Source organism: Oncorhynchus nerka, linkage group LG6 (assembly GCF_034236695.1).
Source record: "Oncorhynchus nerka isolate Pitt River linkage group LG6, Oner_Uvic_2.0, whole genome shotgun sequence".
In the NCBI taxonomy this organism is placed as follows: domain Eukaryota; kingdom Metazoa; phylum Chordata; class Actinopteri; order Salmoniformes; family Salmonidae; genus Oncorhynchus; species Oncorhynchus nerka.
Window position 1 is genome coordinate 9,490,560 of NC_088401.1, and position 51,862 is coordinate 9,542,421.

At 44.5% G+C, this 51,862-nt stretch overlaps 1 protein-coding gene across 1 annotated transcript; it reads right to left on the bottom strand.

Annotated features, from left to right (window-relative positions):
- Positions 1–16,779: 16,779 nt before the first annotated feature.
- Positions 16,780–45,596, bottom strand: LOC115123622 (very-long-chain enoyl-CoA reductase-like). The gene is made up of 15 exons (XM_065019253.1): positions 45,590–45,596; positions 45,486–45,502; positions 42,523–42,540; positions 42,152–42,172; positions 39,323–39,373; positions 39,144–39,195; positions 38,716–38,760; positions 36,176–36,279; positions 35,887–36,002; positions 33,275–33,380; positions 24,856–24,928; positions 24,657–24,700; positions 24,401–24,550; positions 24,227–24,272; positions 16,780–21,150 (listed from the first exon to the last, which is right to left on the bottom strand). The coding sequence occupies exons 1-15, from the start codon at positions 45,594–45,596 to the stop codon at positions 21,023–21,025; spliced, it is 978 nt and encodes a 325-aa protein (XP_064875325.1). The 3' UTR covers positions 16,780–21,022.
- Positions 45,597–51,862: the final 6,266 nt, after the last annotated feature.

Sequence of the window (51,862 nt, forward strand, 5' to 3'; positions counted from 1 at the left end):
ACTCCGGTTGGTTGTAGTAATGCTGTAAAGTTGGTTACCAACCGGCATATTAAGTCCAAAGAAGAAAAAGAAGCCTGAAGGAAGGAGGAGAGATGACGAGAAACAAATCTGGTTTACCGTTTAATCTGTGGATTAATTGTCGTAGAGTAGAGGACCTTGTGCATTTCAGGTAAAATTACAACCCAATGTTTATATACCAGGACAAATTAGCTAGCGACAGCAAGCTGGCGTGCTAAATTCCCATAAATGTTGAATGCTTTTTGACCTGTCCCCATATTGATATAATTGGTTCAGAGTTTTGATATTTCAACCCGTGTGTCCTGATCGCTTCTGGTGTGGGTGAACAAAATCAAGTTGCGTGCGATGGCCCACGCGGACGGACGCGTGCATTTTGGTCAGCATGTGAGACGGCCACCCAGGCCACCCAGACAGCTGATGAAACTGATGAATCTTTCAGTCTGTAATAAATCCCTTTTGTGGGGGAAAACTGGTGTCTCCACTCATCGCTGCGCCCCTGGCCAGTCATATGAAATCCATAGATTAGGACCTAATTTATTTTAATTGACTGATTTACCTTATATGAACTGTAAAATCATTGAACTGTAAAATCATGTTGCGTTTTATTTTTGTTCAGTATAAATGTATTTTTTTAACGTACATTTAACATCCGGAACATTCTGTAGACAGAATTTCACAGTTATTTCGTTTCACAGCTAAAACTTTCTTTATCCCTTTTGCCAGGTGTTAAAGTGACCTTTTGAAGTGTTGAAGTTCCGCCCACCATTTTCTTTTAAAAGAAAATGGTGGGTGGACCTTCAACACGACAAAAGGTAAATTTAGTTTCTAGTAGATTGACCAAATGGTTCAAGTGAAAATAGCCTAATTAATGAAAGAAGCATCAAATCAACAATGGTATTATTTGCAATTAACTCTGCAACTCTTCCAGCTATTTAAAGCCACCATTTTGACATCAAATATTGACAACAAATACACAAATTCACATAATGAAATAAATATATAAAGGATATTTCATGCTGAAACCCTCATATTGAACTTGTCTACTATCCAGTATCTGACCCGTATAGTGTTGAGACCCATACACATACATAGACACACTAGTCAAAGCCAGTAGCATGTCATTAGTAAAGATTGAAAAAGTAAGGGGCCTAAACGGCTGCCCTGGGGAATTCCTGATTCTACCTTATGTTGGAGTGGCTTCCATTAAAGAACACCATCTGTGTTCTGTTAGACAGATAACTCTTTATCCACAATATAACAGGGGTTGTAAAGCAATAACACATATGTTTTTACAGCAGCAGATTATGATCGATAATGTCAAAAGTCACACTGAATTCTAAGAAAACAGCCCCCATAATCTTTTTTTTATCATCAATTCCTCTCAGCCAATCATCAGTCATTTGTGTAAGTCCTGTGCTTGTTGAATGTCCTTCCATATAACCATGCTGAAAGTCTGTTTACTGAAAGTCTGTTTTCTGTCAATTTGTTTACTGTAAAATAGCATTGTATCTGGTCAAACACTATTGTTTCCAAAAGTTTACTAAAGGGTTGTTAACATGCTGATTGGTTGGCTATTTGAGCCAGTAAAGGGGGCTTTACTATTCTTAGGTAGCGGAATTACTTTTGCTTCCCTCCAGGCCTGACAGCACACACTTTCCAGTAGGCTTAAATTGAAGATATGGCAAATAGAAGTGGCAATATCGGCTGCTATTATCCTCAGTAATTTTCCATCCAATTTGTCAGACCCCGTTGGCTTGTCATTGTTGATAGACTACTATACTTTTTTTTTTACGCCTTCCACACTCACTTTACGGAATTCAAAATTACAATTCTAGTCTTTCATAATTTGGTCAGATATATACCTAAATTTGCTAATCTTACCAATGAAAAAATCATTAAAGTAGTTGGCAATATCAGTGGGTTTTCTAATGAATGGACAATCTGATTCAATGAAGGATGGAGCTAAATTGAATTATGGAGCTGAGTTTGCCTTTTTTCAAAAAATGTAATTGAAGATGCTCCTAAAGCTCCTAAGCTTTTTACTATCGTTCTTTCTCATTTATCTTTGTTTCATACTATGGTTTCCTCTTTTTATTTAGATTCGTCACATGGTTTATTAATTTTCAGTATGTTTGCCAATCGGTTGTGCAACCAGACTTATTTGACATTCCTTTTGCCTCATCCCTCTCAGCCATAACATTTTTCAATTTCTCATCAATCCACAGGGATTTAACAGTTTTTACAGTCATTTACATAATGGGTGCATCCTTATCAGTAACTGGGATAAGCCATGTCATAAATGTATCAAGTGCAATGTCTGTTTGCTCCTCATTACAAACCACAGACCAACAAATATTGTTTACATCAACAACATAGGAATCCCTACAAACTTCTTGTATGACCTCTTATACACTATATTAGGCCCAGTGTTTGGAACTTTGGTTCTCCAAGATATGGCTGCTATATTGTGATCACTACAACCAATGGATTTGGATACTGCTGTAAGCTAATTTCTGCAGCATTAGTAAAGATGTTATCAATATATGTTGATGATTTAATTCCTGTGCTGTTTGTAACTACCCTTGTAGGTTGAGTGATAACCTGATCCAGGTTACAGGAACTGGTTACAGTTTGAAGCTTTTTCTTGAGTGGGGCAGCTTGATGGAAGCCAGTCAATATTTAAATCACCCAGAAAATATACCTCTATTTTGATATCACATACATTATGAAGAATTTCACACGTTATCCAGATACTGACTGTTAGCACTTGGTGGTCTACAGCAGCTTCCCACAATAATGGGCTTTAGGTGAAGCAGATGAACCTGTAGTCATATTACTTCAACTGTATTTAACATGAGATCCCCTCTAAGCTTTACAGGAATGTGGTTCTGAATATAAACAACAACACCTACACCACTGGCATTTGTCTTTTCTGTAGATGTTACAACCTTCTATTGCTACCACTATATCATCAAAGGTCTAGGTGAGTTTCAGAGAAAATACGAGTCATCTGTTACTAGCAAGTTATTCACGTCATGAATCTTGTTTCTTAAGCTACATATGTTAACGTAGGCTTTTTTTTTTGCATGCTTGCTTGTTTTTGTTGCTTTTCTGGGAAGCTTAGCTGAAGCGGATATTTTCATGTTATTTCTGTTAGTACCGTCCGGGAGAGCTGCACACCGTGTCATTGGTTTTGAGAGTCTGATTGGTTAACGATGATCCAATCGCTGATGACTTAGTTTTGTACAACACTCCTCATTTTGACTTCATCACAAACAACTTCAATGATGTCAGACTGAAGTATGTAGCAAACATAGAACAACGGAAGAATTCAGTTTGAGTCGTTAGGCAAATATTAAACACCAATATTATTCACTAAGTTGATGGTTTATATTTAGGATAATGTTTCACAGCTTTGTCATTCTATTTAAAAACGTTTTTTTTTATCATCTTATGTTTTACACATGATAAAGCCACGTAGAGGGCTGGCCACGTTAGAGGGCTGGCCACGTTAGAGGACTGGCCACGTAGAGGGCTGGCCACGTTAGAGGGCTGGCCACGTTAGAGGGCTGGCCACGTAGAGGGCTGGCCACGTTAGAGGGCTGGCCACGTTAGAGGGCTGGCCACGTAGAGGGCTGGCCACGTTAGAGGGCTGGCCACGTTAGAGGGCTGGCCACGTTAGAGGGCTGGCCACGTAGAGGGCCGGCCACGTAGAGGGCCGGCCACGTAGAGGGCCGGCCACGTAGAGGGCCGGCCACGTAGAGGGCCAGAGATTATTTCAGACACCTGAGATAATCTGAAGTACTCAAAAGGTCCACTAGATGTCTTGTGAGAATTTACATAAAATCTTTGAATGATACCAACATTCTGGTAGTTTACTGGTAAACATAGAAGGTTTCCAGTAATATCCCTATCTGTGAGAGAGAGAGAGCGATCCAGTCAAAAGGACACACCTACACATACAAGGGTTTGTCTTTATTTTTATACATTGTAGAATAATAGTGAAAACATCAAAACTATGGAATCATGTAGTAACCAAAAAAGTGTTTACATGTTTTTTTTCTAAGTAACCATCCTTTGCCTTGATGACAGCTTTGCACACTCTTGGCATTCTCTCAACTAGCTTCATGAGGAAGGGTTTTCCAACACTCTTGAAGGAGTTTCCACATATGCTGAGCATGTGTTGGCTGCTTTTCCTTCACTCTGCGGTCCAACTCATCCCAAATCATCTCAACTGGGTTGAGGTCGGGTGATTTTGGAGGCCAGGCCATCTGATGCAGCACTCCATCACTCTACTTCTTGGTCAAATAGCCCTTAAACAGCCTGGAGGTGTGTTGGGTCATTGTCCTGTTGAAAAACAAATGATAGTCCCACTAAGCATAAACCAGATGGGATGGTGTATCGCTGCAGAATGATGCGGTAGCCATACTGGTTAAGTGTGCCTTAAATTCTAAAAAAATCACTGACAGTGTCACCAGTAAAGCACCCACACACCATTACACCTCCTCCTCCATGCTTCACGGTGGGAACCACATATACGAAGATCATCCGTTCATCCGTTCACCTACTCTGCATCTCACAAAGACACGGTGGTTGGAACCAAAAATCTCCAATTTGGACTCATCAACCAAAGAACAGATTTCCACCGGTCTAATGTCCATTGCTCGTGTTGCTTGGCCCAATCAAGTCTCTTCTTCTTATTGGTGTACATTAGTAGTAGTTTCTTTGCACCAAGTCAACCATGAAGGCCTGATTCACACAGTCTCCTCTGAACAGTTGATGTTGAGATGTGTCTGTTACTTGAACTCTGAAGCATTTATTTTGGCTTTAATTTCTGAGGCGGGTAACGCTAATGAACTTCTCCTCTGGAGCAGAAGCAACTCTGGGTCTTCCTTTCCTGTGGTGGTCCTCATGAGAGACAGTTTCATCATCGTGTTTGATGGTTTTTGCGACTGCCCTTGAAGAAAATATATTCCAGATGACTACCTCATGAAGCTGGTTGATAGAATGCCAAGAGTGCAAAGCTCTCTTGACTGAAACTCAAATCAAAGTTATTAAAGCTCTTTTGATGATGCTACAGATATAAAAATAGGCCCAAGATGGCCGTTCTTAACTCCACCTATTTTTAGCCCTTCCTTTCATGAGTGGTTGTTCTAGACTCTGGTGTCATGGTGTAGTGTGACAAAGACAGTGGATGACAGAGATGCTTTGTTCTTGGTTGGTTTTACCTCTTCTCCCAATCCTTCCACCTGATCAGAAGCAGCGACAGGGAAGCAGAGGTTAAATATAGACCTATATCCTACAGACGGCCCATATGCCCATCCTTATAGCAGGGCCCATTGATTAGTATTACATCTTTTGATTATTAGTACGCCATTATCAATTTCCACATGAATGCGAATGGACATGTTGATTGGGCTGTTGATTTCATGTTAATGGGATTCATCAATTTTCTCTTTCAGCTACGGAATTGGGCAATCATGTATGTAAATGCTATGGATCCATCCATGTGAGCTCATGTTGATTGATTACAGTAATCTCACCAGACACTAGATATCCTCTATGTTTAAAGTCTATGATGTCAGGTTAACTCTTCCCTATCTCTCCCTCCTTCCAGGTTGCCTCTCGCCAAGCGGTCGTTGAGCAGCACCCACGGTTCCCACGGTAACCTGTCTCAGATGTCCGCCACCTCTGGAGACTTCCTGGAGACCGACGAGGTGGACAGCCCGGTTCGCACACGGCCCGCCAGCAGCAGCACCGACATCCAAGGTAGCCTAGTTTTGTGACGAGGGTGGCCTGGTCGTTTTCAGAGAAATACATAGAGGTTTCTGATGACGGTTGATTCTGTAATTCAGGTTAAAAGGGATCCTTTTAGATCACAATAGACTACAGCTAATTATCTCCTTGAAACACATTGAGTAAGCAATATGGCATTCTACTTTTCTTATGCATGCAGATGGGGTTTTGGTCTGACCTAACAGCTCTAGATGGTATCTGTTGATCTGACAAATGCTCGGTTCTCAGGGCCTGATAACTTTGTTTTCATAGAGGTGAAAAGGCTGCGTTGTGTGTGTGTTTGTGGAAGCATCCAGATTGACCTGTTGTTCACTGTTAGTCTACACCTGTTGTTCACTGTTAGTCTACACCTGTTGTTCACAAAGCATAATTTGGAAAGCTGAGACCAAGTCATCCACATAATGCACCAGTATGAAGAGATGAGCTGGTCAGGACTGGGACAGAACCGGGCTGGGATGAACCTGTGTGAGCTGGGCTGGGATGGACTGTGCTGGGACAGGACCGGGCTGGGATGAACCTGTCTGGGATGGACCTGTCTGAACTGGGACAGGACCGGGCTGGGATGGGCTGGGATGAACTTGGCTTGGCTGGGCTGGGCTGGGTTGGACTGGACCAGGCTGGGATGGACCTAGCTGAGCTGAGCTGGGCTGGAATGGGCTGGACCAGGCTGGGATGGAATGGGCTGGACTAGGAGGAACTGGGCTGAGCTGGACTGAGATGGACTGGGCTAGATATGAATGAGTTCCAGACTAAAACACCTATGTGATATGAGCATACGATCACTGTATGGCCTTCTAATTTGCCCTCTGCTAAAGACAAATCTGCTCCGGAGGGGGAGTGGGAGAACAACAAGCAAAGCTGTCCGTCTCTTTTGTGTCCCTTCACTGGCTCTCCTAGGACCCTCCATCTGAATGGGCCTTCACTGTCTCTCCTAGGACCCTCCATCTGACTGGGCTTTCACTGTCTTTCCTAGGACCCTCCATCTGACTGGGCCTTCACTGTCCCTCCTAGGACCCTCCATCTGACTGGGCCTTCACTGTGTCTCTTAGGACCCTCCATCTGAGTGGGCCTTCACTGTCTCTCCTAGGACCCTCCATCTGACTGGGCCTTCACTGTCTCTCCTAGGACCCTACACCTGACTGGGCCTTCACTGTCTCTCCTAGGACCCTCCATCTGACTGGACATTCACTGTCTCTCCTAGGACCCTCCATCTGACTGGACATTCACTGTCTCTCCTAGGACCCTCCATCTGACTGGACCTTCGCTGTCTCTCCTAGGACCCTCCATCTGACTGGACATTCACTGTCTCTCCTAGGACCCTCCATCTGACTGGACCTTCGCTGTCTCTCCTAGGACCCTCCATCTGACTGGGCCTTCGCTGTCTCTCATAGGACCCTCCATCTGACTGGGCCTTCGCTGTCTCTCCTAGGACCCTCCATCTGACTGGGCCTTCGCTGTCTCTCCTAGGACCCTCCATCTGACTGGACCTTCGCTGTCTCTCCTAGGACCCTCCATCTGACTGGGCCTTCACTGTCTCTCCTAGGACCCTCCATCTGACTGGGCCTTCACTGTCTCCTAGGACCCTCCATCTGACTGGGCCTTCACTGTCTCCTAGGACCCTCCATCTGAATGGGCCTTCACTGTCTCTCCTAGGACCCTCCATCTGACTGGGCCTTCACGGTCTCTCCTAGGAACCTCCATCTGAGTGTGCCTTCTGGGTAAGTGGGTGAGGCCTCGTGCCCCAGGGGGTAATAGGGAGGGGTAAAAAGAGGGCACCCTGTTCCTCTCTCTCTGTGTGGATCGCATGCCCTCTCTGTCTTTGTCTCCTGTGAGACTAATTGCACTTCAGTGTGACAGAGTAAACTGGCCTGGTTGAGCTCAATTAGCTACAGGTGTCCGTCTGACTGACTACTCTCCCTTTTCAGCTCCGCCACAATGAACGCAGTCTACGGAATTCCATTGGCTGGTGTACACAGGAACAGGAATGGGAGAAGCTGATTGACTACTCTCCCTTTTCAGCTCTGCCACAATGAACGCAGTCTACGGAATCCCATTGGCTGGTGTACACAGGAACAGGAATGGGAGAAGCTGATTGACTACTCTCCCTTTTCAGCTCCGCCACAATGAACGCAGTCTACGGAATCCCATTGGCTGGTGTACACAGGAACAGGAATGGGAGAAGCTGATTGACTACTCTCCCTTTCAGCTCCGCCACAATGAACGCAGTCTACGGAATCCCATTGGCTGGTGTACACAGGAACAGGAATGGGAGAAGCTGATTGACTACTCTCCCTTTCAGCTCCGCCACAATGAACGCAGTCTACGGAATCCCATTGGCTGGTGTACACAGGAACAGGAATGGGAGAAGCTGATTGACTACTCTCCCTTTCAGCTCCGCCACAATGAACGCAGTCTACGGAATCCCATTGGCTGGTGTACACAGGAACAGGAATGGGAGAAGCTGATTGAAGAGCGTAAACACATTGTTTTGTCATTGGATGCTACAATGCACTGTAGGGATGATGGTTTGCCAACTAATTAGTGTGTGTCATATGTTATGCCATCTTATTGAGTGTGTGTGTGTGTGTGTGTGCATCTCAGTTGTTCCCCCCTGGGCCCATTCATGGCCTCCGTGGTGGTAATAGGCAGTGTCGAATGGCTCAATCAGACACGCTGTGGCTGCAATAGGAAGCCTGATGGCGAGGTGTCAGAGGAGATGAGACTGGCCCCCCCGGGCTGTTCCCATGGTTACATCCACACACACTTGGCTCCAAATAGGACGTGGTGGTGGTGGTGTGTGTGTAGACCATCGGGCCTAAGCAGGGTTGGCAGGTGTACAGCTCAGCCCAGGATACTGACGGGCGGTGTATCTGCACGGTGGTGGCTCCTGAACAGAACCTCTGCTCCAGAGACGCCAAGGGAAGACGGCTCCGCCAGCTACTGGAGAAGGTCACACACAAAGCAATACAGACACATACAGTACATACTCTCTCTATCAGGGCCGGTTCCAGGGCCCTGTGTCTGCTAGGGGGCCCCCAACCAATGAGTGTGTGTGTCTGTCTGTGTTCTGTGTCTGTTGAAGTATACTGTTACTCCTTCCAGGTTCAAATATCTATTAATATCTACATGCCTTGTCTAGCTACAGACACTAAATACCAAGGGGTCTAGCTACAGACACTAAATACCGAGGGGCCTAGCTACAGACACTAAATACCGAGGGGCCTAGCTACAGACACTAAATACCGAGGGGTCTAGCTACAGACACTAAATACCAAGGGGTCTAGCTACAGACACTAAATACAGAGGGGTCTAGCTACAGACACTAAATACAGAGGGGTCTAGCTACAGACACTAAATACAGAGGGGTCTAGCTACAGACACTAAATACCGAGGGGTCTAGCTACAGACACTAAATACCGAGGGGTCTAGCTACAGACACTAAATACCAAGGGGTCTAGCTACAGACACTAAATACCGAGGGGTCTAGCTACAGACACTAAATACAGAGGGGTCTAGCTACAGACACTAAATACCGAGGGGTCTAGCTACAGACACTAAATACCGAGGGGTCTAGCTACAGACACTAAATACCGAGGAAATACCTGCTGTGGTTATTTTTTAGAGATGACAGTGTTTGATTGTCATTTCTCATTCATTTTACCCTTATTTTTCTCTCCTCCTCTCTATATTTCATATTTCCTCTTCCCCCATCCTTTTTCTGTTTCCAACCTTTCCTCTCTCTCTCTTTCCCACTTTTCCTCTTCCCATATCCCCTCTCTCTCTTTCCCACCTTTCCTCTTCCCATATCCCCTCTCTCTCTTTTCCACATTTCCTCTTCCCATATCCCCTCTCTCTCTTTTCCACATTTCCTCTTCCCATATCCTCTCTCTCTCTTTCCCACCTTTCCTCTTCCCATATCCCCTCTCTCTCTTTCCCACCTTTCCTCTTCCCATATCCCCTCTCTCTCTTTCCCACCTTTCCTCTTCCCATATCCCCTCTCTCTCTTTCCACATTTCCTCTTCCCATATCCCCTCTCTCTTTTTCCACATTTCATTTCCCCCTCTTTTCCCATTTCCTCCCCATATCCCCTCTCTTTCCTACCTTTCCTCTTTCCTCTTCCCATATCCCTCTCTCCTCTTCCCATATCCCCTCTCTCTCTTTCCTCTTCCCATATCCCCTCTCTCTCTTTCCTCTTCCCATATCCCCTCTCTCTCTTTTCCACATTTCCTCTTCCCATATCCTCTCTCTCTCTTTTCCACATTTCCTCTTCCCATATCCCCTCTCTCTCTTTTCCACATTTCCTCTTCCCATATCCCTCTCCCACCTCTCCCATCTTTCCCACATTTCCTCTTCCCATATCCCCTCCCTCTCTCTTCCCATTCCCCTCTCTCCATTTCCTCTTCCCATATCCCCTCTCTCTCTCTTTTCCACATTTCCTCTTCCCATATCCCCTCTCTCTTTTCCACATTTCCTCTTCCCATATCCTCCTCTCTCTCTTTTCCACATTTCCTCTTCCCATATCCCCTCTCTCTCTTTTTCCACATTTCCTCTTCCCATATCCCTCTCTCTCTCTTTTCCACATTTCCTCTTCCCATATCCACTCTCTCTCTTTCCACATTTCCTCTTCCCATATCCCCTCTCTCTCTTTTTCTTCCACATTTCCTCTTCCCATATCCCTCTCTCTCTCTTCCACATTTCCTCTTCCCATATCCTCTCTCTCTCTTTCCCACCTTTCCTCTTCCCATATCCCCTCTCTCTCTTTCCCACCTTTCCTCTTCCCATATCCCCTCTCTCTCTTTCCCACATTTCCTCTTCCCATATCCCCTCTCTCTCTTTTCCACATTTCCTCTTCCCATATCCCCTCTCTTTCCTACCTTTCCTCTTTCCTACCTTTCCTCTTCCCATATCCCCTCTCTCTCTTTCCTCTTCCCATATCCCCTCTCTCTCTTTCCTCTTCCCATATCCCCTCTCTCTCTTTCCTCTTCCCATATCCCCTCTCTCTCTTTTCCACATTTCCTCTTCCCATATCCTCTCTCTCTTTTTCCCATTTCCTCTTCCCCCATATCCCCTCTCTCTCTTTTCCACATTTCCTCTTCCCATATCCCTCTCTCTCTTTTCCACATTTCCTCTTCCCATATCCACTCTCTCTCTTTTCCACATTTCCTCTTCCCATATCCCCTCTCTCTCTCTTTTCCACATTTCCTCTTCCCATATCCCCTCTCTCTCTCTTTTCCACATTTCCTCTTCCCATATCCTCTCTCTCTCTTTTTCCACATTTCCTCTTCCCATATCCCCTCTCTCTCTCTTTTCCCCACATTTCTCTCTTCCCTCTATCCCCTCTCTCTCTCTTTTCCACATTTCCTCTTCCCATATCCACTCTCTCTCTTTTCCACATTTCCTCTTCCCATATCCCCTCTCTCTCTCTTTTCCACCAATCCTCTTTCCATTTTTTTTCTCCTTCCTCTGTTTCCTCCTCTCCTCCCCTAGCTTCATGCTGATGTTGAACTGTTGCTTCCTATCTTGATGGAGCAGGTGAGGGGTCTACTGTGTGTCTATGACGGTGAGGGGTCTACTGTGTGTCTATGACTGTGAGGGGTCTACTGTGTGTCTAGGACGGTGAAGAGAATCATCCTAGAGAAGGAGCTCAGGCTAAGAGAGACTCTGAAGGCCATGGGGTCACTAAAGGGCTCCTGGGAGTCACCAACATGCTCCTGGGGGTCACCTGGTTCATAGACTTTTTCCTTGTGATGGCTTCCAGCACCTCCATGTCCACTGGGATCCTCATGGTGAGTAGAGATGGGAGGAGAGAGGAAGGGAGGGAGGGAGGGGTGGGGTGGGAGAGAGGGAGGTACACCTGCTTCATAGCTTCCTTGTGATGGCTTCCAGCACCTCCATGTCCACTGGGATCCTCATGGTGAGGAGAGATGGGAGGGGAGGGGTGGGGTGGGGTGGGAGAGAGGGAGGTACACCTGCTTCATAGCTTCCTTGTGATGGCTTCCAGCACCTCCATGTCCACTGGGATCCTCATGGTGAGGAGAGATGGGAGGGGAGGGGTGGGGTGGGAGAGAGGGAGGTACACCTGCTTCATAGCTTCCTTGTGATGGCTTCCAGCACCTCCATGTCCACTGGGATCCTCATGGTGAGGAGAGATGGGAGGAGAGAGGAAGGGTGGGGTGGGGTGGGGTGGGAGAGAGGGAGGTACACCTGCTTCATAGCTTCCTTGTGATGGCTTCCAGCACCTCCATGTCCACTGGGATCCTCATGGTGAGGAGAGATGGGAGGAGAGAGGAAGGGAGGGAGGGTGGGGTGGGGTGGGGTGGGAGAGAGGGAAGTACACCTGCTTCATAACTTCCTTGTGATGGCTTCCAGCACCTCCATGTCCACTGGGATCCTCATGGTGAGGAGAGATGGGAGGAGAGAGGAAGGGAGGGAGGGTGGGGTGGGGTGGGAGAGAGGGAGGTACACCTGCATCATAACTTCCTTGTGACGTTTGCCAGCATCGCCCTGCTCGCTGGGATCATCCTGGTCAGTCCTAGTTGGCCCCATGTTGTAAATGACCAAAATGACTAGTTAGTCAATGAGTACCCCTTTCCTGCAGTCAAATGATCAAATTGCCCTCTAGTGGCCTCATGGATGGAATGTTATTTTTATTTACATAATTAATAAACTTTTTTTTTTTTTTTTACCTGACGAAAATCTGGTGTTTCTATGTCAAACAGTTTTGTTATTTTTCAGTCTTCTGTTATGTGTGTAATATGTAATTTTGGGATGAAAACTCAAAATTGAATACATTTCAACTCTGTATCTGACACAGTACAGGTGTCTTGTTTTTGTAAGCCATGTGTTTGAGGTGTATACCTTTGTTTCAAGTTAGATTTGTTTAAGACTACCCAGAAACACTCTGTGTGACCCTGATTTAGCCCACTGAAGCAAAAGGTTGAACAGCAGTCTAAGGCACTTGCAACTCAGTGCAAGAGGTTTCACTACAGTCCCTGAGGTTTCACTACAGTCCCTGAGGTTTCACTACAGTCCCTGAGGTTTCACTACAGTCCCTGAGGTTTCACTACAGTCCCTGAGGTTTCACTACAGTCCCTGAGGTTTCACTACAGTCCCTGAGGTTTCCCTGGTTCAAATCCAGGCTGTATCACATCCGGCCGTGATTGGGAGTCCCGTAGGGCGGTGCACAATTGGCCCAGCGTCGTCCGGGTTTCGCCGGGGGGAGGCCGTCATTGTAAATGCACATTTTTTTCTTAACTGCCTTGCCTAGTTAAATAAAGGTTAAATTAAAACACTTTTTTTTTATTTTTTAAACTTAAAAAAAAAAAACATTGCTTTACAGAGCAGAACCTTTTAGGTTGCAGTTTGGAGTGTACTGTTGTGACCTCTAGTGGTAGAATAGGGGAATGAAATGTTCAACTTTTTCCGCCATAAATTTGTGCTAATAACTGATGTGACGTCACCCTGTATATTCTTGTTTGTGAATCAAGTAAATAGTAAACTCTAAACACTAACAAAGCCAATGGATGCTTCATTCTGTCTTCCAGGGTGGTACAGGTGTTGAACTACAACAACCGTCTGATCCTGTTTCCTCTTCCTGTTGACAAACACCACGGCTGCCATCTTGCAGGGTTCCCCGCCGAGGAGACTGAAGTACCAGCTGACGAGCTGCCATCTTGCAGGGTTCCCCGCCGAGGAGACTGAAGTACCAGCTGACGAGCTGCCATCTTGCAGGGTTCCCCGCCGAGGAGACTGAAGTACCAGCTGACGAGCTGCCATCTTGCAGGGTTCCCCGCCGAGGAGACTGAAGTACCAGCTGACGAGCTGCCATCTTGCAGGGTTCCCCGCCGAGGAGACTGAAGTACCAGCTGACGAGCTGCCATCTTGCAGGGTTCCCCTGAAGTACCAGCTGACGAGCTGCCATCTTGCCGAGGAGACTGAAGTACCAGCTGAAGAGCTGCCATCTTGCAGGGTTCCCCGCCGAGGAGACTAAAGTACCCGCTGACGAGCTGCCATCTTGCAGGGTTCCCCGCCGAGGAGACTGAAGTACCAGCTGACGAGCTGCCATCTTGCAGGGTTCCCCGCCGAGGAGACTGAAGTACCAGCTGAAGTACCAGAGCTGCCATCTTGCAGGGTTCCCCGCCCAGAGGAGACTGAAGTACCAGCTGACGAGCTGCCATCTTGCAGGGTTCCCCGCCGAGGGTTCCCCGACGATCTTGGGGTTCCCCGCCGAGAGACTGAAGTACCAGCTGACGAGCTGCCATCTTGCAGGGTTCCCCGAGGAGACTGGAGTACCAGAGGAGACTGAAGTACCAGCTGACGAGCTGCCATCTTGCAGGGTTCCCCGCCGAGGAGACTGAAGTACCAGCTGACGAGCTGCCATCTTGCAGGGTTCCCCGCCGAGGAGACTAAAGTACCCGCTGACGAGCTGCCATCTTGCAGGGTTCCCCGCCGAGGAGACTGAAGTACCAGCTGACCAGCTGAGCTGCCATCTTGCAGGGTTCCCGCCGAGGAGACTGAAGACTGAAGTACCAGGGTTCTGTACCAGCTGAGCTGCCATCTTGCAGGGTTCCCCGCCGAGGAGACTGAAGTACCAGCTGACGAGCTGCCATCTTGCAGGGTTCCCCGCCGAGGAGACTGAAGTACCAGCTGACGAGCTGCCATCTTGCAGGGTTCCCCGCCGAGGAGACTGAAGTACCAGCTGACGAGCTGCCATCTTGCAGGGTTCCCCGCCGAGGAGACCGGCTGAGACTGAAGGAGACTACCAGCTGACGAGCTGCCATCTTGCAGGGTTCCCCGAGCCCATCTTGCAGGGAGACTGAAGTACCCGCTGACGAGCTGCCATCTTGCAGGGTTCCCCGCCGAGGAGACTGGCAAAAGTACCAGCTGACGAGCTGCCAGACTGAAGTACCAGCTGACGAGCTGCCATCTTGCAGGGTTCCCCGCCGAGGAGACTGGAGTACCAGCTGACGAGCTGCCATCTTGCAGGGTTCCCCGCCGAGGAGACTGAAGTACCAGCTGAGACTGCCATCTTGCAGGGTTCCCAGCTGACCAGCTGAGCTGCCATCTTGCAGGGTTCCCCCGCCGAGGAGACTAAAGTACCAGCTGACGAGCTGCCATCTTGCAGGGTTCCCCCGCCGAGGAGACTAAAGTACCCCATCTTGCTGACTGCCATCTTGCAGGGTTCCCCGCCGAGGAGACTGAAGTACCAGCTGACGAGCTGCCATCTTGCAGGGTTCCCCGCCGAGGAGACTGAAGTACCAGCTGACGAGCTGCCATCTTGCAGGGTTCCCCGCCGAGGAGACTGAAGTACCAGCTGACGAGCTGCCATCTTGCAGGGTTCCCCGCCGAGGAGACTGAAGTACCAGCTGACGAGCTGCCATCTTGCAGGGTTCCCCGCCGAGGAGACTAAAGTACCCGCTGATCTTGCAGGGTTCTGCCATCTTGCAGGGTTCCCCGCCGAGGAGACTGAAGTACCAGCTGACGAGCTGCCATCTTGCAGGGTTCCCGCCGAGGAGACTGAAGTACCAGCTGACGAGCTGCCATCTTGCAGGGTTCCCCGCCGAGGAGACTAAATCTTGTACCAGCTGACGAGCTGCCATCTTGCAGGGTTCCCCAGCTGCCGAGCTGCCATCTTGCAGACTGAAGTACCAGCTGATCGAGCTGCCATTACCTGCCAGGACCAACGAGCTGCCATTACCAGGACCAACGAGAGGGGCTAGGAGGGGAAAACAGAGGAGGAGGAAAAGGTACATTTATGAAAAAGAGGGTAGATAACAACTTTCTTCAGGCCGTCAAAACACATTCAAATCATCCACTTGTCTTCTTTTCAGAAAATAACTAAGTGGAGTTAAAAAAAAAAAAATGTACTGGACATATCAGGGTCATAGGCTCTTTGACTCAGCCGAGCATCTCAGTTCAGATGCTCTCTCTCTCTCTCTCTCTCTCTCTCTCTCTCTCTCTCTCTCTCTCTCTCTCTCTCTCATGCTTAGCAGCAGTGAGTGTAGTGACTACTCTATCAGACCACACTAGATCAGGTGACTACTCTGTCTATCAGACCACACTAGATCAGGTGACTACTCTGTCTATCAGACCACACTAGATCAGGTGACTACTCTGTCTATCAGACCACACTAGATCAGGTGACTACTCTGTCTATCAGACCACACTAGATCAGGTGACTACTCTCTCAGACCACACTAGATCAGGTGACTACTCTGTCTATCAGACCACACTAGATCAGGTGACTACTCTCTCAGACCACACTAGATCAGGTGACTACTCTGTCTATCAGACCACACTAGATCAGGTGACTTCTCTCTCAGACCACACTAGATCAGGTGACTACTCTGTCTATCAGACCACACTAGATCAGGTGACTACTCTCTCAGACCACACTAGATCAGGTGACTACTCTGTCTATCAGACCACACTAGATCAGGTGACTACTCTGTCTATCAGACCACACTAGATCAGGTGACTACTCTGTCTATCAGACCACACTAGATCAGGTGACTACTCTCTCAGACCACACTAGATCAGGTGACTACTTTCTCAGACCACACTAGATCAGGTGACTACTCTGTCTATCAGACCACACTAGATCAGGTGACTACTCTGTCTATCAGACCACACTAGATCAGGTGACTACTCTGTCTATCAGACCACACTAGATCAGGTGACTACTCTCTCAGACCACACTAGATCAGGTGACTACTCTCTCAGACCACACTAGATCAGGTGACTACTCTCTCAGACCACACTAGATCAGGTGACTACTCTCTCAGACCACACTAGATCAGGTGACTACTCTCTCAGACCACACTAGATCAGGTGACTACTCTTAGATAAAAAATAAAAAAAACTCACCTTGTTTCTCTCGCTCAACTTTGTTATTGAAAATCTAGCTAGCAAGCAAGAGAATTTGGCTCATGAGATAATTACTAACCAGAAATTAATGGACATATATTTGATGTTCTTTAATGATTTATGTTTATTGACAAACACCTCAGAACTCTATAAACTTAAATAAACAATACAAATAAATATGAATAAACTATAAGCAATTCAGAAGGGGGACATTTGCACTGTGAAGAACATGTGGTTAAGTATCTGATTATCCTTCCATTATTAACAAATACCCACTTAATTAATAATAGTGTCATCTAGTATTATGCACAGTAAATACAGCTGGAATTGAAGCCGTTGTATTCTGTCTCCTTAGCAAATTGACTCCTGCCTCACCCACATTCTAACACGTCACCTGTGTATCCAGTGTCATTTCAAAGCTGAACTTGAACATTTTCGCTCTTAATTCTGTGAAGAACATAAGGTGTTTATTCTCTGGTGAAACAGAGCAGTACCTGCTTTTAGAAACAGCTAGGCTGCCCACGACAGCTGAAACAGAGCAGTACCTCGTTCTCCAAACAGCTAGACTGCCCACGACAGCTGAAACAGAGCAGTACCTCGTTCTCCAAACAGCTAGACTGCCCACGACAGCTGAAACAGAGTAGTACCTGCTTTTCCAAACAGCTAGGCTGCCCACGACAGCTGAAACAGAGTAGTACCTGCTTTTCCAAACAGCTAGGCTGCCCACGACAGCTGAAACAGAGTAGTACCTGCTTTTCCAAACAGCTAGGCTGCCCACGACAGCTGAAACAGAGCAGTACCTGCTTTTACAAACAGCTAGGCTGCCCACGACAGCTGAAACAGAGCAGTACCTGCTTTTACAAACAGCTAGGCTGCCCACGACAGCTGAAACAGAGCAGTACCTGCTTTTACAAACAGCTAGGCTGCCCACGACAGCTGAAACAGAGCAGTACCGGCTTTTACAAACAGCTAGACTGCCCACGACAGCTGAAACAGAGCAGTACCTTGTTCTCCAAACAGCTAGGCTGCCCACGACAGCTGAAACAGAGCAGTACCTTGTTCTCCAAACAGCTAGGCTGCCCACGACAGCTGAAACAGAGCAATACCTTGTTCTCCAAACAGCTAGACTGCCCACGACAGCTGAAACAGAGCAGTACCTGCTTTTACAAACAGCTAGACTGCCCACGACAGCTGAAACAGAGCAGTACCTGCTTTTACAAACAGCTAGACTGCCCACGACAGCTGAAACAGAGCAGTACCTCGTTCTCCAAACAGCTAGGCTGCCCACGACAGCTGAAACAGAGCAGTACCTGCTTTTACAAACAGCTAGGCTGCCCACGACAGCTGAAACAGAGCAGTATCTGTTTTTACAAACAGCTAGACTGCCCACGACAGCTGAAACAGAGCAGTACCTGCTTTTACAAACAGCTAGGCTGCCCACGACAGCTGAAACAGAGCAGTACCTTGTTCTCCAAACAGCTAGGCTGCCCACGACAGCTGAAACAGAGCAGTACCTTGTTCTCCAAACAGCTAGGCTGCCCACGACAGCTGAAACAGAGCAATACCTTGTTCTCCAAACAGCTAGACTGCCCACGACAGCTGAAACAGAGCAGTACCTGCTTTTACAAACAGCTAGACTGCCCACGACAGCTGAAACAGAGCAGTACCTGCTTTTACAAACAGCTAGGCTGCCCACGACAGCTGAAACAGAGCAGTACCTTGTTCTCCAAACAGCTAGGCTGCCCACGACAGCTGAAACAGAGCAGTACCTTGTTCTCCAAACAGCTAGGCTGCCCACGACAGCTGAAACAGAGCAATACCTTGTTCTCCAAACAGCTAGACTGCCCACGACAGCTGAAACAGAGCAGTACCTTGTTTTCCAAACAGCTAGGCTGCCCACGACAGCTGAAACAGAGCAGTACCTCGTTCTCCAAACAGCTAGGCTGCCCACGACCGCTGAAACAGAGCAGTACCTTGTTCTCCAAACAGCTAGGCTGCCCACGACAGCTGAAACAGAGCAATACCCCTGACTGGATGTGTTTTGTTTGTCGCACACCATTTCCAAGTAAAATCTACACCCCTCAAACTCAACTCTGGACCTGGAAACCAGTTCCACTGCTTTGTTTCATTATTCCCTCTCTAATCAGGGACTGATTTAGACCTGGGACATCAGTTCTACTGCATTGTTTCATTCTTCCCTCTCTAATCAGGGACTGATTTAGACCTGGGACACCAGTTCCACTGCATTGTTTCATTGTTCCCTCTCTAATCAGGGACTGATTTAGACCTGGGACATCAGTTCTACTGCATTGTTTCATTGTTCCCTCTCTAATCAGGGACTGATTTAGACCTGGGACATCAGTTCCACTGCATTGTTTCATTATTCCCTCTCTAATCAGGGACTGATTTAGACCTGGGACATCAGTTCTACTGCATTGTTTCATTATTCCCTCTCTAATCAGGGACTGATTTAGACCTGGGACATCAGGTCCACTGCATTGTTTCATTCTTCCCTCTCTAATCAGGGACTGATTTAGACCTGGGACATCAGTTCTACTGCATTGTTTCATTGTTCCCTCTCTAATCAGGGACTGATTTAGACCTGGGACATCAGTTCCACTGCATTGTTTCATTCTTCCCTCTCTAATCAGGGACTGATTTAGACCTGGGACATCAGTTCCACTGCATTGTTTCATTGTTCCCTCTCTAATCAGGGACTGATTTAGACCTGGGACATCAGTTCCACTGCACTGTTTCATTGTTCCCTCTCTAATCAGGGACTGATTTAGACCTGGGACATCAGTTCCACTGCATTGTTTAATTGTTCCCTCTCTAATCGGGGACTGATTTAGACCTGGGGACAATTCATTACCAGGTAGAACAGAAAACCAGCAGGCTCCGGATCTCGTAGGGTTGAGGACTCCTGCCCTAAACACTGTCGTGTGTCAAAAGCCAAGGAGGCCGGACGTTTCTGAGGTCCTGGAACCGGTCAGCCCGGCACCGACGATCATACTGCGCTGAAAGTCGCTTAGGTCACTCGTTTTGCCCATTCTAACGTCCAATCAAACAGTAACTGAATTTATATAGCAAACCACGTGACTCACTGTCTGTATGATCTAAATATTTGTGTGAACTGGGCGGTGTACCTAATGACTGTTAAAAGCATTTGTTGCTAATTGAATTCATTATTTAAATGATGATGCGATTTTGTAAGCCTATATGTACTGTTTAAACATGAAGCTTTCTTCTCTGCATACAATTTCGCAGTTTTATGCATATGCCTGATAACTGATTTGTTTGCAAATGAGAGATTATTGAATTGTCTGAGATAATAATTTCAAATAAATATTTTCTGTAACAATGATTGATTTTTTTGCGAAATATGCACGACTCTTCTTTAAGATAAAAGACGTGTCTTTTTAAATTATCACAATTATTTATTTCATATGTACACTTTGTATAAAAAACAAGTTTGTCGAAAAAATGAGTTTGTCTATAATTTGTACAGGATGCAACAGTGCCCCTTACATCTAGTAACACCTGAGAACTGGACGGATTGTAGTTAGTTTGAACAATAGATAAGTAATGCATAACTAAATTAGCCTCAACTTTCTCCCAAAGTTAAAATCATCAGGTCGTTTTGTTACTTTCAAACATATGTAGAGGTGGAAAATAATCTAATTTAGAACTTAGAACATCTGCTGAAGTTCCATTGCTTCTAGATCACTTCTTAGTTAACCGATTCCATTTCCCCTTCTCTACTTCTCTACTAAACTGAAAATAGCCCTGATACACTTCAGCCATAACAGATGTTGTTACGAGATGACTTCCTAAACGGGTATATCGTAGCAAGTTACAAACTCTTTTCTTCTAGGAAATGCACAATAACTTATTACAAAATCATATGGTAGATTATATATACAGTAACTCCAATCGTATATTCATAACTTAATAATTTCGGATGATTTCCACCGTCTGAAGACGAAGAATACCAACAGCAGCTGACCCTTCAGTAGCTGCATTGTAACAGTCAATCAATCATCCTGACCGGTTAAATAAATCAATTAAATAACTTATCAATATAGCTGTGTCTCAAAGATTGAATTAAACATAATCAATACACAATCCACAACAGTGATGACACAATACTTTCTGTAAATTCTGTCCTTGATAGTTGTTGAAAAGATAACAGACCATTGCCATGACGCTAGATGAAGGAATAGCCAATGGGGTCTTCGTGCTTTGTGAGAAATACCGTAACCCACCAATCTCCAACAGCGTTTCCGGCAGGTTGATGCCTCTAATACTCCTCAGGCAGAATGGTAAACGTTTTCTCGTGTGGTCAGAGGAGGAGTGGGATAATTGGCATGCGCAGGTGTGGGTAGTCCTTAAACTCCCTGGTGTAGGCTTTATGCTTCCCATTGGCCCAGATGGTCATCTGGATCAAACCAAAGAAGGTGAACAAGGCCACTGTGGAGAGACAGATCCAAAACATATTGTACCTTAGTGGCAGCACAGTGCAACACACACACACACACACACACACGAGTAATGGGATATAAATGAGTGACGAGTAGTGGGGATATAAATGAGTGATGAGTAGTGGGATATAAATGAGTGATGAGTAGTGGGATATAAATGAGTGATGAGTAGTGGGGATATAAATGAGTGACGAGTAGTGGGATATAAATGAGTGACGAGTAATGGGATATAAATGAGTGATGAGTAGTGGGGATATAAATGAGTGACGAGTAGTGGGATATAAATGAGTGATGAGTAGTGGGGATATAAATGAGTGACGAGTAGTGGGATATAAATGAGTGACGAGTAGTGGGATATAAATGAGTGATGAGTAGTGGGGATATAAATGAGTGACGAGTAGTGGGATATAAATGAGTGATGAGTAGTGGGGATATAAATGAGTAGTGGGGATATAAATGAGTGATGAGTAGTGGGATATAAATGAGTGATGAGTAGTGGGATATAAATGAGTGACGAGTAGTGGGGATATAAATGAGAGGATATAAGTGTGGGATATAAATGAGTGAGTGAGGTAGGGGATATAAATGAGTGACGAGTAGTGGGATATAAATGAGTGATGAGTAGTGGGGATATAAATGAGTAGTGGGGATATAAATGAGTGATGAGTAGTGGGATATAAATGAGTGATGAGTAGTGGGATATAAATGAGTGACGAGTAGTGGGATATAAATGAGTGACGAGTAGTGGGATATAAATGAGTGACGAGTAGTGGGATATAAATGAGTGATGAGTAGTGGGATATAAATGAGTAGTGGGGATATAAATGAGTAGTGGGATATAAATGAGTGACGAGTAGTGGGATATAAATGAGTAGTGGGATATAAATGAGTGATGAGTAGTGGGATATAAATGAGTGATGAGTAGTGGGATATAAATGAGTAGTGGGATATAAATGAGATGAGTAGTGGGATATAAATGAGTGATGAGTAGTGGGATATAAATGAGTAGTGGGATATAAATGAGTGATGAGTAGTGGGATATAAATGAGTGATGAGTAGTGGGATATAAATGAGTGATGAGTAGTGGGATATAAATGAGTAGTGGGATATAAATGAGTGATGAGTAGTGGGATATAAATGAGTAGTGGGATATAAATGAGTGATGAGTAGTGGGATATAAATGAGTAGTGGGATATAAATGAGTAGTGGGATATAAATGAGTGACGAGTAGTGGGGATATAAATGAGTAGTGGGATATAAATGAGTAGTGGGATATAAATGAGTGATGAGTAGTGGGGATATAAATGAGTGATGAGTAGTGGGGATATAAATGAGTGACGAGTAGTGGGAATATAAATGAGTGATGAGTAGTGGGATATACATGAGTGATGAGTAGTGGGATATAAATGAGTGACGAGTAGTGGGAATATAAATGAGTAGTGGGATATAAATGAGTGACGAGTAGTGGGATATAAATGAGTAGTGGGATATAAATGAGTAGTGGGATATAAATGAGTGATGAGTAGTGGGATATAAATGAGTAGTGGGATATAAATGAGTGATGAGTAGTGGGATATAAATGAGTGATGAGTAGTGGGATATAAATGAGTAGTGGGATATAAATGAGTGATGAGTAGTGGGATATAAATGAGTAGTGGGATATAAATGAGTGACGAGTAGTGGGATATAAATGAGTGACTAGTAGTGGGGATATAAATGAGTAGTGGGATATAAATGAGTAGTGGGATATAAATGAGTGATGAGTAGTGGGGATATAAATGAGTAGTGGGATATAAATGAGTGATGAGTAGTGGGGATATAAATGAGTGATGAGTAGTGGGGATATAAATGAGTGATGAGTAGTGGGGATATAAATGAGTGATGAGTAGTGGGGATATAAATGAGTGATGAGTAGTGGGGATATAAATGAGTAGTGGGATATAAATGAGTGACGAGTAGTGGGGATATAAATGAGTAGTGGGATATAAATGAGTGACGAGTAGTGGGGATATAAATGAGTGACGAGTAGTGGGAATATAAATGAGTGATGAGTAGTGGGATATACATGAGTGATGAGTAGTGGGAATATAAATGAGTAGTGGGATATAAATGAGTGACGAGTAGTGGGAATATAAATGAGTAGTGGGATATAAATGAGTGACGAGTAGTGGGGATATAAATGAGTAGTGGGATATAAATGAGTGACGAGTAGTGGGAATATAAATGAGTAGTGGGATATAAATGAGTGACGAGTAGTGGGATATAAATGAGTAGTGGGATATAAATGAGTGACTAGTAGTGGGGATATAAATGAGTAGTGGGATATAAATGAGTAGTGGGATATAAATGAGTAGTGGGGATATAAATGAGTAGTGGGATATAAATGAGTGACGAGTAGTGGGATATAAATGCGTGATGAGTAGTGGGATATAAATGAGTGACGAGTAGTGGGAATATAAATGAGTAGTGGGATATAAATGAGTGACGAGTAGTGGGATATAAATGAGTAGTGGGATATAAATGAGTGACGAGTAGTGGGGATATAAATGAGTAGTGGGATATAAATGAGTAGTGGGATATAAATGAGTAGTGGGATATAAATGAGTAGTGGGATATAAATGCGTGATGAGTAGTGGGATATAAATGAGTGATGAGTAGTGGGGATATAAATGAGTGACGAGTAGTGGGGATATAAATGAGTAGTGGGGATATAAATGAGTGACGAGTAGTGGGATATAAATGAGTGATGAGTAGTGGGATATAAATGCGTGATGAGTAGTGGGATATAAATGAGTGATGAGTAGTGGGGATATAAATGAGTAGTGGGATATAAATGAGTGACGAGTAGTGGGGATATAAATGAGTAGTGGGATATAAATGAGTGACGAGTAGTGGGGATATAAATGAGTGACGAGTAGTGGGATATAAATGAGTAGTGGGATATAAATGAGTGACGAGTAGTGGGATATAAATGAGTGATGAGTAGTGGGAATATAAATGCGTGAGTAAAATTACCAAAGTATTCATTAAATATGGGAAATAAAATAGGATCTGAGTCGACTGACCTGGAAGACACTGGGTCATGACAGAGAAACTTGCCCAGGCTCCTACCTAAATGAAAGAAATACCCATAACCTGTAACACCATTGATCATTTCAGAAACCATAACCATTAAGTCACAACATGTTGTAGCCATAGAAACAGGATCTATTTATATGGTCCATAGCCTTCATCCTTACCTCGTAGGTATAATTGGGGCAAGACACGAGGAAGAAGAGCCATGTGAATGGGTTCTTCGTCGGGCGAGGGAACTTTCTGCACTTGGACCCACCTTCTGCCTTGAGGTTATTGAGGGCCACGTGAATGGAGAAATTACCAGCCTCACAAAGCTACAGTCAAAACACAACATCCCGTTTAACACGCCTCAAAGTCATCTGTAATAATTATTTCTCGTGTTCATCACCCTCATCGGGTGTTTTGTCAACCAATACATACCAGAAATATAGCCAGTGCGTAGTTCACCTGCATGTCCCCATACGCTGTGGAGAGACATAAACCATTTGGTTAGCTGGATGTCTGGTTGAGAGAAGTGATAGTGTTATTATTCAGATATACCTGCGTATAAAGAGTTGAGGAGGGGGCTGTATGTCTTGTTGAGGCACTGAGTGGTCGGTTTGAATGATAGAGGACTTACATGGAGGCGTGTACAGTGGATGGTTGATGTAGAAGGCCAACCACGCAGAGAAGGTCCAGTAATACACACAGCTCTGACAGAGAGGAAAACACCAGTAATACACACAGCTCTGACAGAGAGGGAAACACCAGTAATACACACAGCTCTGACAGAGAGGGAAACACCAGTAATACACACAGCTCTGACAGAGAGAGAAACACCAGTAATACACACAGCTCTGACAGAGAGGGAAACACCAGTAATACACACAGCTCTGACAGAGAGGAAAACACCAGTAATACACACAGCTCTGACAGAGAGAGAGGAAACACCAGTAATACACACAGCTCTGACAGAGAGGGAAACACCAGTAATACACACAGCTCTGACAGAGAGAGAAACACCAGTAATACACACAGCTCTGACAGAGAGAGAGATAACACCAGTAATACACACAGCTCTGACAGAGAGAAAACACCAGTAATACACACAGCTCTGACAGAGCACCAGTAATACACACAGCTCTGACAGAGAGAAACACCAGTAATACACACAGCTCTGACAGAGAGAGAACACCAGTAATACACACAGCTCTGACAGAGAGGAAAACACCAGTAATACACAGCTCTGACAGATAAAACACCAGTAATACACACAGCTCTGACAGAGAGAGAGAAACACCAGTAATACACACAGCTCTGACAGAGAGAGAGAAACACCAGTAATACACACAGCTCTGACAGAAAGAGAGAGAAACACCAGTAATACACACAGCTCTGACAGAGAGAGAGAGAAACACCAGTAATACACACAGCTCTGACAGAGAGAGAGGAAAACACCAGTAATACACACAGCTCTGACAGAAAGAGAGAGAAGCACCAGTAATACACACAGCTCTGACAGAGAGGAAAACACCAGTAATACACACAGCTCTGACAGAAAGAGAGAGAAACACCAGTAATACACACAGCTCTGACAGAAAGAGAGAGAAACACCAGTAATGACACAGCTCTGACAGAGAGAGAAACACCAGTAATACACACAGCTCTGACAGAGAGAGAGAAACACCAGTAATACACACAGCTCTGACAGAGAGAGAGAAACACCAGTAATACACACAGCTCTGACAGAGAGAGTGGGGACACACAGCTCTGACAGAGAGAGAGAGAAACACCAGTAATACACACAGCTCTGACAGAGAGAGAGAAACACCAGTAATACACACAGCTCTGACAGAGAGAGAGAAACACCAGTAATACACACAGCTCTGACAGAGAGAGAGAAACACCAGTAATACATCTGACAGAAAGAGAGAAACACCAGTAATACACACAGCTCTGACAGAAGAGAGAGAACACCAGTAATACACACAGCTCTGACAGAGAGAGAGAAACACCAGTAATACACACAGCTCTGACAGAAAGAGGAAACACCAGTAATACACACAGCTCTGACAGAGAGAGAAAACACCAGTAATACACACAGCTCTGACAGAGAGAAGAGAAAACCAGTAATACACACAGCTCTGACAGAAGAGAAAACACCAGTAATACACACAGCTCTGACAGAGAGAGAGAAAAACACCAGTAATACACACAGCTCTGACAGAGAGAGGAAACACCAGTAATACACACAGCTCTGACAGAAGAGAAACACCAGTAATACACACAGCTCTGACAGAGAGAGAGAAACACCAGTAATACACACAGCTCTGACAGAGAGAGAGAAACACCAGTAATACACACAGCTCTGACAGAGAGAGAGGGAACACCAGTAATACACACAGCTCTGACAGAGAGAGAGAAACACCAGTAATACACACAGCTCTGACAGAGAGAGAGAGAAACACCAGTAATACACACAGCTCTGACAGAGAGAGGAAACACCAGTAATACACACAGCTCTGACAGAGAGAAGCACCAGTAATACACACAGCTCTGACAGAGAGAGAGGGAAACACCAGTAATACACACAGCTCTGACAGAGAGGAAAACACCAGTAATACACACAGCTCTGACAGAGAGGAAAACACCAGTAATACACACAGCTCTGACAGAGAGAGAAACACCAGTAATACACACAGCTCTGACAGAGAGAGAGAAACACCAGTAATACACACAGCTCTGACAGAGAGGGAAACACCAGTAATACACACAGCTCTGACAGAGAGAGAGAGAAACACCAGTAATACACACAGCTCTGACAGAGTAGAGAGGAAACAAAAATGCACCAGTAATACACACAGCTCTGACAGAGAGAGAAACACCAGTAATACACACAGCTCTGACAGAGAGAGAAAACACCAGTAATACACACAGCTCTGACAGAGAGAGAGAAAACACCAGTAATACACACAGCTCTGACAGAGAGAGAGAAACACCAGTAATACACACAGCTCTGACAGAGAGAAAACACCAGTAAACACAGCTCTGACAGAGAAGAAAACACCAGTAATACACACAGCTCTGACAGAGAGAGAGGGGAGTAATACACACAGCTCTGACAGAGAGAGAAGAAACACCAGTAATACACACAGCTCTGACAGAGAGAGAGAAACACCAGTAATACACACAGCTCTGACAGAGAGAGCTCTGAATAGTAATACACACAGCTCTGACAGAGAGAGGGACCAGTAATACACACAGCTCTGACAGAAAGAGGGAAACACCAGTAATACACACAGCTCTGACAGAGAGAGAAACACCAGTAATACACACAGCTCTGACAGAGAGAGAAACACCAGTAATACACACAGCTCTGACAGAGAAGAGGAACACCAGTAATACACACAGCTCTGACAGAGAGGGAGACACCAGTAATACACACAGCTCTGACAGAGAGAGAAACACCAGTAATACACACAGCTCTGACAGAAAGAGAGAGAGGAACACCAGTAATACACACAGCTCTGACAGAGAGAGAAAAACACCAGTAATACACACAGCTCTGACAGAGAGAGGGAGACACTAATGACAGAGACAGAGAGGGAAACACCAGTAATACACACAGCTCTGACAGAGAGAGAGAAACACCAGTAATACACACAGCTCTGACAGAGAGAGAGAAACACCAGTAATACACACAGCTCTGACAGAGAGAGAGAAACACCAGTAATACACACAGCTCTGACAGAGAGAGACACCAGTAATACACACAGCTCTGACAGAGAGAGAAACACCAGTAATGCTCTGACAGAGAAACACCAGTAATACACACAGCTCTGACAGAGAGAGAGAAACACCAGTAATACACACAGCTCTGACAGAGAGAGAGAGAAACACCAGTAATACACACAGCTCTGACAGAGAGAGAGGGAAGCACCAGTAATACACACAGCTCTGACAGAGAGAGAAACACCAGTAATACACACAGCTCTGACAGAGAGAGAGAAACACCAGTAATACACACAGCTCTGACAGAGAGAGAGAAACACCAGTAATACACACAGCTCTGACAGAGAGAAAGAAACACCAGTAATACACACAGCTCTGACAGAGAAGAGAAAACACCAGTCTGACAGACAGCACTGACAGAGAAGAGAAACACCAGTAATACACACAGCTCTGACAGAGAGAGAAACACCAGTAATACACACAGCTCTGACAGAGAGAGAGGAGAAACACCAGTAATACACACAGCTCTGACAGAGAGAGAGAAAACACCAGTAATACACACAGCTCTGACAGAGAGAGAGAAACACCAGTAATACACACAGCTCTGACAGAGAGAGAGACACCAGTAATACACAGCTCTGACAGAGAGAGAGAAACACCAGTAATACACACAGCTCTGACAGAGAGAGGAAACACCAGTAATACACACAGCTCTGACAGAGAGAGAACACCAGTAATACACACAGCTCTGACAGAGAGAGAGAACACCAGTAATACACAGCTCTGACAGAGAGAGAAACACCAGTAATACACACAGCTCTGACAGAGAGAGAAGAGTAATACACCAGTCTGAATACACAGTAATAGCTCTGACAGAGGAGAAACACCAGTAATACACACAGCTCTGACAGAGAGAGAATGAGACACCAGTAATACACACAGCTCTGACAGAGAGAGAGAAACACCAGTAATACACACAGCTCTGACAGAGAGAGAAACACCAGTAATACACACAGCTCTGACAGAAAGAGAAACACCAGTAATACACACAGCTCTGACAGAGAGAGAGAGAGAAACACCAGTAATACACACAGCTCTGACAGAGAGAGAGAAACACCAGTAATACACACAGCTCTGACAGAGAGAGAGAAACACCAGTAATACACACAGCTCTGACAGAGAGAGAAACACCAGTAATACACACAGCTCTGACAGAGAGAGAGGGAGACACCAGTAATACACACAGCTCTGACAGAGAGGAAAACACCAGTAATACACACAGCTCTGACAGAGAGAGAAACACCAGTAACACACCACAGTAATACACACAGCTCTGACAGAGAGAGAAACACCAGTAATACACACAGCTCTGACAGAGAGAGAGAGAAACACCAGTAATACACACAGCTCTGACAGAGAGAGAGGAAACACCAGTAATACACACAGCTCTGACAGAAAGAGAGAGAAACACCAGTAATACACACAGCTCTGACAGAGAGAGAGGGAAACACCAGTAATAACACAGCTCTGACAGAAGAGAAACACCAGTAATACACACAGCTCTGACAGAGAGAGAAAACACCAGTAATACACACAGCTCTGACAGAAAGAGAAACACCAGTAAACACCAGTAATAACACACAGCTCTGACAGAGAGAGAAACACCAGTAATACACACAGCTCTGACAGAGAGAGAAACACCAGTAATACACACAGCTCTGACAGAGAGAGAAACACCAGTAATACACAGCTCTGACAGAGAAAACACCAGTAATACTGCTCTGACAGAGAGAGAGAAACACCAGTAATACACACAGCTCTGACAGAGAGAGAGAAACACCAGTAATACACACAGCTCTGACAGAGAACACCAGTAATACACACAGCTCTGACAGAGAGAGAAACACCAGTAATACACACAGCTCTGACAGAGAAGAGAAACACCAGTAATACACACAGCTCTGACAGAGAGAGAGAAACACCAGTAATACACACAGCTCTGACAGAGAGAGAAACACCAGTAATACACACAGCTCTGACAGAGAGGAGAAACACCAGTAATACACACAGCTCTGACAGAGAGGGAAACACCACACAGCTCTGACAGAGAGAGAAACACCAGTAATACACACAGCTCTGACAGAGAGAGAAACACCAGTAATACACACAGCTCTGACAGAGAGAGAGAGAAACACCAGTAATACACACAGCTCTGACAGAGAGAGAGAACACCAGTAATACACACAGCTCTGACAGAGAGAGAGAGAAACACCAGTAATACACACAGCTCTGACAGAGAGAGAGAAAACACCAGTAATACACACAGCTCTGACAGAAGAGAAACACCAGTAATACACACAGCTCTGACAGAGAGAGAAACACCAGTAATACACACAGCTCTGACAGAGAGAGAGAAACACCAGTAATACACACAGCTCTGACAGAGAGAGAAACACCAGTAATACACACAGCTCTGACAGAGAGAGACCAGTAGAAGCTCTGACACCAGTAATACACACAGCTCTGACAGAGAGAGAGGGAACACCAGTAATACACACAGCTCTGACAGAGAGGGAAAACACCAGTAATACACACAGCTCTGACAGAGAGAGAGAAACACCAGTAATACACACAGCTCTGACAGAGAGAGAGAGAAACACCAGTAATACACACAGCTCTGACAGAGAGAAACACCAGTATCTGACAGAGAGGGAAACACCAGTAATACACACAGCTCTGACAGAGAGAGAGAGAAACACCAGTAATACACACAGCTCTGACAGAGAGAGAAAACACCAGCTCTGACAGAGAGAAAAGCACCAGTAATACACACAGCTCTGACAGAAGAGAAACACCAGTAATACACACAGCTCTGACAGAGAGAGAAACACCAGTAATACACACAGCTCTGACAGAGAGAGGAGAAACACCAGTAATACACACAGCTCTGACAGAGAGAGAGAAACACCAGTAATACACACAGCTCTGACAGAGAGAGAAACACCAGTAATACACACAGCTCTGACAGAGAGGGAAACACCAGTAATACACACAGCTCTGACAGAGAGAGAGGGAGACACCAGTAATACACACAGCTCTGACAGAGAGAGAAACACCAGTAATACACACAGCTCTGACAGAGAGAGAAACACCAGTAATACACACAGCTCTGACAGAGAGAGAGAGACACCAGTAATACACACAGCTCTGACAGAGAGAGAGAAACACCAGTAATACACACAGCTCTGACAGAGAGAGAGAGAAACACCAGTAATACACACAGCTCTGACAGAGAGAGAGACACCAGTAATACACACAGCTCTGACAGAGAGAGAGGAGACACCAGTAATACACACAGCTCTGACAGAAAGAGAGACACCAGTAATACACACAGCTCTGACAGAGAGAGAAACACCAGTAATACACACAGCTCTGACAGAGAGAGAGAGAAACACCAGTAATACACACAGCTCTGACAGAGAGGGAAGCACCAGTAATACACACAGCTCTGACAGAAAGAGAGAGAAACACCAGTAATACACACAGCTCTGACAGAAGAGAAACACCAGTAATACACACAGCTCTGACAGAGAGAGAAACACCAGTAATACACACAGCTCTGACAGAGAGAGAGGAAAACACCAGTAATACACACAGCTCTGACAGAGAGAGAAACACCAGTAATACACACAGCTCTGACAGAGAGAGAGAAACACCAGTAATACACACAGCTCTGACAGAGAGAGAGACCAGTAATACACACAGCTCTGAAGAGAGGAGACACCAGTAATACACACAGCTCTGACAGAGAGAGAAACACCAGTAATACACACAGCTCTGACAGAGAGAGAGAAACACCAGTAATACACACAGCTCTGACAGAGAGAGAGAAAACACCAGTAATACACACAGCTCTGACAGAGAGAGAAACACCAGTAATACACACAGCTCTGACAGAGAGAGAAACACCAGTAATACACACAGCTCTGACAGAGAGAGAAGACACCAGTAATACACACAGCTCTGACAGAGAGAGAGAGACACCAGTAATACACACAGCTCTGACAGAGAGAGAGAAACACCAGTAATACACACAGCTCTGACAGAGAGAGAGGGAGACACCAGTAATACACACAGCTCTGACAGAGAGAGAGAAAACACCAGTAATACACACAGCTCTGACAGAGAGAGAGGGAGACACCAGTAATACACACAGCTCTGACAGAGAGAGAGGGAGACACCAGTAATACACACAGCTCTGACAGAGAGAAACACCAGTAATACACACAGCTCTGACAGAGAGAGAAACACCAGTAATACACACAGCTCTGACAGAAAGAGAGGGAAGCACCAGTAATACACACAGCTCTGACAGAGAGAGAGAGAAACACCAGTAATACACACAGCTCTGACAGAAAGAGAGGGAAGCACCAGTAATACACACAGCTCTGACAGAGAGGGAAGCACCAGTAATACACACAGCTCAGACAGAAAGAGAGAGAAACACCAGTAATACACACAGCTCTGACAGAAAGAGAAACACCAGTAATACACACAGCTCTGACAGAGAGAGAGTGAGACACCAGTAATACACACAGCTCTGACAGAAAGAGAAACACCAGTAATACACACAGCTCTGACAGAGAGAGAAACACCAGTAATACACACAGCTCTGACAGAGAGAGAGGAAAACACCAGTAAATCACACTGTCAATTTGGTAGTGTTTCTAACCTTTATTTAACTAGGCAAGTCAGTTAAGAACAAATTCTTATTTTACAATGACGGCCTACACCGGGCCAAAACCTGGACGGTACTGGGCCAATTATGCAGCGTCCTATGGGACTCTCAGTCAACGGCCGGTTGTGATACAGCCTGGATTCAAACCAGTAGTGACGCCTCAAGCACTGAGATGCAGTGCCCTTAGACCACTGTGCCAATCGGGAGGCCAATATATTGTAAAAATAAATATTTTGAATGAGATCCTGATGTACTGCAGATAATACTGCAGATAATACTGCAGATAATACGGCAGATAATACTGAAGATAGTACTGCAGATAATACTGCAGGTAGTACTGCAGATAATACTGCAGATAATACTGCAGGTAGTACTGCAGTAGTAGCAGTGTATTAAAAACCTTTGCTAGGACAAAGACAGAAGGTGACTATGTTTTGTATTGAGAATGTGAGGAGCAGTGGTTGTCATTGTCCTTATACTGTAAATTATGACACAGATTTAAAATAGCACTGTAAAGTACGCTAGTGATACTGTAAAATACATGGCTTGGAAGTAAAGTAGCCCACGTTGGAGCAGAGGAAGTTCGTACCCTGACTGTAGTCCTGAGAGGCACGGTGCCATGGGAGAACCGGTGCACAAAGACGGTCTCAATCAATCTCTTGATGTAGTGGCAGGTGTGACAGGCACAGGCTAGTCTGAAGGAGAGAGAGAGAGAGACGAGAGAGAGATAGGTGGGGGGAGAGAGAGAGAGACACGAGAGATAGGTGGGGAGAGAGAGAGAGAGAGAGACGAGAGATAGGTGGGGAGAGAGAGAGAGAGAGAGACGAGAGATAGGTGGGGAGAGAGAGAGAGAGAGACGAGAGATAGGTGGGGAGAGAGAGAGACGAGAGAGAGATAGGTGGGGGAGAGAGAGAGAGAGACACGAGAGATAGGTGGGGGGAGAGAGAGAGACACGAGAGATAGGTGGGGAGAGAGAGAGAGACGAGAGATAGGTGGGGAGAGAGAGAGAGAGAGAGACGAGAGGGAGCGAGAGAGAGGTGGGGGAGAGAGAGAGAGACGAGAGGGAGCGAGAGAGGGGTGGGGAGAGGGAGAGAGAGACAGCGAGGTGGGGGAGAGAGAGGTGGGGGAGAGAGAGAGGTGGGGAGAGAGAGAGAGTGGTGGGGAGAGAGAGAAAGGTGGGGTGAGAGAGAGAGAGAGCGAAAGAGAGGTGGGGAGAGAGAGAAAGGTGGGGGAGAGCGAGAGAGGAGGGGGAGAGAGAGGTGGGGGAGAGAGAGGAGGGGGAGAGGGAGAGAGAGCGATGAGAGAGGTGGGGAGCGATAGAAAGGTGTGGGGAGAGAGACAGAGGTGGGGAGAGGGAGAAAGGTGGCGGGGGAGAGAGAGAGAGGGATGGGAGAGAGACAGAGGTGGGGAGAGGGAGAGAGAGAGAGCGAGAGAGAGAGAGGGAGAGAGAGGTGGGGGAGGAGAGGGAGGGGGAGAGAGAGAGAGCGATGAGAGAGAGCGAGAGAGAGGTGGAGAGAGAGAGAAAGGTGGGGGGAGAGAGACAGAGGTGGGGAGAGGGAGAGAAAGGTGGGGGGAGAGAGAAAGGTGGGGGAGAGAGAGAGGAGGGAGAGAGACAGAGAGGGGAGAGGGAGAGAGGTGGGGAGAGAGAGAGAGAGGTGGGGGAGAGAGAGAGAGAGGTGGTGAGAGAGAGGTGAGAGAGAGGAGTGGGGAGAGAGGTGGGGAGAGAGAGACGAGAGATAGGTGGGGAGAGAGAGAGAGATAGACGAGAGATAGGTGGGGAGAGAGAGAGACGAGAGAGAGATAGGTGGGGGAGAGAGAGAGAGACACGAGAGATAGGTGGGGGAGAGAGAGAGAGACACGAGAGATAGGTGGGGAGAGAGAGAGAGAGAGACGAGAGATAGGTGGGGAGAGAGAGAGAGAGAGACGAGAGGGAGCGAGAGAGAGGTGGGGGAGAGAGAGAGAGACGAGAGGGAGCGAGAGAGGGGTGGGGAGAGGGAGAGAGAGACAGCGAGGTGGGGGAGAGAGAGAGGTGGGGGAGAGAGAGAGGTGGAGAGAGAGAGAGAGAGCGGTGGGGAGAGAGAAAAGGTGGGGTGAGAGAGAGAGAGAGCGAAAGAGAGTGGGGAGAGAGAGAAAGGTGGGGGGAGAGCGAGAGAGGAGGGGGAGAGAGAGGTGGGGGAGAGAGAGGAGGGGGAGAGGGAGAGAGAGCGATGAGAGAGGTGGGGAGCGATAGAAAGGTGTGGGGAGAGAGACAGAGGTGGGGAGAGGGAGAAAGGTGGCGGGGGAGAGAGAGAGAGGGAGGGGAGAGAGACAGAGGTGGGGAGAGGGAGAGAGAGAGAGCGGCGAGAGAGAGAGGGAGAGAGAGATGGGGGGAGAGAGAGAGGGAGGGGGGGAGAGAGAGAGCGATGAGAGAGAGAGCGAGAGAGAGGTGGAGAGAGAGAGAAAGGTGGGGGGAGAGAGACAGAGGTGGGGAGAGGGAGAGAAAGGTGGGGGGAGAGAGAAAGGTGGGGGAGAGAGAGAGGAGGGGGAGAGAGACAGAGGTGGGGAGAGGGAGAGAGAGAGGTGGGGGGAGAGAGAGAGAGAGGTGGGGGAGAGAGAGAGGTGAGAGAGAGGAGTGGAGAGAGAGAGAGGAGTGGGGAGAGAGGTGGGGAGAGAGAGAGAGAGGTGGGAGAGAGAGAGAGAGAGAGGGGTGGGGAGGGAGAAAGAGACAGTGAGGTGGGGGGAGAGAGAGGTGGGGGAGAGAGAGGTATTGGGAGAGAGAGGTGGGGGAGAGAGAGGTGGGGAGAGAGAGAGAGAGAGAGAGAGTGGGGAGCGAGAGAGAGAGGTGGGGAGAGAGAGACAGTGGGGGGGAGAGAGGTGGGGAGAGAGAGAGAGAGAGGTGGGGAGAGAGAGAGAGAGAGAGAGAGGTGGGGAGCGAGAGAGAGAGGTGGGGGAGAGAGAGAGGGGAGAGAGGTGGGGAGAGGGAGAAAGAGACAGCGAGGTGAGGTGGGGGGAGAGAGAGAGAGAGAGAGAGAGAGGTGGGGAGAGAGAGAGAGTTGGGGAGAGAGAGAGAGAGAGAGAGTGGGGGGGGGAGAGATAGAAAAGTGAGGATGAGAGATGGGGACATTGGATGGAGGCAAAGAAAGAGAGAGACAGATTAATGTTAGATTGGATCTCATCTGAAGCCAATCAGTATGTTATTGGGTGTATTAGAGACTGACTTACGTGACCACTGAGTTGGAGCTGGAGGTGAAGGCATCCTGCTGTGAGTAGATATAGGGAACTCGGAAATAGAACAGAAGGTAGATAAACAGGGGGCCAATGTACTCCGCCAAAAACACCTGCCAACAGCGGAAGAGGGTGTGTAAGATGTCCGATGTGTTCATTACACATGTCAAATTAACATGAAACCTGAACTCGATACCTGAAAGAAGAGCCTCTTGTCAAATGTTAACGTCCATAAGAGTCCAAACTGCAGTTTGAATCGATAGTACTGTGTGTCACAGGCTCTTACCATTGTCCACCCGATCTGTGGACCCAGGTCCCTGAAATACATGGTTGCTGTGGTCCCAACTGGTAGGTTTTGTAATACATCGTCATCCTTAAGTGATTTTCCTTCTGAAAAATATATATATAAAAAAAAAAAACAAGATGTGAAAATGAAATGCAGAGTTTGGTTTTCCTGTTCCTATTCAAACAGACCAATGAATTCATCTTCCATGTAAAATGCCATGGATTGTAAGAATACTTCTTACATGGATTTTTTTCTTAGAACCAATCAATGTTTCCTGTTCTCTTGTCCTATAAGCTCAAGGTGACCTTACTCCTAACCTGTTTCTGTGGAGGAATAATTGAAAGTAATTTTAGTGTAAGCTCAACGGGGTAGATATTGACCCATTTAGTTTCAGCTAAATGAGATTGCCTTTCCGCTTCAAGTAACAAGCTATATTAAAGAGATTCTCCGCTACTTTTGTATTCTTTTTAGCCAGTAGTTTCTGAAAGTAGCACTCAATAGCCAAGGTCCCTGAAAAATGCATACTATGTCACATATGTGCAGATATGTGCACCATGACATTGCTCTCTCTCAGTCTCTGCTGTGTGAGCCGTTGGGCCTAACGCTGCTCAGACCTCTTGCTAGCTGCCACTCAAATGCGGTGGCAGGTAGCCTAGCTGTTAAGAGCGTTGGGCCAATAACCGAAAGGTGAAAAATCTGTCGATGTGTCCTTGAGTAAGGCACTTCTCCCTAATTGCTTCTTTAGGTCTCTCTGGATAAGAGTGTCTCCTAAATGACTTAAATGGAAAAGCTCATTGACTAGAACTCGAATTGCACTTTGAACTACACTTTGGCACATTCAGCTCAAAGCGTGAGGTTTCAAAAATACTTTTCTTAGTCGCCAAAGTACTGGAGCATGTCTTTAAGAGTGCACATGCTGGGCCTCTCGAGTGGGGCAGCGGTGTTTGCTGTGCCACTAGATATTCTGGGTTCCAGTCCAGGCTCTGTCGCAGCTGGCCATGACTGGGAGACCCATGGGGCGGGCACACAATTGGCCCAGCGTCATCCGGGTTAGGGGAAGGTTTGGCTTGCAGGGATGTCCTTGTCCCATCGTGCACTAGCAACTCCTGTGGTGGGCTGGGCGCAGTGCAAGCTGACACGGTCGCCAGGTGTACGGTGTTTCCTCCGACACATTGGTGCGGCTGGCTGCCGGGGTAAGTGGGCGTTGTGTCAAGAAGCAGTGCCGGCTTGGATGGTTTGTGTTTCGGAGGACGCACGGCTCTCGGCCTTTGCCTCTCCCGAGTCTGTATGGTAGTTGCAACGATGAGACAAGACTGTAACTACCAATTGGATACCGTGAAATTGGGGAGAAAAAAAGGGGTAAAAACAACAACCCAATCATCTCACATTACGTTGTTTAGCTTCGTACATTATATTGTCTTAAATATTGAAAGTATTCCAATGCAATCAAATGATTCAAAATAAATGAGGATGTAAAGCTGATTAACTCAACACTCTAGCAATTTTTAAAATTTTACCTTTCTTTAACTAGGCAAGTCAGTTAAAGAACAAATTCTTATTTTCAATGATGGCCTAGGAACAGTGGGTTAACTGCCTATTATCCAGCACCACCCCAACATCAACAACCTGTGAACGTTTCTATGTTCTGTTGTAAACAAAACACAGGAAGAAAAGTGTTTCCAATGACATCATCGGTGTACATCGTGTGATTTTAGCCAATTATGAGAAGGCATTGCTTACTAATTGGTGGATGATGTTAGAAAACATGTTCTTTACTACAAAACATTCGTAGTATGTTCACGTTCACGTTAATGCTGGAGATGATGAATATGGAGTTGATAGAGACAAATGATGCTCGTCGAACATCTCGTTCCAAAATCATGGGCATTAATATGGAGTTGGTCCTCCTCTTTTACTGCTATAACAGCCTCCTCTCTTCTGGGAAGACATTCCACTACATGTTGGAACATTGCAGCAGGGATTAGGCCTGGCTCGCAGTCGGCGTTCCAAATTATCCCAAAGGAGTTCGATGGGGTTGAGGTCAGTGCTCTGTGCAGGCCAGTCAAGTTCTTCCACACCAAACTCGACAAACCATTTCTGTATGGACCTCGCTTTGTGCACTGGTGCATTGTCATGCCTAAACAGGGAAGGGCCTTCCCCAAACTGTTGCCACAAAGTTGGAAGCACAGAATAGTCTAGAATGTCATTGTATGTTGTAGAGTTAAGATTTCCCCTCAATGGAACTAAGGGGCCCGAACCATGAAAAACAGTCCCAGACCATTTCCTCCTCCATCAAAATGTGCAGTTGGCTCTATGCATTGGGGAAGGTAGCGTTTTCCAGGCATTCGCCAAACCCAATAAAGCATTCTACTGCCAATGTTTGTCTATGGAGATTGCACGGCTGTGTGCTCGACTTTATACACCTGTCAGCAACGCGTGTGGCTGAAATAGGTGACAATAAACATCAACAACAACGAAAAATAGACTTCAGAAACATTTAGACTAACAGTACCAGTAGTCTAAACACATTATTCACTTACTGGGGTCGAGCTTGAGGTCCTGTCTGGCTGGATACAACTGTTGATCTGACACACACACACAGACACACACACACAGAGTATAGTTTCAGGTCTATAGTAGTAGTTCCTCACAACGGAGTAGACTTCAGCTGTAGTCTCACTGCCACCAACAGTTCTCTCTAGACGTGTGCTGTGGCTGTTTTTCATGGTTTCCTTGACTACACACACTGAACCGTTTAAAAAAAAATCTGATGTGATATTTTAGATTATGGCATTCGTCAAACCAGCTCTCATTTATAATTTCATTGATCAAGTTGATCCATACTGTACAGCCGATATATTTAATTAGGCCATAACTGTTACCTTTTATGAAGTTATTGTTACTAGACATTCTATCATGGCCGGTTGATCAATTATAGGATAATTACTAATGACATATCAATACTTACATGACTTGTGAAAAAGTCTCTTGATGTCTCCTATTGTAACATGAGGCTCCACCTGCAAATATAGAACAAATACGTCAATTCGCAATAATTATCGACTAGAGAAATTCAAGCTCAATCAGAATCATTTAACTTTGGAGTAAATCCATATTGTGATTGGGTTTGGATATACAATGCTGTACCTTATCTAGAAAACACAGCTGTTGTCTGGTCCTGCCATCTAGAACCTCCACCTGTAGGAGAAAGCACCTGGTTAGTTTCTGTATTGCAGCCGTAGTGACAGCCTCGAACCCAACCAGCATGTTCTAGATTTCAGTTTGATTTCTGTCAGAGAGAGAGAGAGACTAGTGGTAAAGCAGTGTGATCATTTGTTGATAGCATTATGCCCTGTCCGCTGACTCATCATCACGACACATTCCGATCCCAGCCTTAGTCAGTCTCACTCTCCAGGAGAACGTTCATCCCAGAATTCACAGCGGCTTTTCTAAGCATTACACAACCTACACCAGGCTTTTGTCCACTCTTAGTGTTAAATCATACCTTCATCGTTGCCACAGAGGTTTTCAACCTTTTGATGCCCCCCATCTGTCTTCTGACCGCACAAGATATGTATTGTATAGCCTCGAGTCCTAGCCTGTCTTAACCTACAGTACATTGTCACATGACCACAAGAAATAAAAGCGAAGTGCAAAAAAAGTGAAATAAAAACTTCATACTTCCTTTTAAGAAGGGTGACTTTTTTGTTTTTGCGAACAGCTTCAAGTCATAAAGGAACATGTTGGTCTAGGGGAGGTTGCAGTGAAGGCAGATCACCCCCCTCCCCATCTTAATTAGCCTTTTATTCAGGTGTTGATTTACATCACAGAAGGAGCTGTCTTCGGCGGCTGCCCTGAGAAGCACTCTGTGGTCCGTCTGTAGTGCGGAGCTCAGCCGAGCTGGCGTATCTAAATGCCTCTAACTCTATAGTGTAAAATAACCCTCTAATGGATATGCTGAATGCACAGCTAAAGAAAAGAACAGGGGGGGAGAGAGAGAGAGAGGCTCACGAAGGATGGATAATGAGTCGATTCCTTCCTCACCATTGAGGATATGTGATATGATGCAGTGCTAGGATGTTGGTATTGCATTAGAGAGGCTAGGACATAACCACCTGGTGTGGCGACACTTCTCTGAATCACAGGCGCATGTCAGGAGTTTTTTTTTCTGCCTACCCAAACTGCATTTTCAGGGGCGTTTGTTTATCCTGCTGACTGTGTGGTAGGAGAGGAGTGTCAGGGGTGTCACCATCTTTGTTTGTCCTACTGACTGTGTGGTAGGAGAGGAGTGTCAGGGGTGTCACCATCTTTGTTTATCCTACTGACTGTGTGGTAGGAGAGGAGTGTCAGGGGTGTCACCATCTTTGTTTATCCTGCTGACTGTGTGGTAGGAGAGGAGTGTCAGGGGTGTCACCATCTTTGTTTGTCCTACTGACTGTGTGGTAGGAGAGGAGTGTCAGGGGTGTCACCATCTTTGTTTTGTCCTGATGACTGTGTGGTAGGAGAGGAGTGTCAAGGGTGTCACCAGTGTGTTGTCATTTAAAACAGTGTCTCAGTGTCGTGGTGTCCTTGTAAATCTAATTATCAGAGATGTCTCTCTCCTCTCTAGGGGACACAAGGTTCTCCTTATGGATCACGGAGAGCGAGATGGAGGGGGAGAGAGAGAAGGAGGGAGAGTAACAGCTAATCTACAAACATACAAAGAATAGTTGTAATGTCAAAACCTATAATAACTGACCATACGGGAAGGGCATTTGACTTGAAGACAACAGTACGTGACATGCTGTCCGTCCGCTCCCCTGGCCAGACCATGGCTGATGTTGTAAATCAGCTCTTTTTCCAATCAGGGGGAATAATCGATAAAAGCACTCAGTTGATTTCCGTGCTCTCCCTATTGACATCCTATCCTTAAATCTAGCCTTCACAGGCATCCCGTATAGCCACTCTAGCCTCTCCTCCACTGTCGTAAATACACAAAGTAACGATGAGTGATGGACAAGGCTTTCCCAGCAACACACACTAAATCGTGACTGACAGATCCACTGATGATTCTGAGCGCGAGTCTTTTTAGCTAAAGATGCTTCAGTGGTCTAAGCTTAAACACTGGGAGTGATGAATTCAATTCATGAATATATTAATAAGGTTTTATTTACGTGTCAAAGGACCCATCCCGTACATAATAATTTGTCACATTAACCATGTTTCCATCCAACCATTTTTATACAAGTAAAATAGGCCTACATCTCGGATACATAACTAATGACAGGTCTGATGGAAACCCCTAATTGTTGGTAAGCTTTCCTAAATGTCGACAAAATAAAATACATTCGAGAGTGGTGGATCATTTTTTGTTGTTGTCGGTTAATAGATCATCAGACAAAATGGCAGTGGCAAATATTAGTTTTTTTTTCTCATTTAATTGTTGATAAAAACAACTATCATGTCGCAGTAAATTTGGAGTCACGTGATGCCATTTTGTTTGATCCTCCCAGTACGTCTTGGAAAAGTAGGCTACAGAGGAAATAAATGATGGGTAAATTCACAGGGTGGTAAAAGTGCCCAGTGTTGAGCTGAAAACACTCCTTTCCAATACATATTGAGGGTCTTAATATGCTAGTGACATAATCAGTGCTTAATCTAACAATTATCTCATCTCTTAGTCTCGTATCCAGAATCTCATCATGCAGCCGACCCTCTGTCTACGGCCTGCTATCTAAAGACATTGTGCCAAGACCAGAGTTTGCTCTTTATCGCAATACTTTTTTCTTTGCCCAAACCATAGACAAGAGTTAAGTATGGGAAGCAAAGGAAAGTGATATGACAAAAGTACTTTTTTATGTACTCTGCAAACAGCTCTTTCGGGTAAAATGTGCATATTTTTTTTAGGTGCCAAGATTATTATATTTTTGGTGGAAAATCTTTAGACAAAATGGATGGTAACGTATCTATTGTTGAAAGAAATGTAATATACATTACGGTGATTCTTCTGATGTTCCGCTGTGCCGCACAAAGAAAGAAAGCGTATCAATACACAGCAGCCGTGGTTCACCAAACAACAACATGTCAATAAAATAGATACATTTAAGTCAATAAGGCAGAAGACATGTCTAGAAATGTTAGCATGGCTCATGATATTAGCCAATCAGGACAAGACGAATGTGACACAAAACAAAGTATGAATATAATGAATGCTAGTCTGATAGTCTAGGGGTTGCCTTCCACCTTGTGGTCCTTATTTTATGAATATCTTACGAGACAAATAGTTGAGCGTGCCGGAGATAGTGTTTTAACTAAAGATGCTGTATGGGATTATTCGACACATTGTTAAACAAAAGTAATGTAATTACAGTTCTTCTGATGTTCCGCTGCACCACAGAAGGAAAGAAAGAAAGAAATATCAAATCATAATAATATACTTTACATTGGACTGGGCAGACTCAGCCCAACTACCAAACCAGTAGGTACAATATAAAAGACTAAACAATTATCCTCAAGCTAAAATAAATACATAATACCAAGAGTTTATATCTACCAATTTTTTTTTCACATTTGTGTTTTTTTCCCCCACCAGCAATGAATGCTTATGTGGGTACCCTTTTAAATTTGTATTTCAAATATTACTATTCTCAGATTTTTAGGTTTGTTTTATAATAGTTTTTGTTGCAAAACGCTATATATCCATTGTTTAGCTGGAATGGAGTATTCACATCCTGTCTTTAACATATGCAATTCAACGCATCATAAATCTAGCTTCATGCTGTAGTGTTTGGTTAGAGTTATCTCTTGTCCCAAATGGCACCCTATTCCCTATATAGTGCACTACTATTGACCAGAGCTCATACCTCATATCACTGTATTGCTTAATTTTTTAAAATGTATATATTTTTAAATATTGATGTCACGAATCTATCATTTGTACAGTTATTTATAGAATGTTTAATTGTTTGGCACATTTGATTTTGCAAAACTTTTTTTTGGAGAGTGAGGCGGATATATCTTGTTTTGCAAAAAAAAAATGTGATTGCAAGTCTCTCTGAAATGAAACCAAGTGATAGGTTTCAAACAAATACATATCTATCATTGAACAACCCCATGCCATGATTAGATAGTGAAAAAACACACCATCTCTTTTTTTTCCAACAAAAATCTAATTTACCAACATTTATGAAAATGTATATACAGCGTTTTGAAATGAAAGTCTTTATACAGATACATATAAGTAAATGAAACAGAAGAGGTGTCTAGAAATATAAGCATGGCTAATGCTAATGTTAGCCTGTCATTAACATAGCACTAACATGACCTAAATAAGTATCAGGTAAACTAATGCTAATGTTAGCCTGTCACTAACATAGCACTAACATGACCTAAATAAGTATCAGGTAAACTAATGCTAATGTTAGCCTGTCACTAACATAGCACTAACATGACCTAAATAAGTATCAAGTAAACTAATGCTAATGTTAGCCTGTCATTAACATAGCACTAACATGACCTAAATAAGTATCAGGTAAACTAATGCTAATGTTAGCCTGTCACTAACATAGCACTAACATGACCTAAATAAATATCAAGTAAACTAATGCCAATGTTAGCCTGTCACTAACATAGCACTAACATGACCTAAATAAGTATCAGGTAAACTAATGCTAATGTTAGCCTGTCACTAACATAGCACTAACATGACCTACATAAGTATTAGGTAAGCTAATGCTAATGTTAGCCTGTCACTAACATAGCACTAACATGACCTAAATAAGTACCAAGTAAACTAATGCTAATGTTAGCCTGTCATTAACATAGCACTAACATGACCTAAATAAGTATCAGGTAAACTAATGCTAATGTTAGCCTGTCACTAACATAGCACTAACATGACCTAAATAATTATCAAGTAAACTAATGCTAATTTGCTGCCGTTAGGAGTTGCCTTTCACCCTGTGGTCTTTATTTTATGAATATTGGTGGAGGTTTCTCTTCCTAATGTTGTTTGGCTGTAGAGTAGACCACAGCAATGGGAATGTGTGCTAATTTGGCATGCCTTGAGCCTGCCTTGGGCATCCCTGAAACTCTGACTAGCGCTGAGAACAAGGGAATGTGGCTTCCCTGTAACTCTGGCTAGCCCAGAGAAATAGCATAAATGTCAACTGGAGGCCTATAAATTGGCCTTAGATGGCAGATATGTTGCTCTAGTATTCAATTACACATGCACTTGTTTGTGGTTAGAGCATAGAAAGAGATCTAGCTAGCCTAGCAGACATGCTAGCTATTAGAGTTAACACAGCTAGCCTGGCAGCAGCAAAATACTGTCCCACCAAGTCAATGGAAGCTAACGCTAATTACATTATTATTGACATTATACAGTAGGTGTGACTTGACCAGTCACCCCATATCTCAGGGGGTCCCTGCAGGCTGCTGGAGGAAACTGAGGAGTTGTTGGCTCAGGGGTTTCCTGCAAACTGCTGGAGGAAACTGAGGAGTTGTTGGCTCAGGGGTTTCCTGCAGGCTCCTGGAGGACACTGAGGAGTTGTTGGCTCAGTGGGTCCCTGCAGGCTGCTGGAGGAAACTGAGGAGTTGTCGAGCTTTCGGTTTCGCTGAGCCATAAAGGGGTTTCACAGTTATAATGAGATGACAGAGTAAGGAAATTTTCTCAGAATGTTAAAGTCAGGTTGCCGTGCCATCCATTTTATTGTCACAATATCTCTCGACATAGATGGAGTCTCGTGCGATTAGAAAGGATTAGCCAAAAATATTTGTGTTTTTTTCTTTCTCCAGAGCAACAATTTGATAGCACACTCTTGCTAAGTAAATTACCAAAGAAACACAATGTATACATTTGAGAATTAATCAAGGCAATCAATGGGCCATGCTTCACTCATCATACAGACTTGAGATCATTCTGTTTTGTCTGATGTGACCCATTATCATTCTAATGATCTTTCCTGACACACTTCCTGACACACAGTAGACTTCCATTTCCTGTCATTAGCGTCGACAAAAAAAGAATCCTTCATTCAGCCGAGGCCTCTTCTAAAGAGGTTAAAATGTGTGTTGTCGAGTGTCTCAACGCTATGGTGTTGAAGGGGGCTCTCAAAAACACAAATACAATAACTGTCCTAATATGCATAAGGCGGACTTGGTGTAGTCATTATAATGGAAGAGCATATTTAACTGTATCAACGTTACGGTTTTCCACTTTTGACCACGACACTATGTAAGAAATGTATATAAAAAAACATCGCTTAAAAATAACTTCGATCTGTTCATGACCCCTATTACGCTCAAGTATACGTCCAAACTCCAATCTTACCTCAAAGAAGGTGGTCCCTCTCTCTCTCGCTTCAATTCCTCCCTCCCATCCTCCCTCTCTCTCCCACTCTCCCATCCTCCCTCCCTCTCTCTCTCTGCCCTCACTGCTCATCTGTTCATCCGAGAGTAGCACCATAGGCACTCCAGAAACCCAACTCCCTCCCTCCCTCCCTCCCTCCCTCTCCCTCTAGCTCCTTCCTTCTCCTACTTTATGCCAAGGAACTTGGGGAAGCCCATGGCGGGGCCTCTCCAAGCTATGGTCAGGAACGTATCTGGGCTGCATATTACTGCTGCTTGGCCAGCTGTTGGAAAGATAAAGAGAGCAAGAGATGGAGGGAGAGAGACAGACAGACGGGGAGGGGGGGTGTAGTGTGTGTGTGTGTGTGTGTGTGTGTGTGTACTGTGTGTGTGTGTGTGTGTGTGTGTGTGTGTGTGTGTGTGTACTGTGTGTGTACTGTGTGTGTGTGTGTGTGTGTGTGTACTGTGTGTGTGTGTGTGGTCTAATATGGGTGTTACCTGATGACATGTACCTCCTGTGATGGATGTTATGTTTGTTTCCTGTTTAGTGACAAACCATAGGTTTAACTACTTTTAACAAACAGAAACTTCAGCTAGCAATATCAATGTGTGTAGCCATGCAAGGCATTCTCCCAACAACCTTGCCTGGGTGGCGCATTGCCTCCTGTGTAATGTAGTCTTAATGTTATTAACATATAAAACAATGGACAGATCCGAGCGGGTGTTATTTGACAGGGTTTGGGGTTAGATAAGGTTCACTCACAACAGACACACACATTTCCTAACCCTTAACCCTTAACCCTAAACATAATCCTAACCCTGACCCATACCCTAACCCTATCGCTTAACCCAAATCCTAACCCTGACCAGTACCCTAACCCTAAGCCCAAACCTAACCCTAGCTCTTAACCCTAAAACTAACTGTAGCTCCTAACCCTGACCCGTACCCTAACCCTAACCTGAAAACCTATCCCTAACAACAAACCTAACCCTTAACCCTAAACCTAACCCTGACCCTAACCCTAACCTTAACCCGAAAACCTAACCTTAACCTCAAACCTAACCCTAGCTCTTAACCCTAAAACTAACTGTAGCTCCTAACCCTAAACCCAGTGGTGGAAAAATTACCCAATTGTCATACTTGAGTAAAGGTATAGATACCTTAAGAGAAATTGACTAAAAGTGAAAGTTAGCCAGTAAAATACTATTTGAGTAAAAGTCTAAAAGTATTTGGTTTTAAATATACTTAAGTATCAAAAGTAAAAGTATAAATAATAAAAAAAATCGTTATATTAAGCAAACTAGACAGCACAATTTGTTTTTTTAAATTAATGGGGCTCCAACACTCAGACATCCTTTACAAATGAAGGATTTGTGTTTAGTGAGTCTGCCAGATCTGAGGCTGAGGGATGACCAGGATGATCTCTTGATCAATGCTGAATTGGACCAAATTCCCTGTCAAAATGTAATGAGTACTTTTGGGTGTCAAGGATAATGTATTGGGTAAAAAAAAAGTACATCATTTTCTTTAGGAATGTAGTGAAGTAAAAGTAAAAGTTGTCAACAATATATAGTAAAGTACAGATACCCCCCCCCCAAAAAAAGTAGTACTTTAAAGTATTTTTTTACTGAAGTACTTTACACCACTGCCTAAAAACCTAACACTAATTCTGACCTTAAACGCCCTAAACGACATAGCAGTTGACCTTGTGGGGACTAACCAAACAGGAGCTGTTCTAGAAGGAAACAGTTGACCTTGTGGGGACTAACCAAACAGGAGCTGTTCCAGAAGGAAACAGTTGACCTTGTGGGGACTAACCAAACAGGAGCTGTTCTAGAAGGAAACAGTTGACCTTGTGGGGACTAACCAAACAGGAGCTGTTCTAGAAGGAGTTGACCTTGTGGGGACGAACCAAAAGGGAGCTGTTCCAGAAGGAAACAGTTGACCTTGTGGGGACTAACCAAACAGGAGCTGTTCCTGAAGGAAACAGTTGACCGTCGCCTGGCACTGGATGGATGAGGTTGTTCACTTGATCCTGCAGTAGATGTAACACATATAGACCCAGTAGATGTAACACATATAGACCCAGTAGATGTAACACATATAGACCCAGTAGATGTAACAGACTGATTCCCAGTAGATGTAACACATATAGACCCAGTAGATGTAACACAGTAGATGTAACACATATAGTAGATGTAACACATATAGACCCAGTAGATGTAACACATATAGACCCAGTAGATGTAACACATATAGACCCAGTAGATGTAACACATATATAGACCCAGTAGATGTAACACATATAGACCCAGTAGATGTAACACATATAGACCCAGTAGATGTAACACATATAGACCCAGTAGATGTAACACATATAGACCCAGTAGATGTAACACATATAGACCCAGTAGATGTAACACATATAGACCCAGTAGATGTAACACATATAGACCCAGTAGATGTAACACATATAGACCCAGTAGATGTAACACATATAGACCCAGTAGATGTAACACATATAGACGCAGTAGATGTAACACATATAGACCCAGTAGCTGTAACACATATAGACGCAGTAGATGTAACACATATAGACCCAGTAGCTGTAACACATATAGACGCAGTAGATGTAACACATATAGACCCAGTAGCTGTAACACATATAGACGCAGTAGATGTAACACATATAGACCCAGTAGATGTAACACATATAGACCCAGTAGATGTAACACATATAGACCCAGTAGATGTAACACATATAGACCCAGTAAATGTAACACATATATACCCAGTAGATGTAACACATATAGACCCAGTAGATGTAACACATATAGACCCAGTAGATGTAACACATATAGACCCAGTAGATGTAACACATATAGACCCAGTAGATGTAACACCCAGTAGATGTAACATATAGATGTAACACATAGACCCAGTAGATGTAACAGTAGATGTAACACATATAGACCCAGTAGATGATAACACATATAGACCCAGTAGCTGTAACACATATAGTAGATGTAACACATATAGACCCAGTAGATGTAACACATATAGACGCAGTAGATGTAACACATATAGACCCAGTAGCTGTAACACATATAGACCCAGTAGATGTAACACATATAGACCCAGTAGCTGTAGTAGCAACATATAGACGCAGTAGATGTAACACATATAGACCCAGTAGATGTAACACATATAGACGCAGTAGATGTAACACATATAGACCCAGTAGACCCAGTAGATGTAACACATATAGACCCAGTAGATGTAACAATAGACCCAGTAGCTGTAACACATATAGACCCAGTACCCAGTAGATGTAACACATATAGACCCAGTAGATGTAACACATATAGACCCAGTAGATGTAACACATATAGACCCAGTAGCTGTAACACATATAGACCCAGTAGATGTAACACATATATAGACGCAGTAGATGTAACACATATAGACCCAGTAGATGTAACACATATATAGACGCAGTAGATGTAACACATATAGACCCAGTAGATGTAACACATATAGACCCAGTAGCTGTAACACATATAGACCCAGTAGATGTAACACATATAGACCCAGTAGATGTAACACATATAGACCCAGTAGATGTAACACATATAGACCCAGTAGATGTAACACATATAGACCCAGTAGCTGTAACACATATAGACGCAGTAGATGTAACACATATAGACCCAGTAGCTGTAACACATATAGACGCAGTAGATGTAACACATATAGACCCAGTAGATGTAACACATATAGACCCAGTAGATAACACATAGACCCAGTAGATGTAACACATATAGACCCAGTGATAACACCCAGTAGAGACCCAGTAGATGTAACACATATAGACCCAGTAGATGACCCAGTAATGTAACACATATAGACCCAGTAGATGTAACACATATAGACCCAGTAGATGTAACACATATAGACCCAGTAGATGTAACACATATAGACCCAGTAGATGTAACACATATAGACCCAGTAGATGTAACACATATAGACCCAGTAGATGTAACACATATAGACCCAGTAGATGTAACACATATAGACCCAGTAGATGTAACACATATAGACCCAGTAGATGTAACACATATAGACCCAGTAGATGTAACAGAGATGTAACACATATAGACCCAGTAGATGTAACAGTAGATGTAACACATATAGACCCAGTAGATGTAACACATATAGTAGATGTAACACATATAACACATATAGACCCAGTAGATGTAACACATATAGACCCAGTAGATGTAACACATATATACCCAGTAGATGTAACACATATAGACCCAGTAGATGTAACACATATAGACCCAGTAGATGTAACACATATAGACCCAGTAGATGTAACACATATAGTGCCTTGCAAAAGTATTCACCTCCCCCTCTCTCATGGCGTTTTTGCTATTTTGTCGCATTACAACCTGTAATTTAAATAGATTTTTATTTGGATTCCAATTTCATGTAATGGACAGACACAAAATAGTCCAAATTGGTGAAGTGAAATGAAAAAAATGTAAAAAGTGAAAAATGGTGCGTGCATATGTATTCACCCCCTTTGCTATGAAGCCCCTAAATAAGATCTGGTGCAACCAATTACCTTCAGAAGTCACATAATTAGTTAAATAAAGTCCACCTGTGTGCAATCTAAGTGTCACATGATCTGTCACATGATCTCAGTATATATTCACCTGTTCTGAAAGGCCACACAGTCTTAACAAGGGGCACCACCAAGCAAGCGGCACCATGAAGTCCAAGGAGCTCTCCAAACATGTCAGGGACAAAGTTGTGGAGAAGTACAGATTAGGGTTGGGTTATAAAAAAATATCAGAAACTTTTAACATCCCACTGAGCACCATTAAATCCACTATTAAAAAATTGAAAGAATATGGCACCACAACAAACCTGCCAAGAGAGGGCCGCCTACCAAAACTCACAGACCAGGCAAGGAGGGCATATTCATCAGAGGCAACAAAGAGAACAAAGATAACCCTGAAAGAGCTGAAAAGCTCCACAGCCGGAGATTGGAGTCTGTCCATAGGACCACTTTAAGCCATACACTCCACAGAGCTGGGCTTTAAAGACACAGTCAACTTAGTTTTATGTCAACTTCTGGCCCACTGGAATTGTGATACAGTGAAATAACTGTCTGTAAACAATTGTTGGAAAAAGGACTTGTGTCCTGCACAAAGTAATGTCCTAACTGACTTGCGAAAAAAAACTAGTTTGTTAACAAGAAATTTGTGGAGTGGTTGAAAAACAAGCTTTAATGACTCCAACCTACGTGTTTTCAATCTTCCGACTTCAACTGTATGTGTATGTTTTTATCCTCTGACAATACAACAGCTGTGGGATTGGACCCTTTCTTCAATTTTTGCCTAAAATGACATACCCAAATCTAACTGCCTGCAGCTCAGGCCCTGAAGCAAGGATATGCAAATGACTGATACCATTTGAAAGGAAACACTTTGAAGTTTGTGAAAATGTGGAATTAATGTAGGAGAATATAAAACATTAGATCTGGTGAAAGATAATACCCCCCCCCCTCAAAAAAACATGTTTTTTTTTTCTTCCCCCCATCATATTTGAAATGCAAGAGAAAGTCCATTATATCACTTAGAAGTCTTGGCACAATTTAGAATTTGGCCACTAGATGGCAGCAGTGTATGTGTAAAGTTTTAAACTGATCCAATGAACCATTGTATTACTGTTAAAAATGTTGCATCAAGTCTGCCCAAATGTGCCGAAGTGGTCAATTGATACATTTTCAAGTGCATAACTATAGAGAACATACATTTTTTATTACCAGAATTATTATCAGAATGACAAATCAGAGCAAGATTACTGAATGTAAGGACATTATTTACCTTTAGAGGTGAATGTTTGAAGCCAGTTGCCATGATAAAAGTGTTTTGTTGTTCACCCTCCTCAAACAATAGCATGGTATTTTTCCCACTGTAATAGCTACTGTAAATTGGACAGTGCAGTTAGATTAACAAGAATTTAAGCTTTCTGCCCATATAATATATGTCTATGTCCTGCAAAATGTTGTTGGTACTTACAATGTCATGCTAATCACATTAGTGCACGTTAGCTCAACAGTCCCACGGGGGGACACCGATCCTGTAGAGGTTAAAAGGGGACAGATATCAAAACTCTTCCGCGGTAGGATACACTTGTGCTTCCTCGCCAAAAGGAGGCTATTGAGGAGGGGAGGACCGTCTTCCGCCTACTAACAAATTGTCACACCAAACGACCACTTATCTCTTTCCGGGTCACGGAGGAAAGAGGTTGGAGGAGAGAGGATGGAGGACTGACTTTTTGATGAG

Coding starts and splice junctions, on each gene's coding strand:
- LOC115123622 (XM_065019253.1), bottom strand. Junction 33,381..35,886: donor AGCTCCAACTCAGTGGTCAC/GTAAGTCAGTCT, acceptor TCTCTCCTTCAG/ACTAGCCTGTGCCTGTCACA. Junction 24,551..24,656: donor ACGCACTGGCTATATTTCTG/GTATGTATTGGT, acceptor TTTTGACTGTAG/CTTTGTGAGGCTGGTAATTT.